At 45.1% G+C, this 70,678-nt stretch overlaps 2 protein-coding genes across 3 annotated transcripts; one reads left to right on the plus strand and one right to left on the minus strand.

The window, feature by feature from the left end:
* The first annotated feature begins 324 nt into the window (after positions 1–324).
* SLC28A2 (solute carrier family 28 member 2) lies at positions 325–18,392 on the plus strand. Of its 2 annotated transcripts, XM_063314290.1 has the most exons (17): positions 329–484; positions 561–640; positions 1,378–1,475; positions 2,499–2,688; positions 4,200–4,341; positions 4,745–4,858; positions 5,251–5,328; positions 6,237–6,317; positions 7,089–7,169; positions 7,758–7,883; positions 12,559–12,689; positions 13,118–13,286; positions 13,894–14,091; positions 14,433–14,514; positions 14,756–14,854; positions 16,008–16,116; positions 18,232–18,392. In XM_063314290.1, exons 1-17 carry the CDS (start codon positions 416–418, stop codon positions 18,359–18,361), a joined length of 1,977 nt encoding a protein of 658 aa, XP_063170360.1. In that variant the 5' UTR covers positions 329–415; the 3' UTR covers positions 18,362–18,392. The 2 variants fall into 2 exon arrangements, with proteins under 2 accessions (XP_063170362.1, XP_063170360.1); XM_063314292.1 differs by lacking the exons at positions 14,433–14,514; positions 18,232–18,392 and having other exon boundaries at positions 325–484.
* A 546-nt stretch (positions 18,393–18,938) lies between these two features.
* On the minus strand, positions 18,939–58,826 carry ALPK3 (alpha kinase 3). The gene is made up of 15 exons (XM_063314355.1): positions 58,812–58,826; positions 57,283–57,617; positions 47,453–47,574; positions 40,496–40,613; positions 37,797–39,219; positions 31,385–31,844; positions 30,053–31,234; positions 28,776–28,923; positions 28,102–28,229; positions 27,340–27,375; positions 26,539–26,813; positions 24,613–24,701; positions 23,054–23,274; positions 22,714–22,762; positions 18,939–21,681 (listed from the first exon to the last, which is right to left on the minus strand). The coding sequence occupies exons 1-15, from the start codon at positions 58,824–58,826 to the stop codon at positions 21,339–21,341; spliced, it is 4,944 nt and encodes a 1,647-aa protein (XP_063170425.1). The 3' UTR covers positions 18,939–21,338.
* Positions 58,827–70,678: the final 11,852 nt, after the last annotated feature.

Consider the following 70,678-nt stretch of genomic DNA (forward strand, 5'->3'; position numbering starts at 1 on the left):
AAGGTGATGGTTGGCTTGTGATCTCATGCTATCTGCAGTTGTGAAAGGAAATACAGTGGAAGGAATCGCAGTGCGGCGTGTTGGTTGACAAGACAGAGGGTGCATTTTGGTGTTGCAAGGGCCCAACAGATTCACCATCTGGTACACTCAGATGAGAAAAGTTAGTGCCATGTAACTCATGAACCTGCACAATTTGTCTCCACCACAGAACATTGACAGCTGCACTCTATCTAAAACTAGGATTATAGGATTTAAGTACGGTGGCAGGGAGGTGAGGTTGGGAAGAATAGGGGTGTGACCATGACTGCTGTGGCAACAGGAAGATGCTCTGGGATGCTACTTGCCAAGCTCATAGTGGACCTTGCCTTCCAGAACACACCAAGGTTTGGGCAGTAGCTGCAGAACCCCAAAGACAATGGGCGAAGTCAAGATTTCATCTGAAAACAATGATACAGGCTTGGCAAACCCAGCATTTGAGCTTACGGTAAGTTTTTCTTCCTCTCTAGCTTTGTCCTTTGCACTTTCCCCAAAGGTGGTAATAGTGTCTGTGCTTTTGGCAGGAATCAGAGAGAAATGCAAAGGGAGCACCATCTCCTGGGATTTGGGAAGAAAACCATGCACAGGATAGTCACTTTTCGAGGTACTAAATATGGATGGCCAAGGAAATGTGGGGACATTGTTTCAGCTGGAGATTCAACTTTTTATTATTACTATAAGTTACTTTACCTTTGCCCTTCTTAGAATTGCTGTTTCCTAGATAAGCCCCTGTAGACTCGTTCGTGCAGCCCAGATCTGAGACCCTCGTTTGTCCTTTCATCACAACTCTTGCAAGGAAGAAAGAATGGCGATCTCTCAGAAATGCTGCAGAGATAAGATTCCTCCTCTGGATATTGTTTGTTATTATTACCACCATTTATATGCTGCTCCATTTCCAGAGCCTCTGAGCAGTTCACAATATTAACATAATGAGATTTTAAAAAGAAGAATCAACTAATAGAATTAATCAAGCTGATGTGGCCCCATTTGGAGGTAATCTGATTTTACTCGTCCCTGAAGCCATGTTTGAATGGCTCTCCAAAAATGTAAGAACAATGGGTTGAAGCAGATCTCTGGGAGCTAAGCTATTATGGGGGGTGGGGGGTGTCATTGCTGAGAAGGGCTTATGCAGAGTCTCTAAAAATGGCTTTCCCTCCAGCAATCCCTCTCATCAAGATCTTAACCAGACAGATTCAGCTTGGAGAATGCAGTCCCCGAGATATCCAGGCCATCTAATCTAATCATAAAGATCTAATATGGGGCTCGACAAAATTATCTACAAGATCCCTTCCAGCTTGAGACATTCTATAATGTTGATTTTCTTGACTTGTTTCTCCGCAGGATGAAGAAAGTGGCTCAGCCTTTCTCTAAAGCAAAGAGGTTTTGCAAGACTCATCGTGAATTATTCCACAAGATCTTCGGAGGCATCTTATGTGCAGGTAAGATTTCCACAAAGTCAGACACAAAGAGAGAGTGAACAGCAGTGATTTTGTGGTCAGTTTTGAAGTGCAGGAACTTATCCTATGGCTGATAACAGACCAAAGGAGGACAATGTTTAGCCTAATAGCCAATGTTTTAAGACTTGGGTGTTACATCTTGGGTGTAAATTACCATGGAAGTAGTTCTATGGAATTCAGTGGTTCTTCTCATTGCCTAGATTTGTATAACGTCTTGAGCATGAACGAATAATATTTAGCTAGCGGATATGCAAGCAGCAAATAATGTGGAAGGAGAGATGACCTCAATTAAACTGCTAGCATCAAATAGGAATCCCATCAAAGGAAACGGAATGTGTATAGAGCCTTGAGTTCTTTGTCTTCCCCACTCTCTTATTTCCTAAATGTGATCAGAAATAACAGAAACATTTGAAAATCCGACTCATCTGCTTGGTCTTAGCACTGTGCTCTTTGGTGTTTCCATTCCACTACACCAAGCGTGGAAGCAAACAGAGATTTCTAATAATGCGGGTTTCTTTTCCTGTCTGCCACATAGCTGGAACTGGAACACGGGGAAGAATATTTGGGTAAGAGACAAAATGGTGGGGGCCCCAAACAGATCTTATTTATGTCTTCAGACCTAATGCTGGTCAGCTCAATTCATGGGAATACAGCCCTGTATCCTGGTAAAGATGGGATAACGGAAGACGCTTGAATGCTACATTATCCTGCATGAGTGCAACAGGTTGCAGAAAATAACATCTGGATAATGAATGAGAAAAAGGAAAAAAATCAGCCCTGCATTGCTACTGGTAGAATGGATCATACACATGTAGGTTCATTTCCAGGTGGAACTAGAAGAATAGCTCCAGGTCTAGCTGGTGCTGGAACTTCTGCCCCAAACCCCTGAGAACAGCAGCAGTCAGAACTAACCGTATTGACCAGATGGACCTCATTTGCTACAAGATGGTTTCCTATGACGTGACGCACTGGACCGTTCAATGCCTTTATGTCTTCCCATTTTAGGCTACCTGGCCTACTTAATTGCTGCTTGTTGGCTAGACTTCCATCGAGCCTTGGCACTGGTCATTTTAACAGGCCTGGCCATCGCGTACCTGGCTTATAGTATGGTCAAGAAATGGTGGGGGGCCCAAATTATCCAGATGCTGAACCCCTGCAGGAAATGCTGTCAGAAGGCCTGGCCATGGCTGAAATGGTAAGGGGCTCACCTGCTGCACAGGTCAGTTTTATGGTCAGCTCATTTGCAAGAAGCCCTTGTGAGCCAATCGTCCACTGCCACCACAGTGAAGACCTCTTCCAGAAGAAGGAAAGGTCTACCCAGATGCATCTGGATTTCTGTAGAATTTCCAGTAGCAGGGCCCTTTAGTGAGCATAATTCCTGCATTTTGTGCTACATAATAATAAATGCATTTTTAGAGTTTTTAACAGGTTCTTAGTGATCCTCATAGTGACAGTTTATTTTATTTTATTTATTATTTTAATATTTTATTTTATTTTCCTGTCTATTTTATTTTATTTTATTTTAATATTTTATTTTCAATTTCATTCATTCATTCATTCATTCATTCATTTATTGGCAATTATATTCAGCTATAAACACCATGCTCAAGGCAGCTTATATGCATATAAAACTACAAAAAAGGGAGAGAGAAAGAAAGAACAAGGCTTCAGCATCCCTAATTGCGGGAGTTTCCAGAGCGGTAACTTGCAACTTATCTCTTCCGTCTAGCTGTTCAAAGTGCAGGAAGGGTGATCAGCCATGTCTCCATAACAGATAACAACATCGGGAACCCAGAGTCCAGATCAAGGGTAGTAATTGTTCCTGCCTGTTCTGTCCTAGTCAGAACCCACTTGAAATGCTGTGTCCAGTTCTGGGTGCCACTGTTCAAAAGGGAGAGTGACAAACTGGAGCAAGTTCAGAGGAGGACTATCAAGACTGGGGGGTGGGGGGTGTCTGGAAACCAAGATCTCTGAGAAATGGTTGAAAGAGCTAGTTATGTTTGGCCTACAGGAGAAAAAACTGAGGGAAGTTAAGATGGCAGTCATCATATATCTGAAGAGTTACTACATAGAACATGCAGTAGACATTCTCTGTTGCCCCAGAGGACAGGACCAGAGCCAATGGGTTAAAATTACCAGGAAGTAGTGTCAGGGTAGACACTAGGAGGGACTTTCTGACTGAACAAGCTGTCAGCCAGAGGAAGAGACTGACACATGAAGTTCTGAGTTCTTTTTCACTATTCAAATAGATACTTGATTGTCATTTTCAGAGCATTAGCCTGGTAGTTGGATTAAATGACCTTAAAGGACACTTTCCACTCCATGAATCTATGATCGTGGAGGAATAAATACAATACAATACAAAGTGAAACAATAATACAAGTGATGGAACATAGACATAATGCAGCTACAAAAATTTAGGATTGTGCCCTAAGATCTTCAGCCAGGCAAGTAAAATGTAAATATTCTAGCTCATCAATGGAAAATAAGGTGGGACAAATGAAGCATCGCAATCCAGGTGCCCCAGTAGAAGTGGACTTTTCTTATATCCCAACCTATTATCTTTTGGCCCCCTCTCAAGATGCAGAGGCTTATCAGGGATGGATGTCTAATCCATGAAATCAATATAGAAATCAAATAAATAAATAAATAATCAAGTGCATATTACTGTGCCCCCCACCAATATAACAATGGTCTATTTTCTAGGGTTTTGTGCGCTGTTCTTCTAATTGCTTTGGTCACATGGCTGGTTCTGGACATATCCCAGAGGAAAGAGCAGCTGGTGTCATTGGGTGGCTTCTGTGTGCTGGTGCTGTTGCTATTTCTCTTCTCCAAGCATCACATGGCTGTAAGTACCATCATTCTCTTTAGCTTAGAACCTTAAGCCCAACCATGATTCAATATAAGAAGCTATGTCTTCCTCTTCTTCTTTCTCTGCCCTACCTCCCCTCCCACTTCTCACAGCAGTCTATAAATTCTCCTTGATGTTGGTTTAGGCAGAGGTCATTTGTTCATTGAAGACACCAACTGATCCTCTGGAACTTGGTTTGATCTGTCGCATTCAAAGAGTCTGAGTTAAGGTGACCCTGAGCACTGATTGATTTTCCAATCATACATTTGACTATCTTTGCCTCCTTGTCCACTGAGTTCTAGAGACTAGTGTGGGTTAACCTTAAGGCTTCTGTCTCTTCAACATGGTGATCTGATGTCTCTCATGGGTCTGTATGCTCATAAAATTTCCTGGATTGCAGGTATCCTGGAGAGCTGTGTTCTGGGGGCTTGGTCTACAGTTTGTCCTTGGAATTTTCATCATCCGGACAGAACCTGGATTTCAGGCTTTCCAGTGGCTTGGCAATCAGATTCAGGTATGGTAAAGTAGTGTTGGAAGAGGTTATATCCCATGTTCCACATGCCCAAAATCCCACCTTCCAGGTAACATGTCCACTAGCTTCAGTTCAGAAAGATCCCATTTGAACCACTAGCCAAATCAACTATTTGGGTTGGCACAAGGCAACTTCCAGCTTATGATGGCAAGATCTAGTGGGGAAGGAGAGGACCTAGACCAGCTTTTGAGCAACAGGGACAAATACTTCGGGTGATTATCACTTAATTTGCACCGAAGCTTCCGTAGATCAAGAAGCTGCTAAAATTATCAGTGATCATTCATGCTGAATCGTATAGGCATTTGTGCCATGATTTTAAAAAACGAATATGACTTTATTCCCACATGTTCCTTCTAACATTGTTTCCTTTACAGACATTCCTAAACTACACCATCGCTGGATCCGGCTTTGTCTTTGGGGAGAAATTAATCCAAGAAAGTTTTGCCTTTCAGGTGAACTTAGATAAAACTATTCTCCCTCCCCTCCTCCCCCTTTCTGGCCCCAACTTTCTCTTGATCACCTTCTTGAAGGTCTTGAAATAAGAGGCTAGCATTCCATGTCATCCTTGCATGTGGCAGAAAATGTATTAGTGTGGTGGACTGGTTCAGACCATTGGGGGCATTTGGCATCAGTTTGCCTTTCACTGTTTCATGTTAATGGTCTTATGCTGTGAAGACAAGTCCCATGTGACACAGCTGGCACTGCCATCTTCATTCTTTCTAATATTTCTAGATTTCATCATGGCATACATTAAGTTGGTGTCAGGGCCAAGACATATTAGGAATCATGATGTTGGAAGTGGCTTCAGCTGCCTCATCCAGGTCTTCTGTTCTTTATGCTTGGCTGAAAGATGGAGTGAGAAGCCTTAGCTGGTCCATTCTGTCTCCCTGCCTCTGTCCATTGCTATCTGCTTCTGTAAGCTAGGATGTAACAGAAGGCACTATGCCCAAAGGCCCCCAAACTTGATGTGGGCTCTAGTGAGCAAGGAACCTGCCTCATACCCAAATTGGACAGAACAGATCAAGTGGTGGTTTGTGGCCATTGTTCTCTGCACAAAGGTCTATCACTGTGCAGATTTAATTTAGAACACTTGGTCTGTTCATGGCACCCCATGTTTTACTAGGAACCTAAATTTATTCTGATGGGGGGTTTTCCTATGCTTCAAACTCAGCAGGAACCATATGAGTTCGGTATACAAGCTCTACAGCAGAGGGGTGGGGGGTGGGAAGTGTGATCCTTATCCAATTATCCTTCACTATTAATCATATTGGCTAGGGGTTATGGGAGCCCTATCATTCAACATCTGGAAAGCTACAGACGCCCTGTGCTAAAGATATATACTGTTCCATTCTATCTCCAGGCACTGCCTATTATTGTCTTCTTCAGCTGTGTGATGTCTATCCTCTACTACTTGGGAGTCATGCAGTTTATAATCCTGAAGGTAATGCCAAGTTTTAAGATTTCAGGGATAAGCTTCTAACTTTCCTAATGGAGCTGAACACCATTAGCTGTTGATCACCCATCTGAACCATACATCTGACCATTAAGGCACCTGGGGAGGCCAAGATATAGGGTACCCCCAAAAAAGAGAACCATTACTACTTCCACTAGTGGGGAGTGCTATAAAAGGGACACAACATGGTAGTTGTACAAAGAAGGGGATGTGATGCTGTTATGATGAAGTAGGCAGTGCAAAACGAAAGTGTTGCTTTGCCAAGACTATGGGGGTATCAGAGATTGAAGAAGAGAGAGAAACAAGGAAGTGCTATCACAAAATGCATCAGGGGGTGTTTGTTGATGAGAAGACAGCACCATGAGATGGGGGCAAAGCAGACAGTGGGGTCAATTCTACTGACCTCTGACCTCTGTGCTGTCTGTGGAACACAACCTAGGAAGCCTCTTCATTCCAGGTCAGACCCACTGTTCCATCTAGGTCGTTGTCTGGACTGACCTTCTGGAAGGAACTCTTCAGGATTTCAACTCCTTCAATCCTACCCAGAGATATCAGACCTTGGACCTAAGGCTTCCTTGAAGGCAAAGCATATGCTTGCCCCTGAGCTATGGTCCTGATAGATAAGAATGTGTCACTGCTGCAAGATTAGCAAATGAATGAGCAAGAGATCAAATCTAGGGTATTCTGGACAATGTCTCGTAAGCTGCCTGATGTGGCAGCAGTGTCCTCCAACTGACAGTCTCCTACTCCTTCTAACAGATGTCCTGGCTCCTGCAAATCACAATGGGCACAGCAGCCACCGAATCTCTGAGTGTGGTGGGGAATGTATTTGTGGGGATGGTAAGTGGTATGTGATCTTGTCTACCTCCATGAATGTCCTTGGCCAACTCAACCTTCTCTTCTCTGAATGAGAGACAGAATAAACTTCCATTCTGATTTTTTTCTGTGTTTCATTTTTCAAGGCTATTTTGTTTCTGCACTTGAGAATAGTCTTCTTTCTCCCCACTCCCCCTTTTTAGGAAAAATGGTGATGAAAAGGGGTAGATACAGTACTTTTGGGTACATTTCTCTAAATACGTGTATCTTTGCCTTTTTCTTCAATATAACACTTCTTCAGTTTATTCTGCATCACAACATTCAGTAATACAGATTTTAGATCCAGCATACGTTTTGATTCTGAAGTGCAAAACTAGGTAAGTTTGCATTCTGATGAATTTCTCTTTCATCCCTAATGTGAAGCAATGACAAATTTGGGCTCTCTCCTTCTCATAGTATATTCCAGAACTAAGCATTTTATTCTACTGGGCTATGTTTATGCAGAACATCAAATCATGCTATGTACTTGTAGTTTCTGAGTAAGAGATATTTCTGGGGTCTATAGGCTTCTTGGCAAAACTCTACAATTTGATTTTACCTTTTGCCTTCCAGACAGAAGCACCACTGCTCATCCGCCCCTACCTGGGGGACATGACACGGTCAGAAGTCCACGCTGTGATGACCGGTGGTTTTGCTACCATTGCTGGCAGTGTGATGGGTGCATATATTTCATTTGGGGTGAGTCTGCTTTACGAGAAAATAAATATCAACAGCTGAGAGAGGTTCTTGTACAGCAGCATTTTCTGTTGCACTGGTGATATGGAATCATCACTTGGCAGATTAAAAACACGTTCTTTCTGAACCAGGATATTTGACTGCCAACAGGTACAGTATTGGGGCATTCCTGTCCTTCCTAATTGTAGACATTTGGATGAATTTTGCTTAAACAGATGAAGGTTGTTTGGAAAATGCATTTGATCAGGCCAAATAGGAATTGGAGGAATATCTAGAGAACATGGGCTGCCGTAAACTGCTCTAGGAAAAGCCAATCTAGTTGGACTAACGCTGCAACTCAGTTTAAAACTGGATCTTATTTTATCTTAATAATTATAGGCTGGTCTTTGGTCTGAGTTTTTTATTGGGGGAGGGAGAAACTATAATAAAAGACCATCTTGTGATGTGTGATTTAGTGTTATCAGTATCATATTCTAACAGATGGTAGAAGACTGGGCAAAATATCCTGTCGTTCCCAATAGGCTAATCATCTTTTGATTAGAACTGATCGGAAGAGTGAGATATAATTATCCCATGGCAAAGAAGATTTACATCATACCTTTTTTCTCTGTCTGGAAAACTTTAAAATCACTGTTTGGAAAGTGAAAGAAACCACAGAATCCCAAATCTAAAACTCTGTTGTTCTGGATTTAAGAACACAGTATTTGTCAACCATTCTGTGGTTCTACTTTTGAATCCATGTTTTAATGGTGTAAGCCGCCATTTCACCTGTTCATCACCTTTTAGGCACAAGCAACATTTCTATACTGGTTCACCACTAAAAAAGAAAAAAAAACACACCACAGAACAAACGTCTATGAAAGCTAGACAAAACCATGAACTAAAGGATGCTAAAAATTCCAGGAATAAAAGGGGGTGTTGAAAATATACAGCAAGTCCCTGGTTTAAGAACAAGTTCCATTCCTAAGTCTGTCCTCAATTCAAATTTGTATGTAAGTCGGATCAGTTATTTAGCATCAGTGAAATGCTTATCTTAGTATATAGTATATATTTTATCTTTCTGTGCATATAACACTTAATAAACACTTTCAAATGCACTTAAACATCTTAAACATAATAATACACGAAGCAGTATTGTGCATTTAACCCAAAACATTGTTGTTGTTTATTCGTTTAGTCGCTTCCGACTCTTCGTAACTTCATGGACCAGCCCACGCCAGAGCTTCCTGTCGGTCGTCAACACCCCCAGCTCCCCCAGGGACGAGTCCGTCACCTCTAGAATATCATCCATCCATCTTGCCCTTGGTCGGCCCCTCTTCCTTTTGCCTTCCACTCTCCCTAGCATCAGCATCTTCTCCAGGGTGTCCTGTCTTCTCATTATGTGGCCAAAGTATTTCAGTTTTGCCTTTAATATCATTCCCTCAAGTGAGCAGTCTGGCTTTATTTCCTGGAGGATGGACTGGTTGGATCTTCTGGCAGTCCAAGGCACTCTCAGAATTTTCCTCCAACACCACAGTTCAAAAGCATCGATCTTCCTTCGCTCAGCCTTCCTTATGGTCCAGCTCTCGCAGCCATATGTTACTACAGGGAACACCATTGCTTTAACTATGCGGGCCTTTGTTGTCAGTGTGATGTCTCTGCTCTTAACTATTTTATCAAGATTGGTCATTGCTCTTCTTCCAAGGATTAAGCGTCTTCTGATTTCCTGACTGCAGTCAGCATCTGCAGTAATCTTTGCACCTAGGAATACAAAGTCTTTCACTGCTTCTACATTTTCTCCCTCTATTTGCCAGTTATCAATCAAGCTGGTTGCCATAATCTTGGTTTTTTTGAGGTTTAGCTGCAAGCCAGCTTTTGCACTTTCTTCTTTCACCTTCATCATAAGGCTCCTCAGTTCCTCTTCACTTTCAGCCATCAAAGTGGTATCATCTGCATATCTGAGATTGTTAATGTTTCTTCCAGAGATTTTAACTCCAGCCTTGGATTCCTCAAGGCCAGCTTGTCGCATGATGTGTTCTGCATACAAGTTGAATAAGTAGGGTGAGAGTATACAGCCCTGCCGTACTCCTTTCCCAATCTTAAACCAGTCTGTTGTTCCGTGGTCTGTTCTTACTGTTGCTACTTGGTCGTTATACAGATTCTTCAGGAGGCAGACAAGATGACTTGGTATCCCCATACCACTAAGAACTTGCCACAATTTGTTATGGTCCACACAGTCAAAGGCTTTAGAATAGTCAATAAAACAGAAATAGATGTTTTTCTGAAACTCCCTGGCTTTTTCCATTATCCAGCGGATATTGGCAATTTGGTCTCTAGTTCCTCTGCCTTTTCTAAACCCAGCTTGTACGTCTGGCAATTCTCGCTCCATGAACTGCTGAAGTCTACCTTGCAGGATCTTGAGCATTACCTTACTGGCATGTGAAATGAGTGCCACTGTTCGATAGTTTGAACATTCTTTAGTGTTTCCCTTTTTTGGTATGGGGATATAAGTTGATTTTTTCCAGTCTGATGGCCATTCTTGTGTTTTCCAAATTTGCTGGCATATAGCATGCATTACCTTGACAGCATCATCTTGCAAGATTTTGAATAGTTCAGCTGGGATGCCGTCGTCTCCTGTTGCCTTGTTATTAGCAATGCTTCTTAAGGCCCACTCAACCTCACTCTTCAGGATGTCTGGCTCTAGCTCACTGACCACACTGTCAAAGCTATCCCCGATATTGTTATCCTTCCTATACAGGTTTTCTGTATATTCTTGCCACCTTTTCTTGATCTCTTCTTCTTCTGTTAGGTCCTTGCCATCTTTGTTTTTGATCATGCCCATTTTTGCCTGGAATTTACCTCCAATGTTTCTAATTTTCTGGAAGAGGTCTCTTGTCCTTCCTATTCTATTGTCTTCTTCCACTTCCGCACATTGCTTGTTTAAAAATAATTCCTTATCTCTTCTGGCTAACCTCTGGAATTTTGCATTTAATTGGGCATATCTCCCCCTATCACTGTTGCCTTTTGCTTTCCTTCTTTCTTGGGCTACTTCTAGTGTCTCAGCAGACAGCCATTTTGCCTTCTTGGTTTTCTCTTTCTTTGGGATGTATTTTGTTGCCGCCTCCTGAACAATGCTGCCAACTTCTGTCCAGAGTTCTTCCGGGACCCTATCTACTAAGTCCAGTCCCTTAAATCGATTCTTCACCTCCACTGCATATTCCTTAGGAATATTAGTGAGCTCATATCTAGCTGATCTGTGGGTCTTCCCTAATCTCTTTAGTCTGATCCTAAATTGTGCAAGAAGAAGTTCGTGATCTGAACTACAGTCAGCTCCAGGCCTTGTTTTTACCGACTGTACAGATGTCCGCCACCTTTGGCTGCAAAGGATGTAATCAATCTGATTTCGGTGTTGTCCATCTGGTGAAGTCCATGTATAAAGCCGTCTCTTAGGTTGTTGGAAGAGAGTGTTTGTTATGCAGAGTGAATTGTCTTGGCAAAATTCTATCAGCCTGTGTCCTGCTTCGTTTTGTTCTCCCAGGCCATACTTACCTGTAATTCGAGGTGTCATTTGACTGCCCACCTTAGCATTCCAGTCTCCTGTGATGAAAATAACATCTCTTTTAGGCGTGTTGTCCAGTAGGTGCTGCAGATCCTCATAGAACTGCTCTACTTCAGCTTCTTCAGCATTTGTGGTTGGGGCGTATATTTGGATCACTGTGATGTTAGATGGCTTGCCCTGAATTCGAATTGAGATCATTCTATCATTTTTTGGGTTGTATCCAAGCACTGCTTTAGCCACTTTGCTATTAATTATGAAGGCTACTCCATTTCTTCTGTGGTCCTCTTGTCCGCAGTAGTAGATCTGGTGGTCATTTGATGTGAAGTGGCCCATTCCAGTCCATTTCAGTTCACTGACGCCCAGAATGTCTATCTTTAATCTTGACATCTCACCAATAACCACATCCAATTTGCCCTGGCTCATAGATCTTACATTCCAGGTTCCAATGGTGTGTTGATCCTTAGAACATCGGATTCGCCGTTCACCACCAGCACCGTCGGCCGCTAGCCGTCCTTTCGGCTTTGAGCTAGCTGCGTCATCACGTCTGGGGCTAGTTGAGCTCATCCTCTGTTCCTCCCCAGTAGCATTTTGACCATCTTCCAACCTGGGGGTCTCATCTTCCGATGGTATACCGACATATCTCTGGTTGTACTGATCCATTTAGTTTTCACGGCAAGAATACTGAGGTGGGTTGCCATTACCTTCCCCAGGGATCGCATTTAGTCTGACCTCTCTGTCATGACCTTCCCGTCTTGGGTGGCCCTTCACGGTTTAGCTCATGGCATCATTGAGGTGCTCAAGCTCCAGCACCACGACAAGGTAACGATCCTTTGCTGAAGCAAAACATTGTACTTAACTCGAATTTTTAATACAGTAGTCTTTTGGGCAGTCCATTCTTAACTAGGAGTCCGTAAACTGGGATGTTCTTAAACCAGACACCTGCTGTAATAGATTTAATATCAGAGCCAGGAAAGACCCGCTGGAAAATTTTCCAGAACGGGGGCAGCCATCCCAAAGGCTTCTGCTCCTAAAGCTCATCCTCCTCTTCTATGGAGGAATACACATGCACAAGCATGGCGGTGAAACCAAGAGACTCAGCCCTGGTTTGCCTTCTGCTCACTGTTTGGTCCCCTCCTGCAGATTGATGCCTCGTCTTTGATCGCAGCTTCAGTTATGGCAGCACCTTGCGCTTTAGCTATGGCGAAACTTGTCTACCCAGAAGTGGAAGAGTCCCAATTCCAATGCCGGGAAGGCATCAAAATTGCCTGCGGGTGAGAGCAGCTAAAACCCATGAGATCCCCATGGCTTGTAGAAGGATCTGGGAAGCAGGTTTCAACAAGAAGGTGGGGACAGTAGAGAAGAAGATCAATGTGGCAGGCAGAGCTGGGTGGAGAGAAGATTGGAGAGGCACAAAGAGAAGGTGGTGTGGGCCCAGCTTCCCAATTTTTTTTGCCTGCTCCTTCAGGACCAGCAGGAGGGCCAAGATCCAGGTCCCATCAATTAAAGAATGTCATCTAGCAGGACCTAGAAAGCGTGCCCTCTCTGTCACAGTGCCTACCCTTTGAAACTCCATACTCCTCGGGTGGGATTAAATTGGCCCCAACCCCACTGGCATTTTTTTCAGCTGCATCTCAGTTGTCTAGGAAGGCATCATCTGGGCCACCTTCCCATTTCCTTCTCTCTTGGTGCATTTCTGCAGGGAGGAAAAGAATATTCTGGAAGCTGCTGGTAATGGTGCCACTGTCTCTATAGGGCTGGTGGCCAACATTGCAGCCAACCTCATTGCCTTCCTGGCTGTGCTGGAGTTCATCAATGCTTCCCTCAGTTGGCTAGGAGGCATGGTCAACCTGCCCCAACTCTCCTTCCAGGTATCTCCCACAAGGCACCCACGAGTATGACAGGACAATGAAAACACCAAGGGGCAATGAGGAGTTGACTAGCCAAATTATCAGGATGTGCTATGCCCAGCCTGACTAGAACCTTCTCTGATAGAAGACCACCTCAGGTCTTCACTAGTTCTGGGTTCCTACAATCCATTGCTATTTGAACATGCAACATCCTAATGCCGATGGAGCTGAGGTTCAAAACTTTTTGGCAAGTATCAAATAGCTGAGCCCTGATTTAAGGAATCTGTTAGGCCCAGTTTTCAACCATCATTTGCTTCAGCAGCTAGCACAAGAAAAATTAATGCAGAATCTGTGTCCCATACTCACAAGCCACACATCCCAATTCATAGGTGTCTAATGGCCAAAACCCATTGCAGTATCCAACTCTCCTCCAGTATTTCAACTAGATCCTTGTCAAACTCAGGAAAGAGGGGAGTTTGGGGGCAGAATGGCAAATGAATGTGTACGGAAGAAACCATGGCAGATGCCAGCCATGGGTTGGGTGTCAAAAGATGGCAAGAGACCAACAATTAGTTAGCCAAGCATTTTATTTACAATGCTTTTAAAATAACTATGTTCTGGCTTCCAGCTGATCTGCTCATACGTCCTGATGCCTTTAGCCTTCTTGTTAGGGGCAAGCTGGGAAGACGCCTCCCTGGTTGCTGAGATGCTAGGAATCAAGCTATTTTTAAATGAATTTGTGGCCTACCAGCAATTGTCAACATACAAAAAGAATCGTCTGATGGGCCTGCCCGAGTGGGATGGTCCACGCAAGCAGTGGATTTCGGTAAGTCTCCTGGTCATAATGCTGTATGGAAAAGAAAGCCTGTGAACACAGCTCTTCCTTCTCCAAACCCACCTACCCAAACTCCTTCTTGAACTGGCACGAGCAATCTCAGAAACCAAGCCACGGCTGTCCTGGTTGGCCATGCAGTTTCAAGACATTCACTTGGAAGGGGGTTGACTTCTCCCCTTAGACTGTCCCTGGTTACATACCCAGCAGCACGTGCTTAGCAAGGAAAACAGGCAGATGCCAACTGGAAGAGGAATGAGTGGGTGGTGGATTTCTTCTTTATCACAACACTGCTCTCAATCTCTCTCTCTCTCTCTCTCTCTCCCCCGGCTTAGCCCAGAGCTGAAACCATTTTAACCTTTGCTCTGTGTGGATTTGCCAATCTGAGCTCCATTGGGATCATGCTGGGTGGCTTGTGTAAGTCAACAAACCAGAGAGGAATATGAAAACTCCAGGGTGGGAGGACTCATTTTGCTGCCAGTGGTGGGGAGGGAATGGACTGTCCCATAGCTATGTCCTATGCTGCTTTAGCATCCCAGCCTCTCCTTCCATGGGCTTGGTTATTCTCAGCTACCAAAAGTGGTTGGTCCTGAGAAGAGCATATGAGAAATGTAGATACTCGTTTGATGCCGTTCCCTCTCCTTTTTTCAATGTGAAGCCTCGATGGCCCCACAACGCAAGAGTGAATTTTCCAGCATCGTTCTACGAGCATTGATCACCGGTGCCTCCGTCTCCCTAATCAACGCGTGCATTGCAGGTATTGCCTTGGGGGAGGAGGGGGAACAGCAACTCCCACCAAGGATGAAAAATGAAGCTCCTTCAAGGTGAACATAATTCTTGGTCACTTGATGGACACACCCATCTAGGGTTCTAGGTGTTCTCTGAGTCCACATTCATGTTTCCCTGCATGTAGTTTTCTTTGCAACAGTACAGGCTGGTGGGTTGGCACTGCAACTTAACAGAATTGCCAGCCAACCTGGCAGTTGCTGGTCTGACTGATCTGAAGAAAGCCAGAAGGATGGATGGGGTCTTTTTGCATTGAAGATTGGGACATAATAAGGCACTAGCAGGGACAAGCAGATGGCTGAATCATAGACCAATTGGAAGCAGAAATCAAGCTGTAAATAAGGGCCAGTGCTCTCCAAAATACTGGGCAAACTTTCCTGCAGTTTTGCTACTGGGCATTACTTGTGGCCCCAAAGTGCTAAGGATACTCACACACCCAGAATAACTACAGAACGGTGCTTTTCTAACTGGTATGTTCTGTCCTTTGCTTTTCGGTCCTGAATAGATTTGTATCCTATTTTGTAAAGCAAGTAGCAATCAGTCCACCCAGAAAATACTTTTTTTTTTGCTGGAGCGGAGAAGAAGGAAAACATTACTGAGATGTTGCCCCAGAAGCTTCTGCAGAGTTGGTGCTACAGACAAAAACTGAGTTGCCCTCTTGCCCTAAAGGAGAGTGAGATAGAAAAAGGAATAAAAGAACGATTCCATTGGCTTTTTCAAAACAAACAAACAAAAAACTTGATGCTATTTTCACCTCTAAGAGAAAAAATAGGATCAGGATGTCCACAGGATGTGCTCAAAAAAGTCAAGGAGGAGGCCATGAAGGTGTGATTGAGCTCCACCTGGTTTTTATTGAAGGTGTTGTGGACCTTCAATCACACCTTCATGGCTGCCATCTTAACATTTTTGACCACACCCTGAAGACACCCTTGAATAGGATGTAAAATAATAGATTATGCCAAGCATGAGATCAACGTTCACCCTTTGATTTAAAGCACAACTAGTTAACATGAGTATCTGCAGTTTGCTGGATAGATATTCCTGCTCTGTATAAGTTGGTGGCTTCCCTCCTCTTTAAGCAAAGGTGTGACTTTTCTCACAGCCTCTGAATTTCCTGCCAACAGGTATCCTCTTTGTGCCCAGAGAAGTGACTGACTGTTTAGACTTCTTTAGTAACACCATCAACTCTACCAGCTACTCTCTGTACGAATGCTGCCAAAATTTGTTTAGCAGGTGAGTGCTCCTCCTTTCTGTTGCACGTGTGATATACACAGTGAAAGAAGCTCCATCAAAACGCTGATCCATCTCGCTTTGCTTTGACACAACTTTGTGCAGAGTAGGGCACGCTGACCTTTCTGCCAGCAAGAGAAAAGTAGAAGAACACCAGGGCCCAGAATTGCCAGAGATGCGTGGGCCAATGCCTCTTCCATAGCTTTACGCTTGATTCTGTGCATTTGTTGACACCGAGAGTGACATTCTCTGTTTTTACTTTAATTGCCATGTGGAATGGACTTCATGGCACAGACACTAGGAAAAGCTTTTGCCCTATCATGGGCTGACCCCTTCTGCATTGGTTTGCAAAGCTGAGTCAAGCTCATTGTCAACAATTTCCAAGATGCCTAGAGATCCCATGTTTGAATATTGTATTCCAGAAACCCTGGCATCAGTACAGCTCTAGAAATCCCTTGACTGTAGTGCATGGGGTCTTTTATTTCCCTAAAATTCTTTCTTGAAATGACCAAGAGATGGCACCCTTTTGCCTTGGGAAAAAAAACACAACAGCAGCTCACCAATGAATCCTCGACCTACTAGTAATGGTACTCCATCTCTATTCAATTCCTGCAAAAAAAAACAACATTGCAATGTGTCAAGTGCTGGATAGATTTGCACATCACATTTGTTGCTTTAAAAAAAAAAGTGAGACCATCTGCATGACAGGATCTCCTATGTGCTCTGAAGACCTTCCTTCCTTCCTCTAAAGCTGCTGATGTGTGCTCATGCATCCAATACGTTATTTATTTATTATATTGAATAATTATTACAATTATGGGCATGCTGATTACTTGAGCCACTCCAGGAGAGATTCCAGGCGGAGTTGCCAAGTTGAATCATTGTTTCAAAAACAACAACCCTCAACCGTTTGCTCAAATGGAAGACTGGGTAATTAGCTTAAAAAGCAATGGAGAAGGTTAAGAGAAGGACGAGGCACAATTAGAACAGAATAGGAGCAACTGAGGGTGCTGCCTCATACTGTTAAATGATCACAGTCCATTTAGAATTGTCTATGGGGATTGAAGCTCTTCTTTCTTACCCTGCCTTGAGTTGCCAACAATTTATCCTGAAAAATGTTCCTTCACTGGACTATCATCCTCCCCGGAAGGCAACAACACAGGAAAAATTGGTGATCCATCCCAATTTTGGAGTGTGTAGCTCCTAAGAAACCATCCACATCAATTTTGTTATGACACTCAAATGAAATGGTCTTTTTAAAGCTTTCCTCTCTGAATGCTATGGCTATTATCCCTCTAACCTTTGACATTCCCGCTGTATTAATGCCCACTGTAGCCTCCAAAAAGCATGTAGAGTCATGCTCAGAAAGATGCTCACCCTGGCAGTGGGGCTCACAGCCCCATATGACACATTCTCACAGGATGACTTTATTGGTATTTAATCTTGGAAGGAGCACCACACTTTCAGATGCATCTGAGCCTCTCCCTTCAACCATGAAGGGTAGTCACTTGAAATTCTTGAAAATGAATGTTGAAGGTCAGAGGATGCTAGGAAAAGTGTCCTATAGCCACAATCCTATATTTACCCAGAGGTACATCCTGTTGAGTTCAATATGATACTTTTGAATATGCAAGTGTAAAATTGCACTGTACAATTACAGCCCCAATGACACTGACATTGGAGTAGACCCCATTAAGCACAGTGGCATTGGCTCCCGGATAGACACGCCATTATTTGTGCAAAAATGAGATTGACATTTAGGTGATGAGTGGCACCCTTCATGACAACGTAGATGTTCTTATTGCGCAAGTCTCCTTTTCAACTTATCGGTCCATATTCCAGGATTCCTTCTTTGGAATATAAGGGATTTCCTGATTCCAGAGTACCAGACAATGGTAATCCTTCTCAAAGCCTGCCCAGCAGAGGAAATTGCAGGGTCAGCATGCAGGAAAACCATTCACAATGACTCTATGAGTGAGAGACTGCAAGACCAACAGTGCAGAATTATCAGATCTCTTTTGTTGAGATGAACTTGCTCTATGTCAGCATTATCTGTGGAAGATTAGGGGTCAGAGAGCCATATTAACTGCCTAATCTCTCCTCTTTTCTTTTTCACAGCTCCTTGCCTAGTTCCGGTGGATCACTCTCCTTTACTGGCATGTGGGAGACTGTACAGTCCAACATTACACAGACCTACCTCCAGAGATGCTGTGGTTATTATAATGCCTCAGTGTGTTCCAACCCGTAACAGATGAGGAATGAGACGATGCAGCAGAAGAGAGCAATTGGACGGGTTCATAGAAGAAGAATAAGGGGGTGGGGGTGTAACTGAAACAGTTCACAGGGTGTGTGAGAAAGAAAAAAGGGGGTGGAGCAACATCTCACCTTCAAAGGTAAAAGAAAGGGTTCTATCAGCCCTGATGAAGAATGCAAAGGGTTCAAAGCTGCATTGTACTGTATTAAAACATCCCCCATTTTTTTGGTTTGAAGGGCTCGAGGCCGCCCACCAATCAAACACAACAGCTCCTTTCAATAGTTTTAATTTTGTGACAAGGCTGGAAATGCAAGAAAGGGTTCAAGCACCCTCCAACAATGTTGTTCCTGGCAGAAATGGTCTGGGCAAAATTCCCTTTACAGTTGGATTAGCCAGAACAGTTTATTTAGCCTTCCTTTGATCTCTTTGCATTCATTTCTGTTTGCCCTTCAGTTACTGATGTGACCGCATGGGTGTCTACTCATAATCCCCATTTACACCCAATGTGCCTGAGAGAAAACCCCACTAACCTTGGTGTTCCTTCCCAAGTAGTAAAAAACTCAAAATTGCAGATGGCAAAATTACTCGTTTTGAAATAAACCAATGTTCTCATTCATATTTTCCAAGGAAGTATGTTCTCAAGCCTAGGATTACCAAAGTCCTGGAAATCCACCACATTTCTGAAGACAAATGTGCATACAGTACAGAAATTCAGAGAAGATCTCAGCTGCTTCCATGGACAAGTTACATTCTGTTTCACTTTATTCAGCAACTCTTGAACCCCAGAATCAGGTTCATTTTTTTTCTTTGAGTCCAGCATTACACAACCCATTCAGTCCCAATTTCTCCCAAGAATCCCCTATTCTTCTAACCCATTGTCATATAGGAGGGCCTGCAGAATGATTCCTGCACGTGAAGGAGCCTTGAAGACAAGATTTGGCCCTATCGCACCAATATCACAGCTTCAGCAGAAGCTCCGGTACATCAAATGAGGTTCTACATGGTTTGTTGCATGACCCACCCATGGGGAGAGTCCACAACTGGAACCTAGCCCCATTCCTTGGCTTCTGCAACTCAAGCATTAGTATCAAGCAGCAATATTTGTAATGGATTGTTTTCTAATTGAAATACACGTAATGAAAACCTTTTAGCATGGCAAACCACCACACACTGATTTGGCTCACCTTGCCCTGCTGCTGCATCACAACAGGGTTCTTGTTTGGTTCCTGATGTGTTCTCTGTCTAAGATTATGATGAATGGAGGACAACGATATTTATTCACAAGTGGAGATCTCCACAATGTGGTAGGTTATACAGTAGTCTTTGGTGAAAGAATAGCTGGTGGGGCACCTACGTTCTGTAGGCTGTTCCAGGGTCTCCTGTCTCAATGACATTTCCATCCTAAGAGTAATTCAATCAAGCCCTGGAGAAAAGAATAGCTATGGGCCAGTGTTATCTGACAACAGGCAGTGCTTAAAGTCTTGCTGGTTGCAGGCAGCTGCTATGGAGCCTGCATTTACCACCTAAGGAGAAATTTGGAAAAAAGCAAAATATAGAAAGTGAGGCAAGAGGACACTGTTCAAGGGAGAGGTATTTCTATCTAAAAGGTCTTCCCTAACCCTGTACCCTCTAGATGTGACAGACTTGTACTTCCAGAATTCCCAGGCATTTTGATTCTGGCTAATCCCAACACATCTAGAAGATGTTAGGATGAGGAAGACTCAACAGACGCAACACACGATAGCTATGTTCATACAATACACTTGTCAGCTGCAAACTTAGTAACTGCATTCATACACACTGAGCTTGGTTACTGTTAACCCAGGTCTGGTTTTCTCTTTTTGGGGGAGCTTGGTTTGTAAAGCCAGCTTCTTTGGTTAACTTATGGGTCAATGTACAATGTGAACCCAGAAAACAGATTAATTCAGTAGCCAGGTGACACACGGTATGTGAATGCAGCCTCTCTGTGGTCATTAACAGATAAGAAACATACAAAACTGCTTTGAATAATTAGCAACATGTCCCAGAGTCTCTAATAGCAACGTTTCCCAGCTCCTGCTCTTTGATCTTTTAACTGGAGATCGACATCAACCGAAACCAGAGCTTTCTGTGTGCAAAATATGTGCTCCATCACCACCATGTGGTACATGGCATCACTGAATGGAACAGGAAAGGCAGAGCAAGAAGGGTTTAATCTCCTGTTAATCTCAACAACCCCACCTGACTGACCATATGTCCTTTCAGTTTAGCCATGACACACTTGACAGCTTCATTGTCCCCAAACACAGATGCAGGAAGACACCACCACACCCATGTCACATGGAGTCCCGTCAAGGAAGCAGCACCTCCCTCCAAAGGAGAAGGGAGAAGTCAGCTCTCTTCTCCTATGCACTCTTTGGGGTGTGGATGGGAAGAGAGGATTAGGCAAAAGTTAATTCTCAAGAGTCTCCCTGGGGTTGTGGCCCACACCACCACGGGAAAAGCAGAGAGCCACAGGCCTTGGCAGAGGACGTGCTGCAGTCAAGGGCATGAGTCCTGCATTACAGCCCAGCAGAGCACAGGTCCACTTGGCCACCTGGAGTCCAGCCCCCATCTTGGACTTCAACTTATCGGGAGCCACAGGACAGGCTCAGGATGAAAAACATGGCCCAAGCACAGAGGAGAAGCAGAATCACACAGGCACCTAAGCAGGAGGCCAGGCTCCTGCCTCGTGTGATGGGACTGTGGACACAGAGACCACTCTATGCAGGGCCGGTAGTGACCAAACTGTTGCATTCACACAGTCATTCCTGGGGGGTTCCAAACCTGCCCCGAGAGCCATGTTCAGATGGGCACAGCATGGCTCTTCCCCTCAAACACCACACACAGATCTCACACATGGAAAGGCGGGGGGAGCCACAGGAGGACTAGGCAACCCCGTCCCCTTCCCCAGGCACACACAATGTGTATGGCTGATGGCCCCCACTGTCCATCACTGCAGCTGTCCAGCCTTGTCATTGTCTCCTCCTTTGGGCCATGCCATCAGCTGGGACTCTGCCACATGTTCTGGGCATTTCCGGGCATTCTTGGGGCTCACAGAACCTTTCCTGGAAGCCTGGGGGCTTGAGAGGCCTTTCTTCTGGAGCTGAGGGCTGGACTGAGCTGACGACGATTTTCTGCCCATGTTGGGGCTCCGAGAGCCCTTGCTTCTCGGCGGAGGTTGAGGAACCTCAAGGCTCTTCAGAGCAAGTAGCTCACAGTAATGGTTGCATTGATGGGAGGCAACAAAGAGATTGAGGAGGTTGGGGCAGCAGCTCTCCTTCAGGCCTTGGTACCTGGCAGAGAGAGAAGGTTACTCCCCAGGATAAACGACCATTCACTGATGCTTCCCCCCAGTCTTGTTTCTATTAATGGCTTAGCTGGCAACTGAGAGGCAGCCTCTGTGATAGCAGGCAGCATAGAAAATGATTGCAATGGATGCAACTGGACTGCAGGCCTGCCACACGTGGCCTGTGAGTGACTCGCCATGGTTGAAACCCCTACTTCACATCAGGATTCCCTGCTCTGGATTGTACAAGAATTTACCGTGGAGCTAGCCAATCTCTGTCTTTTGCTAAACAACTGTGGACAAAGGTTCCATGGACTCCCAGTTCTAGAAGAATGAGCTGCACTGAAATCTGATACAGCAAGAGGTAAGGATGCATCTGCCATAGTTTCAGCCTAGAAGCAAACCGTGGCAATTAAGGGTTACGCCCTGAGATACCCTGGGAGTCAAGTAAAGAGGTGCCAAAGCTGTTTATTTGGCAGGAAGATGGAAGCTGCTAGTGACATTGGCAGATTCCTTCTTGGGCCAAAGAGTGCGGGTAGTCCTCACTTAACCATATGCTTAGTGATGGTTCGGACTTATGACGGTGCTGGAAAAAATGACTTACGACCGGTCCTCACACTTACGACCATCACAGCATCCCCTTGGTCATGTGATCACAATTTGGCTGCTTGGCAACCAGTTTGCATTTATGACCGTCACAGCATCCCAGGGTCATGTGATCACCTTTTGTTACCTTCCCAGCCAGCTTCTGGCAAGCAAAATCAATGGGGAACTGCATGATTTGCTTAATGACCACGTGGTTTGCTTTACACCCATAGGGACTCACTAAATACTGCCGCAAAAAAGGTGGTAAAATCAGGTCAGATTTGCTTAATGATGACTTCGCTTAGCAACCAAAATTCCGGTCCCAATTGTCGTTAAGCAAGGACGATCTGTAGTTTGGATGCAGCCCTAATTTTGGCTCACTCTGGTTGAATCCAGCTATCCAGCCTGCATTGAAAGCTTCAAGACATTTGCTTCTAGCCAAGTAGTCACTTACCCCTTGGTTTTGGTAGCAATCTTCACATTGGTGACCTTCCATCCAACACCTGCAAAAGAAGCTCTGATGAAGTCATGAGGTAGGTCCACCACGCCTTCTGTTCAGCAACCACATCGTGCTGGCTCTCGGAACACCACGCTGAAGCTAGCCTCAAGCAATTCATCTACAGCAGAGGGGTGGAAATCTATGTCCTCCCAATATCGCTGAACTACAACTCCCAGTGTTCCTCAGCAGTAACTGGAGGACACCAGATTATGATGGTATGACCTAGAGAAGCTTCCTGCAAGGCCTTCCCCTACCTGTCAGAGGGTGTATCTGGCTGCCTGCATAGGAGACTCACCTTCCAAGTCTGTCACCAAGATATTGCCATTTGTCCACTGGTAAAGCCAGTGCTGGAAAGCACAGCATTTCTGCCCAATCTCCGAGGGGTTGGGTGGAGCCAGGCCACTGCCATCACCTTCTCGTCCACAATAGCACTGGAACAAGCCTGGCAAGTCTTCCTCCATGGTGGCATAAGGAATATTGTTGGCTGGGCGGTAGATTAGGTAAAGTGGGATTATCCTGTGCCAAAGAAAAAAGGAAAATAGGGCAGCTTCAGTGGCTTGGAGACACTTCTGATGTGGCCATTCTCTCCCAATTAAAATAGGAGTTGTGATACCAGCCAAGAGTTTTTGAACGTTTAAGAACTAGCCCTAGGAATAAGTCCTGCTGGACAGAGCTGAGGCCTGTACTGCAAAAAATACTGGACTTTGACCACAGTAGAGATGTTCTTCCTCTTCTACACTGCAGAAATGGGGTCATTCATGAAACCGCTCCCCCCAAAACCTTTTGGCCTTGCTGTTCCTTCCCTTGGTTGCTACTGCCTGGTCTTTCCAATGGGTGAACCAGGGACCACAGCATAGAGAATGGTTAGCACCCTTCCCATCCTCCTGCTCCTGAGCAACAAAGCCGACTGACTCCACTGAAAGACAGGAATGGAATAAACGGGGGGGGCATGCGTGCAGTGAACGATCACAGAAGGACCACTGATGGCATCTGGGCCACCTCACTGCTCCAACACGGGTAACTAAGACTGCCTCTCTAACACATGCTCTCCAGCTCCAACACAACTGGACAAGTGGACTCAAGACCCAGATAGAATATGTCAGTGTTGCTGAGTCCCCGTATACCACCACCACCCAAGCAAGCATCCCCCAGCATTGTTGGGCTCCAATCTCATCCTCTTGAGCTACCAGCAAGAATCTGGAACTGCAGTCTCACACAATTAAAGCCTGCTGGGTGGGATAAAGCTAGGCTGACCATATTGCCTTGAGACAAAAACAGGACATTGGGATGGCAAAACGGGGCAGGGCTGGGCGACAGGCTGGATCGGCAGGCAGGAACTTCTCCTGTTTTCTCGGGCTGGGAATCTTCAGATTCCTTCATTTGCGAGAGGCAAGGCTGGGCTGGAGAGTCTAGCAAACGGTTGTCCCCAACAAGCCATTTCTCCTCTGACCGTGCTTTTACGTTCTTTTCTTCCCGCCATTTCAAGGCAGGAGCCAATCGGCTAGCCCTTTGATCACCACCTATCAGCTGATCCTGTTTTTTTCTTTTTAGGTTTCCCGCCGGGTTGAGCTCTGCAGCTTTTTTCCTGCCATTTCTGCTAAGCTCCCCCTCCTTCAGAGTCAGACTGCATTCTGACAAGTTCGCAGGAACTTTCAAATTTTTAAGTAAGGTTTTAAAGAAAACGGGACAAAATGAACATTTATGTTAAAATGATGGGACGGTCTGGAAATGTGAAAAAAATGGAACTGTCCCATTCAAAACGGGATGTATGGTCAGCCTAGATAAAGCTGCTTTTCACATAAACCTATGAAGATTTAAACAGGCAGTTCATCACCGTGGGAAGATACAACTTACTCAGGTATGGACCCAAAGTCAGAGAGGGCTCGGGCCTCTGCAGCAAAGATCTTGCAGTATTCCCGACTTGAATTCTGGATTTTACACTCCTGCAAGTAGACAGACAGATCTTCTTGACATCTTCTAAGCAGACAGCACAACTTGTCTCTCACCTCCCCATACAGTCAGTGCTGTGGGGAGCTTGGCTTGTTTTAATCTTGGTTAGGTTTTGGCAGCTCAATGGATGAGGTGGCAGCAACCTGGAGTTAGCTGGGGATTCAGTGTAATGTGCAAATGGGAAAATGGGATAACGTCGCAACCAGGGGAGTATGGAGTGTGAATACAGTCAGCAAGAGACACAAAGGCTACAGTAGCCTTAGCAACATCAGCCTGGCGTGCCCGTGGTTACCCATAATGTTCAACTTCATCACTACCCATCATGGAAAGGACCACACTAAGGAGAAGCAGGCAATGCCTTGGAAATGAAGCAGACCATTGGTTTGCAGCCCCCAACCTAATTAAAAACCCACTCTGCAGCAATATGTTCAGATTTTCTCCTGGCCACCCATGGGTAGGGGAGAAAAATGGTGAAGACAGATTGGTCAGCATAGCCATCTAGTACAAACCACAGTGACCTGAAAGGATGAAACATGCATTGCAATGTCACAATGCAACCTCTTGCCCATTATACTTGAATCAAAATGTCTGATGCAACTACAGAAGTCGTGTGGTTTGCATTGCAATGTCATGACACACATTTTGTCATTTGCCTCTTATTCCCTTCCTCCTCTGACACCTACGATTGTCCCGAAAGAAAAAGCCCACCACGGAACAGGGAAAGGAAATGTCTTCTTCTGAACAGACTCCTCAGGGTCTGCTCTGATCAAGGTCTACTTTCCAAGGTCTCAGGCAGAACTTGGGAAATTTATGAGGTGTTGGGTCCTATTTTGGGATTTTGTACAGGGCACAAAAATCAAGTTTCATTTCAAAAAGCGTTTAACATTCAAACTTATTGTTTAAATATGGGATGGGAATTTCCTGAGATCACAGGCAAACATCCTGAAATCTTGTGAGATTTAACTATCTACATTCATGACATCCATCCTTTCTTGGGAAGCATTAATTGTTTTTAATAATAATTTTTTTAATGTTGTTGTTGTTTATTCGTTCAGTCGCTTCCGACTCTTCGTAACTTCATGGACCAGTCCACGCCAGAGCTTCCTGTTGGTCGTCAACACCCCCAGCTCCCCCAGGGACGAGTCCATCACCTCTAGAATGTCATCCATCCACCTTGCCATTGGTCGGCCCCTCTTCCTTTTGCCTTCCACTTTCCCTAGCATCAGCATCTTCTCCAGGGTGTCCTGTCTTCTCATTATGTGGCCAAAGTACTTCAGTTTTGCCTTTAATATCATTCCCTCAAGTGAGCAGTCTGGCTTTATTTCCTGGAGGATGGACTGGTTTGATCTTCTTGCAGTCCAAGGCACTCTCAGAATTTTCCTCCAACACCACAGTTCAAAAGCATCTATCTTCCTTCGCTCACCCTTCCTTATGGTCCAGCTCTTGCAGCCATATCTTACTACAGGGAACACCATTGCTTTAACTATGCGGACCTTTGTTGTCAGTGTGATGTCGCTGCTCTTAACTATTTTATCGAGATTTGTCATTGCTCTTCTCCCAAGGATTAAGCGTCTTCTGATTTCCTGACTGTATTTTTTAAATGTTAATTCTTTTATAGTCCTATTGGACGCCACCCAGAGTTACTTTTTCATGAGATGGGCAGCCATATAAATTTGATGGATTAAATAAATAAATAAATAAATAAACTTCCTGCTCTTGGATGAGGGCCTTTTCTAATTCTTGAGGACTGATCTTGAGAGCTTCAGCTCACCAAAGACCTGCCTGACTACAGAACTGAGGACAAGGTGCACCAGGCCTCTTTCTACCTACCTGAATGGTGATATCATAGTTCCTCTCCACCAGCGTGTTCTCACTGCGTCCACCAAACGCAATGAAGTTGTGGACCTTAATAATGCCAGTGTGCCCAGACTCAAACACCGGCTCAAGGCCATAAATGGCACGGGCACGGCAGGCCTTGCGCAGAAATCCTCGTCCTGCCTCCAGGTCCTCCACCATGATCCGGCCAAACAGCTTATCCCCCCAAAAGCCGGAGTCAGCTAGGCCTTTGGCAAATACCATGGGGGTCATTTCAATCTCCTCTCCAGCTGAAAAGAACAGAAGAAGCGCCTTAACTTTAAGACATGAATTCCTAGCAGTGGATACAGGAAGAGGAGAAACAGACAGGTAGTGATCTGGGGCCATGTCTCTTGCTGCAGCAACAGCTGAGGTAGGGAAGAAATCATGCATGGTTTGATTCAACCATGATTCGTTGGACACCCCATACAGGCCTGTTTCATACATGATTCCTAATCCATAAACAACACTGTCTGCAAAACACAGCAGGTGGATTCACGTATCGCAGTGAGCCAAAAACCAGTCTTGGCCAGTGTGTGGACAACCAGTGAAATAGGAGGAAGGCACAGAATTTTGCTCAAAACGTCCATGAGTAAATTATCTTCCTTTCTTGGATCTCTGGCCTTAGCACGAAAAGTAAGTTCATCTCAGCAATCTCTCTTCCCTTCAACTGGAATGCCACCCATGGTGAGGAGCATGGGGGGCTCACATGCGTGGTGGGGTCACGTTACCTCCAGGGGCATTGACTCACCATACCTTTTCCTGGTTGCACTTTACCTTCTATTTCTTCTTTGGAGATAAATCCGGACAGCACTAAGAAAAAGAACAAGACAGGGAAAGAAGTGTATTATGGCAAGATGCCTCCCTTACTTAGAAGAAGATTGGACAGGGGCAAAGAGATCTTCACAGAGTTGGAGCCAAACTCCACTCCTGGACTTGCTCGTTTGGAAGATACAAACCTACCTTCCTCTTTGACCCATTTCTCTAGAAAGCTTCTTTCCCACCAGTCTCTCTTTACATCTGTTACAACCTCAAAAGGGAGCTGCTCTGCAATAGACTGTGTCTCCTGGCTCCCTCTATGTTCAACAACAGTTCTCTGTACTTCTGTTGCAGTTCCTTGCCTTGTGGGGACCTCCCAGTTGTGCACACGCAACTTTCCTCTGGGCATTCTATTTTCATAACTTCTGTGTACAACAGGCTTCCCATGGAATAGTTGGATATTACTGAGCAGCAGCAAAAGCACTGAGGCATGAAGGGAGAGGGGACCAATGGACCAATGGTATAATGTAGCTTTTCCCAACAGGACATCCTTCAGAAATTGTGGAGTTCAGTTCCCAGAATTCTTAATAATGCCCATATTGGTTGGGGGATTCTGGGAGTTGAAGCCTACAAATCTGGAAGTCCTTAGGCCATTATCATGCCTAGCAAGACTAAGTCAGGTCAGATGGAAGTCTAGCATTCTGGCCATGAGAGGTGTTATCCCTTCTGCTGCACAGACCTAGCAGAGGAGTGTCTACCTACTGAGCAACCAAGTCTCACCTTCAGGGCTCAGCAGGAAATCAGTACTGTCAGTCCCATATTCATTCTGGATGGTACACTGATAGACCCCGCAATCCTTCAGGGACATCTGCACAATAGCCAGGGCTGCCTGTCCTTCATCTCCAGAGCTGGAAGAGATGAGATGTAGAGCACACACTGCAGGAATGACTATCCAGATGCTTTCAAACCATCACCACTAAAAAAATAAAGAAATTAAGCTGGGCCTACTCCAATTTATGAAGGTCATGGTAAGATACCACGGAACACATCCACCAGGATGTTTCCACTAGCTTCTCACCAGGCTGTGTGAGGCAAGGGGTATGTAATGGCATGTGGGAAAGACCTTGGGAGACAGGGTGAAGAGACACTGCCAAGGGAATGGTCAGATAAGAGACAGCTTAGCCCACAGCTGGATAGTGGGAGGGGCAAGAGGATCAGAAGAGACCCTCCCTAGTTTCTCAGGATGTAAAGGAGATGTTCTTTAGAACATCTTCTAGAGTGGAGATAGAATCCACTCCATCTAGAATATACCTGGTTGGGGAAGGACTGAAGGTAGGAGTCTTGGGCATGGCAGGAAAAGCAACAAAGGGCAAAAATTATGCAAGATAGAGGCACCCTTTTTCAGACCATCACACTTCTACTGTTGCTTACTGAGCAATTTGCACAAGACTAACCTTCTTTTGACATCTGCTATGGGTACCTCATCCTTGTACCAGATTAGCTTGGAGTCACTCAAGATATTGAAGAACTGACACCATAGCTTTAAGTTCCCAGAAGCATCAGAGAACTGTTCTGCTCGGATCTTGCGGACTACTTGTGGCGCTAAGAAAAGATGACAAAAAGGAGCAGTCAATTCCTGATCCCCAGATATGAAGTTGGGATTAAACAGCTGCAAGTCCTCAGCCTGCTTGGCTCAGAAAAGAACATTTTGGATTCTAGAAGGCAAGAACTGTATTGACAGTAGAGAGGTTTTCCATAGGTTGAGACGTTCAGTCCACAATTCTGAAGGACCCTCCTGGATTAACACCTTCCAGTAAATGCATGTTTTGCCACTAGCTGCATCAACAACGGCAGCCATTTTGTCAAGCCTCCTTTGTGTCTTACTTTGGTATGCAGCTGTCCAAGACATGCTTTCAAAAGATGATCTACCCTGCTTTTCAGTGAGACCCCCAGAATTCAAGAAAAGTGATCCAGCCTCTCAAAGCATTCTGGTTTGCTCCCTGTCATTGCTGCTACTGGTGCAACTATGTACCTGGAATGCTGTTTCTCCAATATCCATTCCTCCTGGCTAAGACAAGTGGAGGTGAGTCAGGGTTGTCTGGAATCTGGGAAACCACAGTTCAGGCCCTAACTCCAGTGCAGAGCCTTCATTTCCTCTCAGCCCAACCTAACTCCCACCCCCTTAAGATTGAAACAAACATGAGGGAGACCCACCCCCAGAGACATCCCATTGAATTCCCAGAGAAAAGGCAAGATACAGATGTATAAAAGACCTGAGAAAGAGAATGGTGGTTTCCAAAATATTGCAAATTCAGAACACCTGTACATTTATCAGGAAAATGGGTAACCACCTCCCCACTGCGTTAGCTGACAGTTGGCAAGAAGATCAAGGAATCTCTTGCCCTAACTAATTCAGTGATCAGTGGGGGCTAAAGTAAATGTATTCAGTTGCCAAGACTCTGTAACCTTTATCCATTTTTCCCTTTTGAGAAATGCAATTAATAAGACACTCTGTAAGAACCTACTATTCAGGGTGGGAAGCAGTGGCTAGGGACTGGATACAATGGAAGCAAGCAAGAAATACATACTTAAAAATAACTTAACAGGCAGATCTGCTCCAAGATTTCTCCCTTTCCTGCTCAGCCTCCCTCTACCTACATCCCCCAAAAGGGAAGGTATTCTCAAATTCAAGGTGTCCCTGACTCTCCTAGGAAGAGGTATTCACACCTACCTTTAAATGGATCATTTGTTTTCCTCGATTCTCCCACTGGGCCTTCAGTCACACTTTCTTCTACGCTCTCTGGAGCCAATGGGGAGCTGTCATCCTCTTTCTTGCTTTCTTCTGCCAGCTCCTGATACATCTTGGGAACTTCCAGAGTTGCCATCTTCCTGGCAATGGTTGGAGAGCGCTTCTCCACAGGAGGAGAACCCGGGGCTGGAGTCTGCAAGAGAGTCTGGCTCCTACGGCCCTGCTGTGGAGACACACTGGGACTGTCCCTTTTGGCCCATGTCTGACCCTCGAGGGCCACTCCTTCCATCTCATCGGCTGGTTTGGTTTTGGGTAGATAGATCTTACGACGGGCCCCAGATGCCAGCTCTTGGGGTGTGGCACTTGGCAGAGCCGCTGCGGTCTCACTGGCAACCTCAGAAGAGGGAAGATGGGGGAGACCTGCTGGTTCACCTGCAATGCTCCCTACCACGATGGAAGGAACACAGGGCAAGGGAGGTACCTCTGGCTCAGTGCTGGGGCTCTTTTGGCAAGCAAGCAGTTCTTGGTTGATCATTCCTGTGAGTTTCCGAGAAGTCTTGGGAGTCAGTGGCAAGTTCTCAGCACTGTGGAAAAGCTGATTGGTCTCAACCTGTTCAAAGATCTTCCTTGAGGTTCTGGGAGTTAATCCTGCAATGCCCACATCTGGCAGATGTTTAGGAATAGCACTTAATGGAGTCTTCTCCTCCACAATCTTGGCTTCTTGCTTTGGGCTGACTTCGCTTTTGTCTGACTCAGTGGCCATCTTTAAGAGCAAAAGCAAATAATTCTTCAAAGAAGAAACAAGGTTTGTGTTCTGCGCTTTCTCCATTGCTTGATTCTCCTCCACTACAGCCTCAGGATGAGGAGAATTCTCTATTAAATGAACATCAGAACCTATTTTTTCCTTTCCTTTATCTCTAACCTCTGTCTTCTTGGTGTAAGTTATAGACCCCTGCTTATCTTTTTTACTTCTTGGAGGAACCAGAAATTCTTTCTGCATGCAGATCTCTTTCGTAACAGTGCTGGTGACTTGCTGGTCTGGTTCTGAAGCCACCATCCTAGCTGGTTGCCAAGTTTCTGTTTTCCTCTTAACATCTTTCAGCAAATGAGCTACAGATTGGTTTCTCTCAGCAAAGTCTTCTTTAACTGGAGAAAGCAGAGCTGGTTCTTGGGAATCATGAAGCACAGGAGGTATCATCACCATTGGAACTGGAGGAGGACCCTCTGAAACAATGGGGTTGGGTGTATTGTCTCTCAATAACTGAACAGTGTCTTCTTGCTTTTCTTCTCTCATGCCTTCAGTCCAAGGAGCAGCTTGGTCCAACTCATCCATGGGTCTACCCTTAAAATGGGCTTCCTGGGCTGGTAATGCAGGAGTAATTGGCTTTTTACTCTCATGATCAGGAACTAGTCTACTTTGGATTTCATCCTGTCCCTGACTTGGAGAATACTTTCCCACGTCTTCCTTCTGAAGCAGATTCTCCATCCCATTTGGGACACCAGAAGAAATGGCTGAGAGATTCTGAGAAGTCACTGGATGATTCTGGAAAATTGCTGGCTGGTGATTTTCCGGGTGTAGCATCCCCGTACTTGAGTCTTGGATTTCTGGGCTAGGACCAGATTTCTTCTCTGACCATTTTATTCCTAAATCTCCAGGGATATTTTTCCTTGTTGAAAAGCAAGTGGTTTCCTCTTTTGCTTCCTCCCAAAGCCTGGAATTTGGAGACTGCAAATCACAGGCAACAGACAAGCTTGGCTGTGACTCTTCTGATGCCTGCAAAGAATACACAGTCGTTATTTCAAAACTGTCAATCATGACCGGCAAATCCTCCTCTCACTTTAAATTCTGCATCTGAAAAACTTGCATTTGCAAACTTGTTTCCCCTCTCCAACCCACTCTTCCCTTTTGAGAACTCTCTGGATTGAGAATCATAGCAGACTCTTCAGTTTTGCTTTTATCTTTCTCAAAAAATGCCTTTCCCTTCTCCCCAACTGTTCTTTGACACGCTGTGCATTTTTCATTTAATTCGTAGATGTTACTTGTACTTGGGGGAAAGCCAACCTCAGAAATAATTTGGATTTTGATATATTCACGTATGAGGAGCAGAGGAAATTGCATTCAACATCAGAAACAGAAGATTACATTTTCCCTCCCCAATTTCAGCAGGGGGAAGTCTACTTTTCCCAAAGCCCCTTAATAACTCTTTTCTGTGTCATATTTGGTTCTAAGAACCCAGATTAACCTTGCTGACAACCCTGGTGTACAGACCAAGAACAAGCAACCCACTACATCTTAGCCCGTTTTGAGCCCATGGCTCAGTAGCCCACACAAAGGCTTGGCTTACACACAGCACACTCACACACAGGGGACTGGATTACAGGTGGTCCTCACTTAACAACCATTCATTTTGTGATGGTTTGGACTTACAACAGTGTTGAAAAAACCTACTTATGACCGGTTCTCAAATTTATGACCGGTTCTCACACTTATGACCACTGCAGTGTCCCCAAGTTCAGTTCACATTTATGTCAGTCACAGCATCACATGATCCATTTCAACCTTCCCAGCCAGCTTCTGGCAAGCAAAATCAATGGGGAACCACATGATTCGTTTAACAACCATATGGTTCACTTAGTGCCCACAGTGATTTGCTTAACAACTGCCACAAAAAAGGTCATAAAATCGGGTCAGATTCACTTAGTGACCACTTCACTTAGCAACCGAAATTCCGGTCCCAATTGTGGTTGTTAATCGAGGACTACCTGTAATCCTTTTTCTGGTTTGTGCAGTACAGTATATCGAATGGTAAATTAATTAACCGGCTGGGTTTGCCCAACCTGCTATGCCCCAGAAGAACTAAGGCAGGTTAAAACTAAGCTCAGCTGATTGCATGAATAAAGCTGCCAAGCCTTTAACCGGGGTTGTGCAAATCCCCATTAAAGGTAAGAGATCATTGCAACCTAAGTAACTGACAATTGCACTTTAGCTGCTGAGAGCTTCTGTGCTAGGTTGGAACATCCTCACAAATCAGCAATGTTATTTGACAACTGAATCAGTTGGGGACTTGCCAAAATGTGTAACATTCCACCTCCTCGGCAATTTCTCCATTAATACAGAACCCTGCTCTCTTCAAATGAAAGGCATCCAATAACTTTGGGGCATCTCTGGCTGCAGCATATTTCTTTACACACATGTTGCTCGTGCAATCCTTTATGCTTCTACTCAGAAATGAGCCCCACAAAGTTTAATATAACTAGGACTGTCCCCGTCACGGCAGCCCTTTGTTCTGTGTTGAAAGACTCATCCGTTAAAAATGGCTAAATTGACTTGATTGATTAAGAAAGGAACAAGAACTACTTTTATAAAAGACTGGAAACCCTTTACGGACTTTTTGCTGTAAATGGACAAAAATGATCATCTCGAGATTTGCTGATTAAAAACCATGACATAATTTGGGAGGGCGGAAATGGTAATTATAATGTTTGTAACTGCTGTAAAGGAGATGGGAAGTCATTTCTTTAGATATTTTTCTTTTTCTTTCTTTTTTCTTCACTTACTGCTTTTTACTTTTTCTTTTATCTTTTCATGTCTTTTTCTTTTATCTTTTCATGTCTTTCTCTTTTTTCTAATTTTTTATGTCTATGTAGTTTTTAAATTTTGTAAAAAATTCTCAATAAAAATTATATATACTGTATACACACACACACACACACACATAAACACACACACACATATCAAAGAAGCCTCAGCTGTTAAACTTAAACAATGAGAGAGAAATAACAACTGATGTAAAATAGAACGGTTTGTGGCATCTTACCCATAATTCCTCACCCTTATTCTTTCTTGTGCCTGGTTTCACTGCAAAGTTATTTTGCTATAGGCACATCTGATGTAGACTTGATGGACAAGGTGTGAAAATAATAAGGCGACAGAGAGAGAACAGTGGGTCCTTCTCTAGAAAAGAAGGTTGGACAAGGGCCTGCTGATTCTTTTCAATTACTGTATACCGTTCCAAACCTCTACAGCAACCTTTCTCAACCTTTTGACCCTGGAAGAACCCTTGAAATATTTTTCAGGCCTCGGGGACCCCTGAACATTCAGGCTCTAATATAGGCCAGAAGGTACAAAATTATTATATTTGTTTCATGGGTAGGTCTGTATATATACATTAACAGTGTTCTTAAATGAAGAATAAAGAATGAAACTTACTTCTTCAAAGGGAATTGCCCAAATTTGAAATAATTTTTTAAATAAATTGTGATCTCCCAGAGAACCCCTAGCTACCTCCCACGGAACCCGAGGGTGCCACGGAATGCTGGCTGGGAAACCCTGCTCTACAGATGGGCATAAATCCTTTTTGAAAACTGCTACAGTCATAACAGAATCAGGTACCTGCAAAACTCTGGGCAAACAGCTGCTCCTCTGCCTTGTTGAACATGGTTGAAGTTGCCTGTGTTGCTGCATACTGGCTGGCTGCACACACTATGCTAAGCCCTAAACCATAACATGCTATGCCCAAATAAAACCACAATATGGCTTAATTAGTTCACACAACCTGGGAAAGCAATGGTTCAGTTCCCACAGCACACCATATCACAAACTACCCAGTTCCGTTTTAGCCTAACTATGTTGTGTGAATGCAGACACCAGGTCACTTGGAGCAGGAAGAACTCCATCAGGGATCGCAAGAAGAGAGAGTTTTGACATTCCATCTGTTGTGATGTCATTGGGCATAAAGAACCTTCACTGAAATGGATCTTGTTTCAAATCTGCTAAAGTCTCTTCTGATGGAAATAGGGGTAAGTAGAGATGGCTCCCAGTTGTGGCTCTGCAAGAAGGATTCACACCCACAACAGTCTTTAGTTGGAAGCCTAGCATACAGTGGAACCCTTGCTACACCTTGGTTGGGGTTTTCAATCAGGAATGAGGTGGACAAACACCACTCATCTGGTGGGGACTTGATCTACACAGGAAGAACACCAAGCTGTCTTTCTCAGCTTCACATCTCCTAGAAATGGTGAACTTAAATGGTCCTAATCTCTGGCCTCTGGAGATTATGGGACTTGAAGTCCAGCATGTCTCGAGGACAATTTGGAAAGCTGCTCCAAACCAAAGAGGAGAAGAGCCTCAGATGCTGCCTTGCACCAGGTCAAACAATTTTGTCTACCCACCCCAGGGTTGCCTCCACTGATGGCAACCCTTCAGGTTCCCAGGTTGGCTCCTTTCTCAGCACCAGTGGCCTCATCCTCTTCAGCTGCAGATGCTGAAACTTCCTGCAGCCAAAGCAAGCGCTCTATCAATTAAGTACAACCCCAGGGGGCAAAAGTCGCAGCTTGGGACACCGCTGGAAAGGGCGCCATAAAGAGAACCAAGTCCCCAAAAGATTGAACGGAAAGGACGCAGAAGGCCAGAGAGGCAGTGAAAGGCAAAAGCCATCTAGGAAGTTGGGAATGTGTAGTCGCATTACACTTGATGCAAACTGTCATATTTGAAGGAGAATTGCTCCAGAATCTAAGAGCACCCCCTTTGAAGAAGCTAAGTTCAGACCACCCACCCACAAATCCTTTCCATTTTTGCATTCTCAGCTCCAAAGATAAATTCTTTAGAGTAAGACCTGCCATCCTTCTGGGCCAATGCCATATAGCTTGTTTTCCCTTGCTCTTTTATGAATGGAAAGAAATGTCATTGAAACGCCTTTGGGCCCTTCATCTGTTTTTCCCATGGCTCTAAACCTGCCTGTTGCTTGTGGTTCATTTTCACCTTTGAACAAGCAACGGCCAGCCTTATTTCCTTGCAAACATTTAACAGCATGGAACAGGCCTTTAAAGAGTGCTGGGTGCAGTAGGGCTTCATTCTATACCCTGCATCTGTGGATATCTGTTGCTCGCTTGTACAGTTTCACAGCTGAAGGATCCCAAACCCGTTGGGCGTTCAGAGCTTCCCCATGATCGGTGGTCCCGAGCCCTCCTAAGCCTGGAATTAACTCCCCCACGAAGGCTTCCATGGTTACGCCTGTTCCCATTCTTAGCTTCATGTCTGCATCAAAGGCTGAAGCTCTTTTGCATCTCCTAAAATGGTGGCGTGCCAGACAAATTCCACAGAGACTGCAGTCCAATCACCAGAACACACCCGGGTGCTGAAAGCTGCTCTAAGAGGCCGATAAGAGGAAGGAAGTCAACTGGACGTTCCCTCAAAAGGGGCAGAAGCTCTGTTGAGTCTGCTCGCATACCAGTATCCCAAAGCATACATTTCCTGTGTCAGAGGAGGGCTGCATCTTTACTAGATTAGTTACCAATCTTTTACTAGAATTTTGGAATACAATAAAAGTGTTTGAAAAATTAAAGGAAAAATAAGAAAAAGAGAAGATAGAGAATAAGAAAAAAGGAAGGAAAGGAAGGGGAAAAAAAGCTTACTATCTTAATTACCTACTTGGGGGCCCTGCCATATTTTGGGGATCAGGGGCCACAATTTGGCTTTGAAATGGCATGTGGAAGACTACATTAAAAAGCATGAGTGGGCCCAGGACAAGCATGATAATCTGACTCCATCTCAGTATCATCAGCGTTAAAATTAATTAATGTTTCCTGTTAATAGTGTGGTTAGTTGTTATATAAAAATATAACAATGATAATGATAATGATAACAATAATGATAATGATAATATACGAATGATACTCTGTTACAGCGCCTTATTCAACAACAACTAGCCCCATGGCCAAAATCATTCTAGGACATTTATTCAGAGCAAAGATCCCCTACCATTTTAATTAGAAGCTTCCCCTCGGTTACCACTCGCTCTTTGATCGCTTCTTCTTTAGTTGGTGGTGGCCTTAGGGAACTGATCCTTAATTACTCACTTCTCTGTGGGGAAGGGTTTTAATTACTTGTCACCTCTCCTTTTCTTGGTCTAAAGATGTTTGGGCACTCAGCTCTGGAACCGAAAACAAAGTACATCCCAAAGCCGCAGATCTGCCCAGCCCTGGAACAGATGAAACTGGTCTAGATGGGCCAATTATCTGACTCAGGACAAACAGCATCTGTTCACATTCCAGAGGTCTGCCAAACCCCCTGTGGAGCCCTGGAGTTCCCCAGCAAGGCCATCCTGCAGCTTCTAGAAACGCGAGACAGCCCACCTACGCACACCCCACGCCTTGGCAGGCGGCTTGAGATGCCTAGACAGTCAGGAGCATGAACCCCCGCAGCGTGAAGCCCCGCGTTAGGAAATACCATCAAATGAGAAATGCACCTGTGCGCACACACCCTCCTTTCCTACTGCAGAATCGTATGGAAAACGTGCATCAAAGTGATGGAAATAGATGCTGGGTGAACCAGGCCGGTGAGTGTCGGAGACAGCTGTGGCCAGGATGGCCAGCACTGTGAAAGCGCCGGGTGAGTAGGAGCCCTGGACAGCTTCAAGTACGGACTCCCCGCTGGCCCATATACAAACCCAAGCTGGGCTTGGCCCTCACTGTATGGAGGTATCTGACCCATCTGGTTGCCAGCTGCCAAAGGCAAAAGGAAACCAGCTGCTCCTTCTGGTGTTTTAAAGCCAGGGATCAGCCCCGGCCTTGAAAACGACCACCCTCATCTTCTCCTGATCTGCCAGCTCCTGCATGTCCCTGCTATAAATAGCTGGCAGAACGTCGGCAGTTGCTGTTGAGCTGATTGGGAAACATTTTGCATGAGGTCAGCCTCACCCAAAAAAAAAAATAGAACTTACAGTACCTCAGAAGGCTCTGGACCAGGCAACAATTTCTCCTCCGAGGCTACGGGCGGAAAGGCCCGCTTCCTTGCTTCCTGCAAAGGCAGGGGCAAATCCACATGCCCAGCCTCTTGGAACTGCAGGTCTGGCTCAGCTTCAGGGAGGGGAGAGTCCAGCAAGTTGGTTTCACGGATGAGAAGGACTTCCCCTTCATTCTTCTCTGCAAAGGGAGGTGGACTCCCAAGTCTTGTTGGCCCAGCTTGGCCTGGCTGAAGAAAATCACTTTCCATGGTACTGCTGCTTGGACATCCCACCCTATGTCCCATCTGGACCTCTGTTGTGGGTTTCGCAGCCTGGCTGGGATGCTGGAATCGCTGGGTGTTCAATTCCCTGTCTGTTCCAGTGGCTGCCATTTTGCTATGCTTTGTCTCAACACCCTTAGCCTTCTGCCTAGCCTGTGTTTCCTTTCTTACTTCTTCTGGCTTAGCCCTTTTCAAAGCTTGAACAGTTGCTGGAAGAGCATTCTCCACGTTGGAAAGGTTTCCTGTGGGAAGGGCCTTCTCCATAGACCTTACCTTACTTTCTGGCACCTTCTTCTCAGCTTTAGGCTCTGCTCCAACATCATAATATATATCTTTCAGCGAAAAATGCATATCTGCTTTGGAAGGGGAGGAAGGCAGCAGGGACTTGGACTTTTCCTGGGGTCTGGCTTCCACTGGCCTTCCGTTGACTGTAGGAGAGGCTACTTTCTGGGACGACCCAACAGGCATAGCATCCTTCTGCACGGAGGTATTTCTCCTCTGTTGCATGCCATCCTCTTGTTGGGAAACATCCTGGTTTGCTTTTGGTGGAGCTGTACTACCTTCCTCTTCCTTCTTCTTCTTCGCTGAATATTCCTTGGTCACCATTTCCACCGTCTCATAAATATACTGAAGAAAGCCGTCGTCATTTCTTTCCCCATTTTCTTCCCCACTTTCAAGAGAGGCATCTCCATTGGTGGTGGCCACTTCTGTTTCCAGACATCCTGTTATGAAGTTGTTTGGGAACAGGGTGGAGGCAGTCAGAGAGGTCTCTCTGTTCTTTGCATTCTCGTCTTCACCAAAGCAGGCCTTCCCATCTGGGATCCGCACCTTGGCCACTTCCTCCTCGTCCCAGAGAGAGGTGCCCGAACGCATCCCTACATCCCCCGTCAACCGTCGCTTCCTCTGGAATCTGTCTGGACTCACTCGTCTCAGCTGTTCCATTTCCACATTCTCCTTCCCTCGCTTCCTGTTCTGCTCAATCTCACACAGCTTGGCTTCGGCGTTCCTCCTGAGCTTGGCAAACCACCGTTGGTGAATTTTGTACTCTGTCATGGTCCCAACTTCCAAAACACCAGAACAGGACACAATGCCTTTGTTGTTTCTCGCTGAAGCCTGGTAAATGGCTGCATCCTCCTCCTGACACCTGTGAGCAAAGAGAAACATCACTGTGAGGGACCTCTGAAGAGAGAGAGTTGAGTTTGCTCTGAGTAATGAACAGCCTCCCTTGTCTTGATGTTCTCCAGCTATATTGGGGTTCAGTTCCCAGAATCTCCCAGTCGGGATGGCCATAGCTGGAGGATTCTGGAACTTGATAGGGAATAGTGTGAGCAAAGTTCCACATATCTCTAGACCACTAGGTTGTGACAAGCTGCCATAAGGGAAGTCAGTCATATTATCTCAGGAATTTCAAGTGGATGGACTCAGGTGGAAACAGAGTAGCTTGTCCAAGGTCCTGAATTACTATACTGGGCTCCACAACATAGGTAACCTTATCATGCACTGGACTACTACTCCCAACATCCATACTGAGTGGCATGGTGAGAGCTGAATGAAGTCCAGTACATGGAGGACAACTGCACATAGGTCAACCAGCTCTCATATTTCCTCCAGCTACAATGGTCAGAGCCATGACATCTTAAATGCTTTCTAAGGGTTCATCCACAAACCCTCAAAGTACAGCTGGAAGACTCAGTACTATTTTCCAAGGATTCATTTTCATGAAACAGCCTTCCTCTCATCTCCATCCCCTACCTGAAGCCATCTAATTTCGTATTTATCTAATCAGATGTTCAAACGATGTTCTCCATCTTCTCCTGACATAAACCTTGCCATTGGCACGACTTGTGGTGCATCAGCACTGACTGTAATGTTCATGCAGCAGGGGCTGGGGACTGCCCAGCTATACTGGCTGCTTTCAGCAACTTGGGGGCAAACCTGCACATGGACCTCTTGGAGACATGGACCTTTGGGTCAAATCCAGCAGAGTTTTTGTATTCTTTGATTTATCGATAATGCTGTTGCCAGAACTGTCCTAACTGCCACCAAATGTCCCTTCTTTCTCACCCACGTTCCTTACAAAAGTATCAGTGAAATGACCTCCCCTGCTTTGTATGCGAATGGGACAAAGATGATTTTGGCCTTCCAGGGCACCAGTCCAACCTGGCCAGGAGACAAGAAATTATGCTGCTAAATCCCCATGGATTGCAAGGCAGTCTTTCTTAGAATAACTGGAATCATCTGCTTGTTTGTAACAGCATTTGACCTTGTGTTTAGGAAATGGTAGAGGCCTGGACAGATGGTGTATGGAAGATATCATTCTGGGTTTAACTGAACAATACATGGGCTTTTCCTCTACTCCCGCAAGCAACAGCTGCTAAATAGGTATCACCCAAGAGAGAGGCACTCTCGTCTTTCCTTACTTGTACAACTTCAGAGTGTGTCGGTTCCCATGTCGGAGAATCTCATATTTTGGCAAGCCACAGTATCGATCCATTTGTTCATCATCTTTGTACCAGGTCACCTCTGGCTGTGGGTACCCTGATTAGGACATTAAACATTAGCAGAAGCAGCATCAAGGGGCACTCACTCTTGAGAAACAGATCTCATTCCAAAATAAAAATGGAAACACCAGTCTTTTGCCTGTGATACCACCTTATACAAGTTGCCCTATTCTGTACTGATTGCTACGGCCACACCGGAAACCAATTTGGGGTGAGGGAAACAAGGAATATTGAAAACAGATACTTCCTGTTTAGCCACTGAAAGGGAGGTCCAATTCTAGGCACGCTGAGAATATTAGCAAGAAACTGTTGAACAACCTTCTCCAATATGATGGCTTCCATATATAGGTTTTCATACGTATTGAGATTGTCCATTCCCAGAATTGCTGGCTAGGAATTCTGGGAGTTGCAGTTTCAACACATCAGGAGTACACTGAGGTAGGCTGCTCTGAAACCATATGGAGAAATGTCATGGGTGGATGCCAAACATCTATATCTTTGTTGACTTCATTGCTTTCAGTTTAGCAGAGAAGAGACAAAACAAGAAGAAGTCAGAAGCAAAGTCAAGGATAGAGAGAAGAATATTCTCCTTAGCTATAGTGAGGAATGCTGACCTGTACCTGGTGTCCAAAGTACAGCTTGATCACACTGAAAGTATTTTCTAAAACTGAGTGAAATCAAGAGATGGCGAGCTGTGATCTGGATGGAAGGCAGGCAGGCAGGCAGGCAGGCAGGCTCCAAAACCAGGCTTATCAACAAAAGTCAAGTTCTGTTTCACTAACATCACCTACTTGTTTGTTTTTATATACGTACAATATTTCTGTATCTCTTTTCATTAAAAAATGTCAGAGTGGTTTACACAAACATTATAAATACAGTAATTTCAATAAACTAGAAAAATAACTTTTAAAAAACAGTAAAAACACAAAATTGCAATTAATTAGTATCAACAATTAGGGCAACTGATGATAAAGAGGATAGGAAGTTTGAACACATTTTTAATTTTTGGCAAAATTATTGCCAAAATTGGGAATCTGTATAATGCATTTTGGTTAGTTTAGGTCTCAGTGCGTGTTAGTTCAGCACCGGGGTTAAGCCTCTTGTGTGAACACAACCACAGGAGGCCTGCCTGATGCAACAATTCACTACAATGACTTATGAAAGGTATTGTCCTTAACTTGAACCAGGAAGACAAGCTGCCAATTTCGCATCACTTGGGAAAAAACAACTTGTAGAGCAGTGGAATCAGGTGATTTTTCCTTGTCACATTCAACATAGACAGGAGATGAGAACATCCCCACCATTCTAGGAAGTGAGACTGCTTTGGTGGATTTAAGCCCGAGGTTAAAAAACAGACACTTGGTTGAAGGCCAGTCTCTCCATGGAGAACCATACGTCACAGCCTGTAAACTGAACCCTATGTTTCCATTGGGCCAAAGCAACAAGGGTTGCATCATAGCCTCCTTGTGTCCTCTAAGTGCCTTTGGTCAACAGGTGCCTTTTCAGTACAATGATATCATACCACCAGCATGACTACTTGCCCCTGAGCCAAAAGGGGTCCTCGTGAGGATCTGTGCTATATGCGTAGAGGGCCAAGCTCAAGGGAGGGATTGTCTGTCTCAAGAACTGTCCTCCCCAAGCAAATTAAAGGTATCCACCTCCCATTATAATTTAGCTTCCACCAACTGAAGCCTTGGATGGAAAGAGAAGGCAACCCTAAGAGCCTGCAGCCAGGACTTTTGCAAGAACAGAAGTGTGGAACTTCTTCCAGCCAGACCCTCCACTCCCCTTCCCAAAGCAGTGGGTGGGGCCAAGTCATGAAATACCGGTGATCTCATTTGCATAGACACATCATTAAAATTAAAATGCAATTAATAGACTTACTCTCCAATCACCTAATCTTTTTCTGCTCCTATGACATGAAAAATCCCAATTTGGTAACAACTTTTGGAGATCTCCAAGGGCCACACAAGAGCCTTTAAAGGCCAGGGGGTGAGCTTGGACTGGCCCCAGGAGGTATTCAGATGTTCATGAGAATGCTCAACCCTCCTGAGCCCAAAAAATATCATCTTAATATTCCCCATAACATGTCAAGTCTGCTCCTATGGGACCTTCCTGGCTGATGGTGGTGCTCTGACAAAAAGAATGGAGGCAAATATTGGGCATCAAGGGAAGTCAAGTGGTGGTTGGGAAACATAATCTGAGGCTTGAAGCCGTCTCTGGATTGGCTGAAAAATAAGCTGCTGTGTGACTGTTGACAGCAGTGTTTCTCAACCTTGGCAGCTTTGAGATGTGTGGACTCCAACTCCCAGAATTCCCCAGCCAGCTTTGAGACCACCTCCTGCTCAGAGTGACATAAATGCAAAATGACATACTTGCAAACAAAACCCAACTTTTTCTTGTGAACTTGCAGGGATATTTTTTCCCAGTTCCCCACAAACTATGTCCCATATGCAGAACTACAGCATGAATCTACTTGCTTCTCGTCTTTTTGAAGGCAAGACTCACAGGGGCTCTGAGAGTGAAAAAGCAGAGACCAGCTAAGGGCCAGATTTTACAGCAGAAAGGGTGTTGGGCTTGAGTTTAGGTCTTCACTCAATCATATTAAAGCTTCACAAGCTAATCCTGGGGCAAGGAGGAAGATCAACTCTCTGGCAAGTCCCGCTCCAGAGGCCCCACCCCATTTCTAAAACCAGCCTCTTACAACAACCTCCCTTCCCATCTTTCCATAGGGCTGCAAACAAGGTTACTTTCAGGCTTTTTCATCCTGTCTTCTCCCTTCTCCTCCTTAGATCTCTGAACTTGGGTGAGGTTCAGAATTGAACTTAACCCACAAGCAGACGCCATGTTCCAGCAGCTAAGCCGGCCTCCATCCTCTACTCCCTAATGCAAATACTTGACAGATTTCTGTGCCGACCTTAATTCCACTGCTGTGAAAAAATTTTATCAATTAAGAGTTCCCCAGTGAGAACTTAAAGTCAGTTGCAAAGGCAGTCCTGGGGCAGGTTCTGAAATATTCCCTATAATTTATGCCTGTGTCCATATGGATCTCTCTCACCATTTCCTTCACTGCTCTATTCTGCAAGAACCCAGGAAAACCTTTTGCCCCTATCTTGAAGAGCAAAACATATCAGTAAAATCGTTATAAAATCATTTTTCCTTTGTTCTCCAGAAAAGATGCCAAAGGGAGCTACAGGCTGAGAGAGAATGACTGGCCCAAGGTCACCCAGCTGGCTTTGTGCCTAAGGTGGGACTAGAACTCACAGTCTCCCAGTTTCTAGCCAAATGTCTTCACCACTACACCAAACTGGCTCTCTCCTTTTTCATAACACTCTCCCAAATGCCCATTTGTTCCTGGTAGTTGAAGAGAGGAAAAACTAAGCTTAAATTCATGACTTTATTCCTATTGTCAGGGATATTCCATCACCATGTAGCTGCTCCAGGAGCAGACGAGAGAGAGAGAGAGAGAGAGAGAGTGCCAGCCACAGTTGTGCACCGAGGGCAGAATGAACCTAGAACTTTCTGCATGCAAGCTACAAAGCTCCACCATGACTTTCGTCCTCATCCCCAAATGCAAAGAATGGGGACAGGAATTAAACTTGCCAGCTTTGTTCCCATCTTCCAGGCACAGATCTGGGATATTTTGCCCAGGAGCTTGAGTCCCTGTGGGGCAATGCTTGCTACACAACCCATCTTGCCCTCAAAGAAATCAGTGGCTGACCCACCACAATAAGGTGGCTGGGGAATTCTGGGAGTTGAAGTCTGCACAGCTTAGAGTTGCCAAGGTTGAGGAACCCTGGGCTGAAGAATGCAGCCCTGAAGATGAAGGGAGGGGCAGTGCCAGGTGGTTTGCGATCCCTGCCCCTTCAGCAGTTACGCTGGCCAAAGATCAGAGGAGTGACGTGGCCAGAAAGAGTGAAATAGGAGCTGCCTTGCTCTCACTCTGCCCCAGAATCATGTCAAGGGGAACTATCCAAGAACCTGATTAGTCCCTTTCCCTCCTTGAGCTCCAGTTACATGTCTCAAGCCCATTCCCAGTAGCACAGGTGCTGTTAAGGGTAGCTGGCATTTGCAAGCATGGTGGAACTCATGTGCAGTTGAAATCCACCCCAGATCTATGGAGGTCAGCCCAAACAATACACAGGTTCCCACAGACTCTTGAAAATCTCTGGTGGCATTGCTGTTGCTGTTGTTTTAAAATGCAGCATTTTACCTGTGATGGCTACCGAAAACATAAAAACAAGGAAGTCGCTTTGAGCTTTAAGCTATGCATTGATGCAATTTAATGGTCTTCCAAGTGTGCGGATTACAAACCCCAAAATTCCAAGCCAGCAGGTCATAATTCCATTACTTTTGTTTGGATTCTGATAGCTTTTCACCACCATCACCACCACCACCACCATCACCACCACCACATCACTATATAAGAGGTCAGAAGGCCTTTAGAAGTTGAGGTCACCCTATGTTGATTGGCATTGTCTGATAATTAAAACAAAAGTGACACTAGTTTGACCTTTTATTGTTCTTTTTTTACTTATTAAGTATCATTTTAGGCTTTTTATTGCTGTGAACAACCAAAAACCTTTGGATTCTGCCACTGCAGAACTATGAGTAGATGAATAAATTCCCTTGCACACATGTGCTGTCTGCAGAAGGCAACTCCTACGCTGTGTTTGCACAATGCCCTTAAATTGGTTACTTCATTTATCCATTTCTGGGTTTGCACACCACACTGAGTCATAAACTCATCAAGTGCACTGAGTTTATGCAACCAGTGAAGCCACCAAAAAAAAAAAAAGCCAAGATTAACACTAAGTAAGCTTAGCATGCTGTGTGAATGCATCTCCTAGATCTTCCTGTGACCTGGTTAACCCTACTATCAGAACCAGCTTTTGGGTGAGTGAAGGAAGAGACAAGTTACCATGATTCTAACCAGCATGTATATGTCACTGTTGTTGCATATTCTCTCTCACTGTTTCACCAAAAAGTATCAGTTGTTATCAAATGGTAGGAAGAATTTCTCAAGGGGGAACTGCACATCCAAACGGAAGGAAATTCTTTATATGGACAGGGTAGTGAGACTATAAATTGTTGGAAAATGTGGGAGAGGTCAGACATTAATCCAGAAGCTGTTATTTTTACTTGGCTACGGGGAGAGCTGAGAGCTTAAAATATCAGCCACTGATCAAACAAGGGTGAAGATGGAGTTTGCAGTCATCAGGGGTATTCTAGGACCAGTAAAAGGGCAGAGAGAGAGCTCTGTTGAGGACATGGAGTAAGAAGGTTACAGCAGACCAGAGAGAGTTTGTAGTAAAATCGAATCAGCGACAGAGCAAATGCACTTTGTGCCAAAAGAAGGAAAGGGGCAGGAACAGGAAAAGGAAATCTTGGTGCCCAAATAGAGCAAATAATAAAATAAGCGTTTTCTAATTTAGAGCAACTTATTTTTCAAGGATAGGGTTTTTAAAAACAGTACCCATTCATTTTCTTCCCCACCCCCAAAAGACTGGTGGAAAAGAGGTGGAAAAAGGGAAGAACCTTTTGACTGTAGAAGGAAAACCTTAAGCAGAAGGTGTTTCATTGAAGGAGCCCAAAGCATCCAAACTCAAGTCTAAGCAGCCGCTTAAGGATTCAGTCTGAAGGGTCACCCCAAGAAAGGAGGTGATAGGGTCCTTGTGAAATATTCCCAGCCATGAGAAGGCTTGTCTCAAGAAAGAAAGAACCAGGCCATTATCAAAAGAACAGTTCCCATCTGCAAGCTTTTATTGGGGTCTGTCAAGCGAAAGTCATGATACCTCCAAGAGGTATTTGGTCAGGATCTTTGGGAAATCATTCCCACCATAACCACCAAAAGAAGCTGCATGAAATTGAAGAATTGGCCATAAACCATTCCCCTATTAGACAAAGGAAGTAGATCGACCATAGATATTAGAGTAAATAAACTCGTACACAGATGTATGTGTCATTGGCCGATGGGTGTAATAATTACTAATTATTATAGTAATAGTGGTGGTGATAATAATGAAATGCCTAGACAACTGTATATATGTTTAATATTTGATCTGCTCAGGTGGCAGCACCTAGAAGACCTTCTCTTGGCTTGAAAACCAGGCAAGGTCAGGCTTGGTTACTACTTGGAAGGGAGATCCCACAATCACTCAGTCCCAACCTGGGACATTGAAGACAAAGAAGGTGATGGCAAAATCACTTCTGAATTGTTGCTTAGCAAACCATGCAGAGATCCACTTGAAGGTGACTTTATTTGCATGAAAGAAATGAAGACGGAGCTAAACAGGCTCAAAACATGTATAAATTAGGCTGGTGGGAAAGGGCTGTCTTTAAAAGCTTTCTCCTAAATCCACACTGTACTTCCCAAGATCAAATCAAAAGCTTGGCAGCCATACTTCTTGTTGTCACAGGCTATGCCTATCCTGTGCATGACAGATAGAGGCAGGGAAATTTTTGGTGGCCAAGGCTATGGTGAGTATGCAAGGTGGGGGAGGCTGAAAAGTAGACAAGAAAAGCAATAGAGGGGGAATTTGGCTGGTTTTTTTTTTAATTTACAAGAGGTCAATTTTAGGCCTTCGTACAACATCACAGTTTTTAAGTCTCTTTCCCTTAAAATGACAGGAAATTTACCATTATTTTTCAGCCATCATATAACCAGAGGAGGCTCTGTAAGCTCCAAAAATTGGGGCTCAGAGGCAGCATGTTGTCCAGCCTGATGCAGGAGGTAGGTAGATATAATTCTAAATATATATCAGGACATAACTGATGCTAAACAGGATAAATATCAGCTCCGTGGTAGTCCAAATGAAAAATTCAAAGCTTGCTCTTCAGGGCATCCATGCAAACACGCCAGTTGTGTTAACTCACCTATCACAATGCACGTGAATTTGGCATCAGCATCCTTCGACACAGCAAATGATTTGAGAGTTGTTTCAAAGACGGGCTGGGTCTCCTCGGTCAACTGAGCAATGATTGCACAGAATGTGCTCCTAAACAGAATCAAAGGAGCCCAATTAGAACTTGAGCAAGCCAATTAACAAAACATTGAAGTGTCGTCTTCTCTCCAGTCCCTGATGTTGGCTACTAACAAAACTCCAGCTGATGGGAAAAGCCTTTCCCTTTCTAGGGAGACTTCTGGATAATTTAAGAGGCAAAGCACTGCAATAAAGCAATCCCAAGATAATTCCAGACTTGGGTAGCTGAACAATGACATGAATATTGCAACACACAAACTCATCCTCATTCTTACAGTGGACAGATGTTGCCAGGGGGCACAGCAGATGTAACATTGCACCCCACATGAAAAGAGATATCTTGGGGCCAGCATCACTTACCACGGTCACACCTCTTCAAACTTGCCCTGGCCCAGCCAAATCTGAGCACCCATCCAGCCCTCTATTGTGACTGATGCCCACATGGCTTTTGTACTAACTTTGTATTGTTTGTCTCAGAGAGTCCAAAGAAAAGAACATAGGGCTGTCCTTGTATCAAAATATTAGACAAAACCAAACATCCTGTATGGATGCTCCCACAAATGGATTTGGAGAAATGTGCACATGGGTGACAAGGACCTTAAAATTCCTTGGAATGTTTACTCCACTGAGTGAAATGATGCATGGAGTCCTATCTTACACATGTTTACTTGGGGGGAAAAATCTAGCTGATTTTAATGGGGCAATGCCAAATAAGCAACTATAGATCTTGGCCCAACATGGACAGCTTTTCCCCTCCCAGACAAGTCAACCTAAGACACTAATCAATATCTGTTTTGAAAAGCGTCTGCCCAAAAGCAAGATCTCAAGCACATTTCTTCAAAAATGGGCGTTGATGATTCATTAAGACGTAGAGCCAAGCTACACGTTATGCTTCACAGATGATTTGGCCTTGCATCTATCACATCTTGACACAGGCAGAAAATAACTTTACAAAGTTGGAAGAGGCAGGGACAGCTGTTTTCAAAGAACTTGTGAATTTTCATCAAAATGACAACTAACAGGTGTTCCAATTCCTGCCTATTCATCCCTTACCATCCATCAAGACGTTAGGCTACATGAAAACCAGGTTGGATGGTTTTCAGAGCATTGTGGGAACACAGCCATTGTCTTTGCATGTAAAGTGAACTGGGTAATGCCATAATATAGTTTTTTTGCTTGGATACAGCTTATTATGTGAACTATAGCAGCTGGGTTTTCTTAACCAGGGTTTAGAATGTCATGTGAACCCAGCCACTGTTTCTCCCTCAACAGTTTGGCAATTTCTGACTATTCAGAAAGCACCCACAGCTCTTACCTGCAACTTCCTTTCCAGCATTCTAAAATCAGGGTTGCTATTACTATTAATAGGAGTTGAATTATTCTCATATATTAGCCATTAATTCACAATCTAAAAAATATATACAAAAGAGTAAAGGAATGGTAAGGTGAAAGCAAGTTTGCTGAAAGATGGGGGTAAGGTGGCTTTCTTTGTGCCATGAATGTGAGAATTAATTAATTATCATACTGATAAAGAGGCTGACAGTTATCTAAACAGGGAATAGATGCAATCTGTCCATCCTTCACAAAACAGCCAGGTGTCCAATACAGAAAGAGCAGAATAAAACAAACAGGAGTTTTGCCGCCCTTAAATTGCCTATATATATAGGTGTCCTATTTGAAAGTAGAGTACTTGCTGGAATTCTTGCATTTTAACTTTTACTTTCCTTCTGATAAGTTAACCAGAACTCTTAGATTAACTGTTTCCAATCCAGAAAGCAAGGAGGAAGGTCTGACAATGATGTTCTTCATGGAAGGCACATGCCCTTGATCTCCTGGCTGGTGGCAAATGCTGGATTGTGAATCCTATACATTCAGAACTGCCTTTTTGGTAATGTTTCATCCATACATGTAAGCAATGCCACTCATGTAAGGTACATCAGATTTCACTACTGTTCACTACACCGAATGACAGCACATCTTTGGGGTTTATATAATGCAACGGAGATATATGACTCCCAAATTAGCTCAGCCTCATTCTGGAACAAAAACTCAGAGTGAGAAGAAATCTGGAGGTGGAGAATTTCACAAGCATTATCCACCATGTTTTGCTTAGGATCATCACATTTGACTTAGTGTGAAAGTGTGCATGTTGATTGCCCCAGTTCCACTCAAAACCACAGAGGGGGGGCCTAGACACTGAAAAGAAAGCAACAGTGCTTAAAGCATCCCTCTCCATTTCCATTTTGTGCCAAACTCGAGCGTACATTAATAGATAGGATGCTAGCAATGTTTCTTCTGAATCCCTGTAGCTGAAACATTTTGAGAAGGTAGGGTGTTTACCATCCAATTGATATACTTAATATAGAAGGCAGCAAAATCACAGAAAGGAGCACACTCAAACTGTTATCTTAAGAAAAATACCAAAACTCTTTTTTGGCCACAAGAGCTTGGTTTTGTGAATCAATGCAGCAATACCCCTTTTAAAAGTGCACTTGGAAAACTGCACAGCCCCCCTAGTAATTTGATGCTGGGGCTAGGAATCTTAAATATTTCTCAACCATAAGCTAGAGAGCTAAATGTGCGCTTTAAGGAGGAAAAAGACGAACTGAAGTTCTCAGGAGTCCAAATTCTTCACCCAATATCAGGTTTCCATACAATGCCATATGCACAAAATGATTAGCATGGCTTGGAAAAGGAGGTATGATGCAACACGCACAGTGCTTCCCATCTTATGTTGCTCTCATCCTCTCTTTTTCCTGGTTTTAATCCGTATTTTCCCCCCCACCGGGATCGCATGTCCTCTGGGAATTGCAGCCCAAAGTTCTGTTTTGCATAAAACATAGTACATTGTCCAATGGCTTTCATGCATTTATATGCACACCCACTCAGTCTGTGCAGGGGGATAAGGGAAGAGGGGTAGGGTGAGATCATGGAATCACAGGCTTTGCTTGTGCAAATGCAAAGAGAATCGTGCATGGGTAGAATGGTGCAAATTCATCTCAGACAGAAATGCTGGATGATGAGAAACAGCGTGATGTAAAACTGCGGTCCAAATCCACGGTGCAAGAACGTGTACTGTAAGTCAAGTTACAGGATTTTGTGCAAGGTCACACACTACACACAGAGAAGTCGTGCCCAAACAGTGACAAATCAAGTTGTGAGATGTGCTGTAGGCTGTCAGAGATCATCCTGGGGTAACAGATCACACAAAAAAACTCCCTGGCTAGATAGAATGAAAATATATTCGATTCTGTGATATATATTTTCATGGCTGCTTCTCCTATCTTTAGCCCCTTTAGACAAGACTCCATCACCCAATAGCAGAACACATGCTTTGCCTGCCAAAGATCCTGGGCTCAACTCTTGGCATCTCTACTTTGAAGGATTAGGCAACAGGTGATAGAAAAGATCTTTGCCTGAGACCTTTAAGAAATGATGCGCAGTTTGGATGAACAACAGACCATCAGCCAGATCTGATTTAGGGGAGTTCCCAAGGTTTCCAGAAGGGAGGACGTGAACAACTCTGTTCCGCAGCACCCCATTTCCACCTTGACTGTCCCATTAAGCCAGTCCCCTTTCCGTTTTCAGCAGCGTCATGTTATCTTCTAGCAAGGAGAGAGATGGGGGAGAGTAAGGCTGGCAGGGAATGGTTTTAGCAACTCCTAACTTTGTCCCCTTGCAAACTGACCCCTGCTCAAGGTGGTTGTAAAGGAGAACCACTGATCTGGCTGACAGATCCACAGTGGCCTTCCTTTACCATTTCCTCCTTACTTAGCAGTGCTAAAGGTGGAAAGCCATCTACAGGAGAAAGCTTGTTCACTGAAAGGTCCTGCAATAGAGAAACAGTTCTCTGCTCCATCTTTGCCCATTTAATCTGGCGGTTAAGATATCGGACACAGGAGGCCCAGATTCAAATCCCCATTCAACCAAGGAGAACTTGCGTCATCCCGCTCTTTCAGCCCAAGCAAGGCTATAACCTACTGTCAGATTTAGAGCAAGGGCCTCTTTCAAAAACGGACTACACGTACGTAAAGGGGCTGGGCAGAAACGTCTTGGTTCTTGAGCAAACACAACATGGGTTTAATCAACAGTCAGCAAGGAAGGTACCACTGAACAGAAGCAGGCAGAGATGTGCAAGATCCTGGCAGTGTAGGCAGAGCTGTTAGTATCCCTGTACGACAGTGAGTCACACCAAAGTTTTGATGCTACCGATGTGCAGTTGGGCAAGACGTATGAGAGGGTTTACCTTCCAAAACTGGAGGGGGATCCCCAGCTGGGTAGTAAGCTAAGCAGAAACAGCAAACAAAATAATTAGGGGAGAGAGAGAGAAGCACAGAAAAGAGATGAAATAATAGCAATTAGCATATATTAAACAAATCTTCTTGCACAGGTCAAGGATATTAATATAATTCAGCTGCTTTCGACTACCAGTGAGGATAAGCTAGGAATGTTGTACATGGTAACCAAAGCTGTGAATGAAGACCTTCATGGAGACAAGCATAAGGCAAATATCACAAGGCCAAATATTCCCTCCCCTCACCCCCAGCAAAACCCACTGACTAAATGTTTAGCAGCAGCGGGTGCAAAACAGTAATTCACAAGAGGATTAGTGGAAACTTTGCAGCCGAAGACCTTTGCAGCTAAGAGCTGTTCTTCTTCCTGTCGGTCGGACCAAGCCAGGATTGGATCACCTAGAGAAGTGCCTGCAAGCGGCTATTGCCAGCCTCTCAGCAATTCCTGAACTGCAGAATGGAGTACAGACACAGGAGAACGATTCAGCATTGGCCGTGACATGAGAGTCCAGCCTTAATCAGTTCCTAGGTGTCAACATACCCTCTCGGGAAACCAGAGAGCGAGTTGAACTGTATCTGGTGGAGGCCCCATCAGAGTACAGCATTCCGGAAAGCGGGCATATAAATAGCCCGGCCGTTCTTCCTTCTCCAGCCATCCAGCCTCTCTCCTCTAACTGGCCTATTTGCAAGCCGTCCCAGACTGTGGCACCTTCATCACAAGAAACGGACTGCTGTTGATGTGTTTCCTCTAATGGATCCTGAAGGCCTTCTCCAGGACCCAAAACCTTGACCTGCTCTCAGGGCCATCACTAGACAGCCATGGGAGTAGAAACTATGGCTGAGATCAGGTGACACTAACACACAAACGGCTCTACTTTTAGGCAGAGTGAGAAGACTGTCCCACATTTTTGCACGTGGGGAATAACAGCAGTCTCCCATCTGTTCGATTTGACCTCCCTGGGCGTCTCCTTCTTTAGGAGGACAAAGCTATGGACGCCTTCTAAACGAGCAGGCCACCTGAGAAGAGGTGGAGGATGTGTCCACTTTGCTGGAGAGGTTCAACTGCCAGTTCATCAGGCTTCAGTCTGTGGGAGGGAGAGGAGATGCCATCTTGTCACTCGCTTTAAAATGCCTTTAGAAATCTGAGAGTCGCAGCCCCATCGGGGGTGGAGGCAGGAGGCTGGGGTAAATAGTGAAGAGCCACAAGGGTGTCACAGTTAGGCTGGACTGGAACTATAGAGTCACAAAATCCCCATTCACGTGTGAAATTCATCACAAAAGCCCGGGCCAGTCACTGTCACTCAGGGCCGCAACGAGGGTCTGTGTCGCCCGGGGCAAACATGGATTCCGCGCCCATTTTGGCACCCCCAGCACTCATTTTGGCTTCCTACCAGTGCGGCGCCCAGGGCACATGCCCCGGTTGCCCACCCCCCGCACCCAGTTGCGGCCCTGCTGTCACTCAGAATGATTTCCCTCCTTGGGTAGGACAACATGGAAGAAAGGAACATGTATAGCACCTTGAACTCCTTAAAGGAAAAAGGCAATAGAAAATCATCATCATCACGCCCAGCAGTAAGTCTATTGGCCCATCCTATTTATTTCTTTATTCCTTCATCAAATTTATATCACACTGCAATCATGGATTTATATCACACTGCAATCTTGGTGGCTCACAGTAATAAATGAAACACAGTAATCCAGTGTTTCTCAACCTTGGCCACTTTAAGATGGGTGGACTTCAACTCCCAGAATTCTGGGAGTTGAAGTCCACCCATCTTAAAGTGGCCAAGGTTGAGAAACACTGAAGTAATGAAACAAAAAAAATTTACAATGTATTGAAATTTCCCAAAATAATACACGGCATCAGACAAACCCCCCGCCCCCCACCCCCCACCCCACCCCCCCCACGAATCCCTCCTGAAAAGTTGTTTTCAACATTTTCTGGAAGGCCAACCCTACTGGAGACCTATTTACACAGTTCACGCATGCCTTGTCGATTAAGTCTATTAAGTTGTGTGCCCGTTTTTATTTTGTCGCAAATAAATAAATATCACCGGATATTCAGTTCAAGAATGCTAGGGATTTTTTTAATTGTTCAGAAGGATAAATATCCTATAAAGGTGAACCACAGCATGAATGTGTTTTTGCAGCTGGATGTCACATCAAAGAATTGCAACCAGACGATCTCCAGTCTGCCAACATGTTGATCTCAATTTCTTGCACACTTCAGCTAGCACACCCAATGGTTATGATTATACAAGTCTTTTACATGTTTGGCATATCACCGGCGTTCACAAAGTCACAAGGACGTCAGGCACACCCTTATTTCTTCTATTTAAAAAAAAACACACCGAGGGCACCATGTAGGCCTGCTTCTAAAAGCAAAATCCTTCACGCCCGCCCGTTGCACAAAACCTGCTCTGCTCTTCCTCACAATGGACAGGGCGAGAAAGTCTGGCAAGCCAAAGAAACTGGGCTTTCACTGTTTCCCCAGTGAAAATTGTGCGTCACTGAGGGAAGAAAAGCCTTTTTGTTCAGTAGTCAGGTTCAAAAGATGCTACATCGCAATAACAACAAGCACAGTATCCTGGGCTGCATAAACCGCATGGCAATTACGCGACCCCGAGTCGCCATTTGGAGGGGGCTCCTCTGCACACATATCTGCTTTTCTCTGTATTCTGCTAATACAGAAAAAAAAATGCACCCTCTGCTTTACAGCCAATCCATTCCTAATCCCTTTCATAGCAAATTGACGCATGGTAGAGTTCTCTGCACTTTCCCACTCATTACAAGTTTTTTACAAATGGCAGCAAGAACTGTGGATACTTTCCTGTTCTGAAACGCAGGAAAATTCTGCTAGCGCCATTTTCCCCCCATGGTGCGGGGGGGGGGGGGGGGGGACCCTGCATCCCTAAGATGCACAGCAAGGCTCCAACTAAGTAAGTTTTTCCGTATTGGAATTAATATCAAGCACTTGTGTAATTTTTACACTTTTATCTCGACTTTCCTCCCCTTAATTCAGGGAAGCATATACTCATCTTTCTGTTTTATCCTCTCAACAAGCTTTTAAGGTAGGCTAGGTTGAGACATAATAACTGGCCCAAGGTCATTAAGTGAGACTCACAGGAACTAAATCCTGATTTTCAATCCCCTATTTACTGAGTTTATTTTCTACTTACTACATCATCACGATCCACCAGAGTGTCACCAGGCTGTCACACATGAACCATTACATGTTAAAGACAGCTTTAACATAAAGAAGTGACCCTTCCATGCTCAAGGTAGTCCCCCAGATGGATCAACATGTGTCCAGGGGATGTGCTAGACCCCATTCTTAATTCAAATAAGCCTTATATTCGGTTGTCCAACAATATTTGTCAAAAGGAGAAGCTACTTCGTCATCTTTTTCTTTAAAAAAAAAAGGAAATTGATTCTGAAGCAAGCAAACAGAAGGCTAATCATGGCTAAATTAAAGTGACTTTTTGGCATCACTTGCAGGTTCCCAGTTTGACACCAGAGCTGCCACGGATTGTATGTGTTTCTGTACACGTATTCTGCATCAGGGTATCTCAACCAGGGTTCCGTGGCACCCTAGGGTTCCGCGAGAGGTCACTAGGGGTTCCCTGGGAGATCATGATTTATTTTAAAAAAATTATTTCAAATTCCAGCAACTTCACATTAAAGAGGCAAGTTTCATTCCTGATTTTCAGTTTAAGAACACTGTTAATGCATACAGACAGGCCTACAGATAAAACGAATATAGTCATTTTGTACCTTCTGGCCTAGATTTGAGCCTGAACATGCAGGGGTTCCCTGAGGCCTGGAAAATATTTCAAGGGTTCCTCCAGGGTCAAAAGGTTGAGAAAGGCTGATCTACATAGACAAAGCCATGCAGGTTTTTTGCCAACATTTTAAGAGCTGGTTGAGAGAAAGGGGTTGGCTTTGTCTCTAAGGCAGGACTAGAACTTAGGGTCTCCCAGTTTCTAGCCTGGTGCCTTTAAACTACTGCACCAAAAGGACCCTTGCCAAAGATCTGGCAATCTCCCGAAAATATCAAGGACTCTGTCTGCACAATTCTATCCACGTGGACTCCTACGTTTATGCTATCCGGTTCAGCAGGATAGGATAAATGACTTCACAAAGGCAGCTTTAAAGTGAAGACCCCTCTTAGTCTACTCAGAGTAAACACCACCGAGTTCAGCACAACTTATGCCTGGCTCAACTGGGGCAGCAACTCAGCCTTAAACAACCTGTTCAAAGGCTGGTCTGAGCTGTGCACTCAAAGCTCCTTTCCAAAAGATTTTCACATGAGATAACAAGGCAAAAAGCCGATCCTTTTGGGAAGCAGCCAGTTCAAGATGCTCTTTAAAGCTGTTCAGGAGTCCCTTAAGACTTTCAAATGAGTCGAAATCCAGCAAGTTCTGAGCTAAGCTTTCAGCTCCAGCTGGGCACACAGATGCCACCTCAAGTTTAGCACCATCTCAAGGAAGGAACGGAGCCACCAAAGCCACGCTGAGTCTTCTGAAGCCACCATGACATTCTGCCTAGCTGGGGTGCTGTGCATTTCTCCCCACAGCCTGAGAGGCTGGAGAAAAGATGAGCTCTATAGTTATGGGTCAAGTTCACAGCCTCATCCAGCAGCCCAGAGCAGGATCTGGCCTCCTCCACACTCGCCTCACCCTGAGCCCTGCTCTGTGATTTCGACCCCACACCAATCTGTTTCTTTGCCTTGCCCTCCCCCCTGCCCCCCCTTGCAAATTCCAGATTGGTGGTCTTGTCCTGGCTACAAGTTTAGAACATGCTCCCCTTGCCTTCATGAAACACCCCGCTGCTTTCAGCTCCAGAATCCTCAGCCCTCCCCTTATTTCTTTGAAAGTTCGGCAAAATCCTGCTGTGGGGAGGGTGTCTTGGGACCCAGAAGCTGGGCCAGGGTCGTCTTTCTGGGAAAACCTACAAGCAGCAGCAGCCGGACAGAAAGAGCCCCCTTCCCTTTTATGACTCCATCCCGCCCAACGCCGGGAGGTAGCCTGTCTCTGCAAATGGAAGCTCCACTTCCCTTGGCCTTTACCCAGAACTCTCCCCCACGCCCACCCCCGTTCGAGTCGGCCTGTTCTCCTTCAGAAGCCGGCTAAAACAGCGGCCCCACCCCCTGAATCTTGTGGCCGCGAATTCCGCAAGGCACCGCTCCTCCCCACAGAAAGGCGTCCTCTCCCCAGCCCTCTGCCTTCCACCTGCGCTGCTGACCGGGGCAGCGGCTTCCCAACCGCGGGCCGCGTTGGGACCCTTCGGCGGGCGCGTCTGCTGGTGAAAAGGACTCCGCAGGCGCCCAGGGGAAGGGACGCAGCGCTCCCTCGCTGTAAACGGGGCCCCGGAGCTGCGTTCCCGGCGGTGGAGAGCGGCGGGCCCTCCTTTCCCCTCCGCGCCGCCCTACCTGTTCTCGGGGCGCACGCTAAGGAAGTAGCTGCGCCTGTCCGGCCGGTACTCCGCCAGGGGCCCGTTGTCCTCGCCATCGCTGCCAGGCCCGGGGCAATACCCCAAGGAAGACCCGTTGCCCGAGTAGGAGCGGCCCAGGGGCCTCCGCCTGGAGCCCATCGCGATCGGCCACGCGGTGCAAAGCGGCGCTTCGTCCGGCAAGCGGGGAGCAGGGCAGGCGCGCGCGCACGCGGGGGTCCCGGGCGGCTCCCGGTCGGACCTGGCTGCGCCGCGGCCGCTCAGCGCAGCGCCAGCGCGGCGGCTGTCAATCACCCCGGGCGGGCCGCGACCCGGCTATTTATAGTCGGCCGCACTTGGGGCCGTCACTCAGATGGAGCGGAGGGGGCCGCTGGGCTGGGCTGGGGGCTCGGCCAGCCGGCCGGCCCGCGATGGGGCCCCGCGCGAAGCGACAGTGACCGGGCGGGGCTCTGCACTGCAACTGGTCGCCTAAGGGGTCTTTGGCGGGGAGACCCGGGCGCCGTGGCTCTCCTTTCCAAGCGCTCTTGCGCCGCAAGGCAACGGAACGCCCCTCCTGCCCCCACGAAGGTCCCCTCGCTGCAAAGCGAACCCCTCTCCATTCGGATCGGAGGCCAACCGCTTTAAGCTTCAGCCCCTCCAGTTCGGATCGCAGCACCCCGACTGCCCCGCCCGCCGGAGAGATGTCCCAGCCGCTCTCTGCTTCTCCCCACCTGGTGGTGCTCTGTCCCTTTGATATAATCTGGGCGTTAACTCTAAAGACGCTGAGTCTGTGTCACGGGCAAATTCGGGCCCGGGTAGCTAACTTTCCGGTGCTTTTCACTGGAGAGAAAGGACAGGTTTTACGCGTCGGCGTTGCCTGACGAGACTGTAAGGGCGGAATGGGTTATCCAAAGAAATGCGTGATAGGGTTACCTAGGAGGCAAACTTCGCAACACCTTGAGGAGTTTCTCCCCACAAATTGCAAGTGAGGTGGGGAGAGGAGGGGTGTAATTGAACAGTAGCCTTGGGGATATTGGGGGGGGGGTATCTTTTTTACTCCTGCTGTACTCCAGAAGCAGAACAGAGTATAGTCAAGGTCCTATTCAACTATAACCTTTGGGGTGATCTGAGTTGTTCTCTGAACTAGGACTACCTGGGGATGAAAGGATTAAAAGTAGGGTGGCAACTTGTGACCCTTCAAAGGTTGACCTCCAAACCCCATAAGCCCCAGCCAGCCTGGCGAGGATCCGGCTTCCAGAACCCCATACTTTGCCCCTCCCCGATTAGTCCACCCACCTCTCTATTTGGTCTCTCGGGCTGGGCACTTCTGGCTGGGCTGAGATGCGATTGGCCACTTTGTGAGCCGTGGGCCATGCCAAGCCAGCCAGCGGGATGACCCTGTGGCCGGGAGGGTAAACCCTTTGTTGTGTGAATGGAGCCAGTGGGTGGGAGAGGCCCAGGAGGAAGCTTTCTGCTTTCTGCTCATGTTGTTTTTATTCTTGCGTTACAATCCGATTCGCCAAGGCCCACTTTAAGCTCCGTCATGTGCCGTGGGGTATGCTGGAAGGCTGAATGTCTCTTGCATCACTGCCCTGGCTAGCCGCCCTCCGTGAATCTACCTTTGAAATCCCTGCCTTTGGCTGGTCGACTTGCAAATTTTAGGAGCTGTGAATGCAGTGGCATGCCCGTGGAGTGGTTCTTTCCTAATGGATTAAAAAGACAGGTTTTCTTTGCCCATGACTTAATTGCGTGTGGCACTTTTACGAACCGTGTCTGCATAGCGATAAAGCTGGGGTTGATAGATGGAGGTGATTTAAAGGTGTCCGTGCAGGCAGCCTGTGACAAAACCACTTGCACATCAGGGAAGAACTATGCAGCTCACATTACAAGTGCTTTGATCTTGTCTGTTTCTCCTTTTTAAAAAGATACCCTCCTCCAGGGAACACCGGTCTGAATTTAATCTCACCCCTCGCAGGGGCCTGATAAAAATCTCAGAATCAGAGATGCTGCGGTCTCTCCTCCAAGGTCTCTCCTACAAACTCTGGCAATTTGGGCTGGGTCCACCTGCAACATATTAAAATAAAAACCATTCGTTACAAATTGCACCAGATATAGTACGTCCATGAAGTATGTTGTGTCACATACTTGGCTTAGCTTGTGGTGTGAACCTCTGGAAAAGTTACTTAATTCTCAGGAATCTTCCTTTTGAATCTTTGGCCTATATATCCCCTCTACCCCCCCCCCCCCACTCCCCTGAAAGGGCAGTGGGGTCATCAGGGCAGGAGTTTAGGGCAGATATCTGGGAGAAATCCCAAATGGAACAGGACTGGCTCACTGTATCTTCCAGTAAGAGAAGCACTATCATCTAACAGTTGCAGTATAATTGGAAGAGAATCTATATTTGGGTATTGGCCATACAATACAATATGGGAATATGCATTAGAGTACAAATACTATAACCCCTCCCCACCCCAATCCATTAACACCCAATGCCTTGAACCACAAACTAAGCAACGGCATTTTAGCCCGGTGTGCCATATGAATCCAGCCTGAGTAATGAGTTTATGATTCAGGGTGTGGTGGGAATCCAGAGACCTGGACTAATGCATGAGGTTCTCCATGGTGTGTCCTGCCTAAAACTAGCTAAGTGCTTCTCTACCTTAGAGAGACATTCCAATTGCATTGTTCCCACGGTGATGGGGATATTAAAGAGGGCTTTGGGTTGGGTTCCTGAAGGGGCTGACATGCATAAGAAGAAAATCACCTTGAGACCCGGAACAATTCAATCCAAGTCATTTTTTTCCAGAGCAAGAATTAGCATGTGCTGACCCCAGGTGGCAGCTGTGGGAAAGATGGATCATCCAACAAGGAAGGGCCCTATTAAGAGTAGGATTTAAGGCAGACATCTGGGGTCATTCTCAGTTTGAGAGTTCCTGAAGATTGCAAATTCTCATGCCACATTTAGAAGCAATGACACAATAAACAATATTAAAGAGCCTCTAAGACTTAACAGCATCTTCTTCTTTCAGTGATTCTCTGAAGAGTATCATCGCTCCCATGCTGCTAGAATCTGAGATACAGAGAGTGTTAATTACAGCAGGGTTCCTCAACTCTAAGCTGTGCGGACTTCAACTCCCAGAATTCCCCAGCCAGCAAGCTGGCTGGGGAATTCTGGGAGTTGAAGTCCGCACAGCTTAGAGTTGCCAAGGTTGAGGAACCCTGAGTTACAGTATAGGTAGTATTGACAGTTCATATAAATCAAAGGTGATCAGGGAAGTTAAGAGTGATGGCTTATATGGGCTCCTTCCAACTCTAAGACTCAGGCCACACAACACACAAAATGCCAAACCTAGTTTAACAAAACCCACAAGCTGTGTTCACGTAACATGCTATGCCCAAAGACATAAAGCTCAGGATGGTCTGGTCGGCAACATTCAATGAAACAATGGCTGGAACAATATATTCAACTTTATTTGAGGGTGTTGTGCAAACCCAGCTTCTGATTCTATGTATGAGGATGCTGCAGGGAAGAAGGAGGCATGGTAAGTCAAAGGGGGAATAGAAACTGTTTAGCCCAAGTACAGTTCCTGGCATTAGCCATTGACTAGACTGAGTAGCAGATAATGGCTCCTCTGCACTTGACCCCAGAGTTGATGCCCATCAGAGTACAAAGTCTTGGATAGCCAAGAAGACAATATAAGGGAAGTTTCCTCACAAGTCATATAAGATGCCAAGTTACCATGAGCCGTCAGCTGTCAACATGGAACAACAGAGTTGTTACCAGATGTAATGGTATGTGGGAATGATCTTGGGACACAGGGCAAGGAGATGTAACCCATGGAATGGTCAGATAAAAGGCAGCTGAGCCCGCAGCAGGAATGTGGGTGGGGCAAGAGACTTGCAAGATTGATGTCAGCCTTACAAGGTAGACCAGACAGGAAACATGACCAGATGGACTAATTCTACTTTATTGTAAAGCTACATTAATAGAATCATGCAAGTCTGAAAGTACATCTCTCCCCGCATCTCCTTTACAGTCCAAGAAACTAGGGAGGGTCTCTTCTGAGCCTCTTGCCCTGCCCACATTCCTGCTGCAGGCTCAGCTGCCTTTTATCTGACTGTTCCAGGGTTGTGTCTCTTCGCCCTGTCTCCCAAGATTATTCACACGTACCTTTACACTAGAGCAGATACACTTCTCGGAAATTATAGAAGAATGCATATTGACAGTGTTGTGGTAGATTAGTGACTGAGCCCCTGGTTTGCCTGCAAAAAGTCCCAGTGGAGCCTACTGCTCCAGGCAAGAATGCATGGAAAGAGGCAGGCACCTTAAGAAGAGCCAAGGTGATGGAGGATGAGTTCCGGTAAGTACTGCAGTTATCAGATAAGAAGCTTGTGTTCAGGACCATGGAGAGCAATTCTGCCCTTAAGCGGGCAGACGTTACTCTAGCAGTGTTTCCCAGGCTCAGATATTATGAGTTTTAGTTCCCAGAATTCTCAGCAGTGGCCATACTGGCTGGGAAATTCTGGGTACTGGTCAAGTTTATAAGTTGGCCAGGATAATCCTTTGAGAAACCGGTCCCTCTCCAGTGCTGAAGCTGGCTGAAAAAAACTAAGTGTCCCTTTCTTGGTGGTTCTTGACATCTCAGGTGGTAAGGAATGGAAAAAAAGAATTGATCTAGTGCCCTGCTTTGGCAAAATTTGGTTAATCAAGGATCCCACCATTGATAGAACCAACGTAATTAATTTAATACAGTTTTTTAAAAGGATCCCACCACTGATAGAACCAACGTTTTCTACAGTATTTATCTTGATGCTAAAGTCAAGATAAATACTGTACAGGGGGAAATATGTTTAATTCAATTTGTAAATGTAGCAGACAAAATCCCAATCATGAGATTTAAGCAAAGTTCCTTGAAATATTGTCACACCAGGATTCATTTACCATTGCATGCCACCAAAGTCAGTAACAATTATTTAGAATGCCTTTGCCCTACCAAAGTAAACAGCATGGAAATTAGGAGAAACATTACAAAGGGCACATTAAAAAGTTGGATTTGGACCAACTCTGCTGATTAATTGTATGCTTCTTTTACTGTGAATGCGAATACCCCTTACTGCAGAAGTGTGCAGTACCCTGTACATTTTTACAACATGTTTTAATGACAAATTCTCTGAAAATCTGAACATTGTAACTAACAAAGCAGCTTTGACTCCAGTATAAACACAGTATTAATGCAATCCTATGCATGTTTACTCAGAAGAAGCCATACTGAAAATAATGCAGTATATTCTCAAATAAATGCAAATAGGATTTCAGTCTATTCATGGATGATCTAGAATCCTGAACCCAAAGTGGGTAGAGGTGACACCCATTCTCTGATCTCTTCTTTACCAAATACAATCTTTTCCTTTCTTGTTATCTTCTTGGCATCTTCTTTTCCTTTGTGATGCAACAGGTTTCAAGAAAGGGACACAAAGTGCTTGTTAGAAGCCTAAACTGATCTCTTGGAGAGGGCCACAGGTGGCCTTCCTCTGATCTAGAACACCCAAGGGCAGCATTGGCAAGTCAGCTTATCCACGGGTGGAGCATTTTTCATGGTATTTTGGCTGAAAATTCAAGGGTCGGCTTACCTATGGATGGGCTGATACACAAGCATATATGGTAAGTTTCTCTCTGAATAACTCTAGAAATGAGCAGCTTCAGTTATCTTATGGAGCAGTGACTTGCTAAAGGAGGAAATACCATTTCTGGGAGCCTAGTGAAGGCAACACTGGTCTCTGTGTGTTGATATATAGTCTGTAAAAAACGGTTTGAGCTGCTTCAAAGAGAGGATACTGTCTTCTGAAAAACATGGGGTCCTACACTTCTTCCCCCATCACCTTAATTTAATACCACTCATTTGGCCATGTGAACTGTAAGAGTGACTCCCAGACCAATGTAGTTTCAGGAGACCAATGTGTGAACAGCCAGCTTGTCTGCTATCAGCAAAGAGACCCGCCTCCTCGCTGGATCCTAGGAAGGCAGATAGAAAGAAAATCAGAAAGCCTTTGCTGTAATGTGCCTGGGGGTGTATTGATTCTAAATAGGAAATAGTTCAGTTGCTGGAATTCTTATAACCCCGTTCCTCTCTTCTCAATAGATCTTGCAAAAGAGAATTCATGCTTGGGAAGAATCCTTTCCCTTTTAAACAGCAGCCAAAGAGCCTGATATGCATTTTGTATTATGCCTCCCAAATATCGCTCCCCTTGAATGCCACATACTACCGGCTTCCTTCTAAGAGTCATGATGCCCACATGTGACTTGTCACTAAAGACGTAAGGGCGATCTCCCCTCTTCATGAGGCGGCAAGAAAACCTTCAGATTTCAGACAAACGCCAGCACAGAGACAGATCTGAGTTCACAGATGGCATTTTAAGAAACACACACACACAACTTAAGAGCTCTTTGATTTTCTGGTTGCATTGAGATTCGTGTGTGTGTGTGTGTGTGTGCGTGTGCATGCCTCAGTGTCAAGCTGATGAAAGAGAAAAGTGATTAAATCTTACAGAAAATAGAGATTAAATGTGCTGCAAGAGGTCACTGCTAGGACGTTCTCATCTTGTGCAGAAAAACATTCTAATGAGCTGCAATTTCAACTGGGAGAAAAACAGAGGGAGAGCTAGAGAGATTTTGCCAAACTCTGTGCTGCCCGGAAATTTCCTTCGACAACCACCAGTGTTTTGTTTAGACCAGTCTTTCTCAACCTGAGCAACTTTAAGGTGTGTGGGGACAGTTGCTGAGGTTGAGAAACACTGGTTTAGACCCTTGGATCTTTTGCTGTGGTTCAGGGTTCAAGCACCCATGATTCTTCACAACCTGATGGACATCATCTCACCAGAACTGTCGACCAGTAACTGCTTTTCTGGTTCTTAGAAGCTCCTTTGTGTCTTCAGTGATGGTATTAAGCCAACTTCTCTTCTTTCTTCCCTTTTTTTTTTTTTACATCCTTTGAGATTTCCAAACATCAGTGTTCTCCAGTGGCCTACCATTATACAGTAGCTTACATCCTAAGGCAGTGTTTCTCAACCTTGGCAGCTTCAAGATGTGTGGACTTCAAGTCCTAGAATCCCCCAGCCAGCTTGCTGGCTGGGGGATTCTGGAAGTTGAAGTCCACACATCTTCAAGTTGCCAAGCTGAAAAACACTGCCCGAAGGTGTGCTTGTCCTCACCACCACCACTGCCACCACACTGTTCTTCTGGAAAGCCATAAAAAACAGTCTTGTTTGGACATTAGGGGTGGTGGTGTATTGCGTTGTCTTTTCACCTTTTTTTCTGGATTTTTTCTTGCCTCTTTTAGTTTATGTTTTAGTATTTGGGGATGGTGTGCATATAAACCAGAGGACTGTTGCATGCATGGGAAGGGTTTTTATATGGTTATTATATTTTATTCTGTAAACCATCCAGGCTGGACATTATACAAATGGTTGAAATAAATAAGCAAGTAAGCCATAACATAGTTTATCTGGTTTTGGCTTAGCACATTATGTGAAGTTAACCACGATAATTTTGCATACAAGCATTTATGGCTTAGCACAACCTGTATACCAGGCTTTGACTCTTTATTCCCCAGTTAAAATAGATTTCCTCAGGGCATTGCGTAAGCTCGGCCTGCATGTAAACTAACCGTACATCTACCTATCGGTTGGGTTTGTGTAACTAATAGTAGCTTGAGCGATCTTGGGTTAAGCTTAGTTAATTCTGTGTGGCTTGGCATCATGTTCAAAGCCAGCCTGCTCAGTTAGTTTCTGAAAGTATTGTGCAACAACACACACACACCCAAACGGTTAAGTAGGAGAGGCGTGTTCTGTGACCTCAATCTTTCTGTATTAGTAATCCCCATACCGCCAGGTTGCACAGCTAATCACGAATCTCTTATCTCCCCTTGTTGAACAGCCAAAACTGAACCATAGAATGTAAGGGTGGGAGACTGACTAGCCCAATCTGCTGCCGAGTGCAAGAATATTGCATTGAATAATTAAAAACAAACAAGCAAGCAAGCAAAAGATAGCACAAGTTATTCCCATGTTAAATTATCTGACTACTGAGCCCAGAACTGCCCACGTTGACTGGCAACATCTCCCTACTTGCATAATGCTGTCACGGGGTTCAAATGCTCCTGGACAATTTATTATCACAGAATCACAGAATGTAAGGATTGGAAAGGACCTTGGAGATCACCTAGTTCAAATCCCTGCTCAGGGCAGGAATCCACTACTACAGCTACCATTACTACCACTACTCCCCCAGGCATTTGGGCTATGTGGTTAGGTGAGCAATGCTGGTTAATGGTGGTTAATGTTATTCTTTATTGATTTGTGTTTGTGGCCACGGGTGGCTGGTTTTTGTTAAAACTCTTCTTGTTTGTAACCCTTATACACCACCCAGAGTCTCTTGGGGGATGGGTGGCCTTATCAATCGTCTAGGTAGGTAGGTAGGTCCCAGATCTGCTTCCAATAATGCAGAGAGCTGAAAAGAAGAATGACCCTTTTTTTGGCTACGTTTACACAAACACACTATGGTATAGTTTGCTTAAGCATGGTGTGCCCAATGAACCATTGGTTGGGTCCTGCAGCAAGCAAAAGTATACACTATAGCTTAGAAACCAGAATGGCTGAGTTTACACACAGCATGCTAAATCACAAACAAGCAAGCCCCATTACGGTTTAGCCATTTGTGCAAACCTTACCAATATATGAGTAAGCAAGAGACTAATTTTAGGCGGTGCACTAGTAAGAACAAGCATCCACCTACACTGCTTCAGTAGAGATCAGGCAAGTTTTCCAAGTTAGTAATGAGAACCGCAAAGCTACATTTCATTTTTATGATTCCTGGTCTTGCTGTCTGTGCACACGGGAGTAATAAGAATCCAATGATTCAGAAATCAGGAACTTTTCCCGCTGTGGGGAACATTTGCCACCGGAACTCACTAACCCCCATTATCTCTTCTTGAAAGCAACTTGATGGGTTGGAGAGACCTTGACGCGAGAGGCTCGAGCAGAAATGTTGCCAGCCCTGTGTTCAGGCCCCCTACCCTCCATTTCGGGAGATAAAAGAAGTCGTTAGCAAGGCACAAAGGGCATCACAATTGTGTCAACATGCCTCTCCTCTGAAATGAATGAAATAACCTTTTATATAATCCCATTAGCATTTTCGGTGGAAAATGGTGGCATTTGAGCAGATAGTTAAAAGAATGCTTCTTCTTGCCTAGGCAGAAAGGCCAGAAGTATTATCTGACTGACTATCTCAGAATTGATATTCAACAACGGAGGAGTGCCTGCGGCGAGCAGTGAGTCAGCTCCAGGCTACCGAGAGGCTTTTTGCAAGGTGTCCCAGCTGCACAGCTTTCATTTTCTCAGCAGGGGAAGAAATGGCTCATTTCTGTCCCGAGCCCTGAAGAATCTCTGTTGAACAGATTAAAATCAACCCTAGAAAATAAGGGTTAACCCAACTCACCAAACCATAACTGCGCAGACCCATAGCCCATTGCCTCGGTGTACTGTAATATAACTCAGTTTCAGCAAGGTGGAGATAACAATTCTCCCTAATGACAAACTCAAATGATCGAGTGCCAACAGAGGGGGACCCAAGGCAAGGCAACTGAGAAATAAGAGGAAGGTAGCAGAGATGGCTTCAGAAGTATACAGAAGCCCATAGCATAGGCTGACCATATTTCCTTGAGACAAAAACGGGACATTGGGATGGCAAAACGGGGCAGGACTGGGCGATGGGCTGGATTGGCAGGCAGGAACTTCTCCGGTTTTCTCGGGCTGGGAATCTTCCAATTCCTTTGTTTGTGAGAGGCAAGGCTGGGCTGGAGAGTCTAGTGAACAGTTGTCCCCAACAAGCCGTTCCTCCTCTGGCTGTGCTTTGACGTTCTTTTCTTCCCGCTGTTTCTAGGCAGGAGCCAATCGGCTGGCCTTTGATCACCGCCTATCAGCTGATCCTGTTTTTTTCTTTTTAGGTTTCCTGCCGGGTTGAGCTCTGTGGCTTTTTTCCTGCCATTTCTGCTAAGCTCCCCCTCCTTCCACTCAAAGTCAGACTGCATTCTGACAGGTTGGCGGGAACTTTCACATTTTTAAGTAAGGTTTTTAGGAAAACGGGACAAAATGGACATTTATGTTAAAACGACGGGATGGTCTGGAAATGTTAAAAAAACAGGACTGTCCGTTCAAAACGGGACGTATGGCCAGCCTACCATAGCAAGACAAAATCTTGCTTTAAACATCTCGCCCTCCACAATAACACAGTCAAATTGGGATTGAGCATATTCAAGGAGGCCCCAGAAGCAAAGGACCACTATAGGTTAATTAGAAAGAAGACAATGGAGAAGATAAGAGCTTCTGCATAAGCCCCATCCAACTTGTTTCTGCTGTTGTCATATCTTAAAGGATGATACAGTTGCCTGGAATCTTGAAAAGGGTTCAGTTACAAGGATATACTACAGACGACTGGAAGAGGTTGAGGAGAGACTGTAAAATTAATATAAATATTGCTATTATTATACATTGATTGATTATGTGCCATCAAGTCATTTCCTACTCCTAGCAACCACATAGATATGCTCTATGATGATCTATCCCTAACCTGGTTTTTCACGACTTCTGATGGTGTACTCATCGCCACTGCAACTGAGTCCATCCGCCTTGTGCTGGTCATCCTCTTCTCTTTCCTTCCACCTTTCCCAGCAACAGAGCCTTTTTTGCAGAGAGCTGGGTCTTTGCTTAATGCATGGCTGGCTGGGGAATTCTGGGAGTTGAAGTCCACACATCTTAAAGCTGCCAAGGTGAGAAACACTGGCATGTGTCTCAGGTAGGATTATTTGGTCATTTGTGCCCCAAGTGAGAATTTAGGATTGAATTCTCCAGTGACTGTTCCCTAATAATCCATATCCATTTCCCCAAATGCCTGTTCACTAATAAACTATATCCAGAATAATTCACACCGTATCAGCTTCCAGAGCTAAAAGTGAACTTAAACCTTGGTCTCCCCAGTCCTACTTTAACCCATTATCCACTGTGCCACACTGGCTCATGTCTGTCGTGACCTTTGGCTATTTCTCCACCACTGAGACATGGATGTGCTATGCCTGACTGATCACTTGGGAAACAGTTCTTAACTACAGGGTACAATGATCACTAATCATTATCCAAAAAAGTCAGAGAAAAGGGAGAGAAAGTGAGATTCCTACTCAGAAGATTCAAGTGATCGGATTAACACAGACTGCATTAGGAAAAGAATCTGGTCAGAAATAAAGAAACTTACACAGCATTTGGCAGCATTTTTGAATTTTTTTAAATTCAGCCTTTATTATTTTTACAAATAACTCAAGGCAGGGAACATACTTAATACTCCCTCCTCCTCCTGTTTTCCCCACAACAACAACCCTGTGAGGTGGGTTGCTGCCTTGGTTCAAAGGTAACAGCAGAGAACCTGAAGAAAGAGCATCATGTTTTTCAGGACCTAAGGCTAACCTGCAAGGAGACAAATCAATATGCAAGGATGGTCCTGTTCCAAGGCAATGCCTCTGCATTCATTCTGTAACCTTTCTGCTCTATATCTCAGTAGTGAAGCAGCACTGCAGGTAGTCCTCATTTAACGACCACAATCAGGAATGGAATTTTGGTTGCTAAGCGAAGAGGTCATTAAGCAAATCCAACCCGATTCTGTGACCTTTTTTGCAGTGGTCATTAAGCTAATCACACAGTCCCCCATTGATTTTGCTGGCCAGAAGCCAGCTGGGAAGGTTGAAAATGGTGATCACGTGACCACAGAATGTTGCAAGTCATAAATGCAAATCAGTTGCCAAGTGCCCAAATTGTGATCACGTGACCATGGGGACGCTGTGACGGTCCTAAGTGTGAGGACTGGTTGTAAGTCGTTTTTTTCAGCACCGTTGTTAGAACCATCACTAAATGAATGGTTGTTAAGCGGGTACTATCTGTATTGTATTGCTCACTTCTTTATTTAAAATATGCATAGATCATAGAATGGAAAGATTGAAAAGAAACTTGGAGATCTCCTAGTGCGTTCTGATTGGGCGTATTTCCCCCCACCTTCATAAGGAAAAAAACACTATCTTTTCTTGATCTTTAATTTACTTCGGCAGAGTATATGATTAAAGCCTGTATCACACAGTAGAGAACCTTCCCTGTGGGATATGTAAGAGTTGGCGATTGCAAAACAAGACATGTGAGAATAAGGATGTTACAACCATATCCCAACTTTTCTTTGCACAAGTCCTTGATTCCTAAACTTTGGGAGTGAAACTTACTTACCTACCTGTCAATAATCAGTGTGGTTCTGTTCTACTGTTGTAAGGACCAACTTGGCCCAGAGAATTCATATTACAGGGCTGGTCTGAAAATGTAACATATAATTATGATGATGCTCTCACATGGCCCAGTAGACTGTTAGTTATTTTAATGCTGTTTGGTGGAGTCCTTGGTGCTCCCTGAGCTTGGTTTTTGGCTTGCAGACATTTCATTACCCAACCAGGGAACATCATCAGCGCAAGGGGGTGTGAGGTTTGCTCCCTGTTTATATACAGTCGCTTGCCCTGCCCGTGTTGGTGGGGTCTGGTTTTCTCCTTGGTGGTTCCTTGATCAGGGTGTTGTTTTGGGCTTGATTGATTGTCTGATTGTTTGTCCCCTTGGTAGTTCCTTGATTGGGGTGTTTCCAGCTTGTTTATCTGGCATTAATCCCTGCTTATCTAGGTGTAGGCTGCTGAAGAGGATGTGCTCTGGTCTTTTTGCTTCCTTCTTAGCTTTCTTATTGTCTCTTTTGATGGTGTGTAAATGTTGTTTATCTCTAGGTGTCTACTGGTGGCTGATATGTCTGAAGGCCAAGCTTCCAGGAATTCCCTCACGTTTTTGGATTTGGCTTGGTCTAGGATGCTCACAGGGGACGCGGTGGCGCTGCGGGTTAAATTGCTGAATTGTTGAGCTTGCTGATCGGAAGGTTGGCGGTTTGAATCCGCACGACGGGGTGAGCTCCCATTGCTGGTCCCAGCTCCTGCCAACCTAGCAGTTCGAAAACATGCAAATGTGAGTAGATTAATAGGTACCACTTTGGCGGGCAGGTAACGGCGTTCCGTTTAGTCATGCCAGCCACATGACCACGGAATTGTCTATGGACAAACGCCGGCTCTTCGGCTTTGAAACGGAAATGAGCACCGCCCCCTAGAGTTGGACACGACTGGACTTAATGTCAAGGGAAACCTTTACCTTTACTAGGATGCTCACAGTTTCCCAGTTGAAACTGTGGTTGAGCCTGTCCATGTGTTATGAGATTAAGGAGTTTTCATCGTAACTTCTGACTGCTAGTTGGTGTTCGTGGATGCGCTCTGCTAGTCTTCTGC

This window comes from Candoia aspera, chromosome 13 (assembly GCF_035149785.1).
Source record: "Candoia aspera isolate rCanAsp1 chromosome 13, rCanAsp1.hap2, whole genome shotgun sequence".
NCBI classification, from domain to species: domain Eukaryota; kingdom Metazoa; phylum Chordata; class Lepidosauria; order Squamata; family Boidae; genus Candoia; species Candoia aspera.

Bases quoted from the DNA above. Each gene is read 5' to 3' on its own strand.
- SLC28A2 (XM_063314290.1), top strand. From the start codon at position 416: ATGGGCGAAGTCAAGATTTCATCTGAAAACAATGATACAGGCTTGGCA. The intron at 14,092-14,432 runs GTAAGTCTCCTG...CCCCCGGCTTAG, and splicing joins CACGCAAGCAGTGGATTTCG to CCCAGAGCTGAAACCATTTT. The intron at 14,515-14,755 runs GTAAGTCAACAA...TTCAATGTGAAG, and splicing joins GATCATGCTGGGTGGCTTGT to CCTCGATGGCCCCACAACGC.
- ALPK3 (XM_063314355.1), bottom strand. The intron at 47,575-57,282 runs GTAGGGCGGCGC...GATTCTGTTTAG, and splicing joins AGCGTGCGCCCCGAGAACAG to GAGCACATTCTGTGCAATCA. The intron at 27,376-28,101 runs GTGAGACTTGGT...TCTTTTTCTTAG, and splicing joins TTTCCTGCTGAGCCCTGAAG to TGCTGTCCGGATTTATCTCC.